Source organism: Pseudophryne corroboree, chromosome 7 (assembly GCF_028390025.1).
Source record: "Pseudophryne corroboree isolate aPseCor3 chromosome 7, aPseCor3.hap2, whole genome shotgun sequence".
Classification (NCBI taxonomy): domain Eukaryota; kingdom Metazoa; phylum Chordata; class Amphibia; order Anura; family Myobatrachidae; genus Pseudophryne; species Pseudophryne corroboree.
Genome location: NC_086450.1, coordinates 486429318 through 486501406, shown reverse-complemented (window position 1 = coordinate 486501406; position 72089 = coordinate 486429318). Strand labels below are relative to the sequence as shown.

The following is a 72089-nucleotide window of genomic DNA, read 5'->3' as shown; positions in this document are numbered from 1 at the left end:
GGCCATACCTGTAATCTGCAGCCAGTAAAATTGATTGCCAATCTTGGAAGTGAACCCGAGATCGCAATTAATGTAGCTGGTAAAACTTTAAACTTTCTTGTAGACACAGGGGCGGCCAAGTCAGTGATAAATTCGACAGTGGGCATAAGAACCACTGGTAGGACAATTCCAGCCATGGGAGTAACAGGAGTAGTCCAGCACTACCCTGTTAGCAAACCAGCCGAGATTACAATAGGGCCTTTGCATACCAAGCATTCCTTTTTGCTGGCTGCATCGGCACCAACCAATCTCCTGGGAAGAGACTTACTGTGTAAAATGGGGTGCGTCATTTATTGTACTCCTGAAGGTGTATTCTTGGACATACCTGAGAATCACGCTCAGGAAGTGCGAGACATGTTAGACTCCCCATCAAAATTAATGTCACATACCATTATGACAAATAGGAATCCATCCCAAATAGAAGAGATGACATCTCAGATACCAGAGTCACTTTGGACAAAAGACGGACAGGACACTGGATTAATGGCAAACGTAGCTCCAGTAGTTGTACAAGTAAAAGATGGTAGGATAGCTCCAAAAATCCCACAGTACCCTCTGAAGCCAGAGGTGGAGTTAGGAGTTTACCCAGTAATAGAGCGCTTGCTACAACAGGGCATTCTGGTAAGAACGTCCAGCACTGCCAATAGTCCCATCTTCCCTGTTAAAAAGAGTGGGGGGAGGGGTTACAGACTAGTGCAGGATCTAAGGGGGATTAACAAAATAGTTGAGAGTCAGTTCCCCGTAGTGCCAAATCCAGCTGTCATCCTAATGCAAATCCCTCCCACTGCCAAATTTTTCACTGTTATTGACCTCTGCTTCGCTTTCTTTTCGGTACCTCTGCACCCTGACAGCCAATATTTGTTTGCATTCACATACAGAGGAGTCCAGTACACATGGACTCGATTACCCCAAGGTTTCATAGATAGTCCAAGTATATTTTCTCAGGCTTCGCATGATTGTTTACAGTCTTTTCAACCAGACAGTGGATCAGTATTGATACAGTATGTGGACGATCTACTGCTGTGTTCAGATTCACTGGAAGCATCTCTGAAGGATACGAAACAGCTCCTGTTTCATCTTTCAGACACAGGACACAAGGTGTCCAAAGACAAGTTACAATTATGCCAAACTAAGGTAAAATATTTGGGACACTGTCTAACACAAGGACTGAGACACCTGACCGCTGATAGAATCCAAGCAATTAGAGACATGACTCTGCCACAAACCCAGCAACAGATCAGAACGTTTTTAGGAATGTGTGGGTATTGCCGTAATTGGATCCCAGGATTTTCCATTTTGGCGTTACCTTTGCAAGAAATGGTCTCCTCAAACAAACCTGATAGGATTTCGCATACAGACGAGTCCGAAACAGCATTTGAGAGACTCAAACAGTGCCTAACACAGGCACCAGCACTAGGTATGCCAGACTATGGGAAACCCTTTGAACTATACGGAACAGAAAGTGCTGGTTGCGCGGCAGGTGTACTAACCCAAAAGCACGGTGATGCCAGCAGGCCAGTTGCATACTACAGCGCTCAGCTAGACACGGTAGCGCGATCCCTCCCCACATGCTTGCGAAGCGTTGCTGCGATAGCATTGCTAGTGACAAAAAGCGAAGATGTCGTGCTAGGCCACAACCTCACAATTCATACGCCACATGCAGTATCAGCCTTATTGAATTCTGCCCAAACCAGACACGTCTCATCAGCGAGGTTTACAAGATGGGAATTGGCACTAAAGGCCCCCGTAAACATCACCATAAGGAGATGCAGTGCATTAAATCCTGCAACGTATCTCCCAGGTGTGCCTGGTCAGGCACAAAGGGTGGAAGGTGAGAGTGATGGGGAAGGAGGATTTAATACAAAGGAAGATACACATGATTGTATGGAATATTTGACCCAAAATTTTACCGCAAGGCCTGACATCAGTGACAACCCACTGGAAGATGCAGAACTCACGTTCTACACGGACGGTAGTTGTCATAGACAGTCAGACTCGGGAGACTTGTGTACTGGATACGCAGTCGTAAATGACCAAGACACCATAGAAGCGGAACCGCTAGGCCCACCTCACTCAGCCCAGGTTGCTGAACTGGTCGCCCTAACCAGAGCATGTGAATTGGCTAAGGGTAAGTCAGCCAATATCTACACCGATTCTAGATACGCATTCGGGGTAGTCCATGATTTCGGAGCCCTATGGCGACTCAGAAATTTCATGACGGCCGCTGGTACACCGGTAGCGCATGCAGCTCACATAAAAAGGCTTCTAACAGCGATACAGGAACCCGACAGAGTGGCTGTTATCAAGTGTAAAGCACACACATATAGCCAAGACCCGGTATCACTTGGTAACAGCCGAGCAGACGAAGCTGCTAAGTTAGCAGCTGCTACCCCCATACAGACAGACACCACACAATTGATGGTATTTAATACCATTAACACACAGAAGTTGTGTGAAATGCAAAATTTGTGTTCCACACAGGAAAAGGCAGTCTGGAAGGCAAAGGGATATGGCCAGGAGTCCTCAGGGCTCTGGACGGATGGACATGGTAAACCGGTGGCACCCAGAGCATATCTTCCATGTCTGGCTGAAGCAGCTCACGGGCTGACTCATCTAGGCAAGGAAGGGATGTGCAAGTTGGTAAGAGCATATTGGTGCGCCCCAGGACTCTCCTCTCATGCGAGTAAAAGAGCAATGTCATGCCTTACTTGTTTGAGAAAGAATATTGGAAAGGCAATACCTACAGAACCATCCCATATCCCACCTGCCGGCGGCCCTTTCCAGGTAATACAGATTGACTTCATACAATTACCCCCTTGTCGGAATCTGAAATATGTACTTGTCTGTATAGATGTTTTCTCGAATTGGGTCGAAGCATTTCCTGCGGCTACAAATACCGCTATGTTTACTGCTAAGAAAATTGTGCAGGAATATGTATGTAGATATGGTATCCCTAGAATAATCGAAAGTGATAGGGGTACCCATTTTACAGGGGATGTCTTTCAAGGAATGTGTAAGTTGATGGGAATTGATAGCAAGCTGCACACTCCGTACCGTCCACAGGCGAGTGCGAAGGTCGAAAGAGTGAACAGCACTATTAAAAATAAATTGAGTAAAGTGATGGCAGAGACAGGATTGACATGGCCAGAAGCTTTACCCATTGTATTGTACAGTATCAGAACCACTCCCAGGTCCCCTCTTAATCTGTCCCCCTTTGAAATTTTGTTTGGTCGACAGCCGCATGTCATGATTAACCCTCAGGATGATTTGAAATGTAACAATGAAGTAACTGTAAAGTACTTGATTAACATGAGTAAACAGTTAAGGAATCAAAATGATAATCTGAAGTTGGTGATTCCTGATTTACCTGATAGTAATTGTCATGACATTGAACCTGGGGATTATGTAATGATACGGAATTTTCTACGCTCAGGTTGCCTTATTGACAGATGGGAAGGACCATACCAGGTCTTATTGACTAGCACTACAGCATTGAAGGTTGCTGAGAGAGAGACTTGGGTCCATTCATCCCACTGCAAGAAGGTTGCTGATCCAGAGAAGTCCCGTGATAAGGAACAGACGGTAGAGGTTGTATCACTGGAGTGTCTGTTCCAGGAGGACTGAGGCGGCACCTGAACCTTGAAGACCGAAAGCAGTTGTCGATTCCCTGTTCCCTTATATTGTTTTTCTCCACTTCCCATCCCCTCTCCCTCAAAATTTCTTTTTCCCCTTCTCATTCTTCTTCGTTTCCTCCTATAAGATGGACTTGCCCCAAGAGACTGTGATCCGGATTTTCCTGTTGACCATGATGTTGACCAGAAGCAGTCTGTTCCGGCGAGAGTACCATGGAGGTCGAGAGAGGTTCTGGAATGGGTTCTGATGATAAAGATGGAGGCGTAGTTTTCCAAGATCAACCTAACCAACAAGCAAAGGCGAGTATCAGAAAACGATCCGATAGCATTGATCATAGAAGAAATTGTGACGGATTGTTAGCTGAAGAAAACTGTATCTGTAGGCTTTGTAACAATGTCATTGAAGATGGGTGCATTAAGAAATGCCAATCCAGTTTTAATATCCATATGGACCGGCATCCATTGAGTGACTATCACTCCTTAGTGGGTAATGTGTTAAACAAAACAGATTGTTGGGTATGCTCTCAAGTACCTCAAGGTCATAGCAAATCAGGGCTAGTACCATTTCCTTTAACAATAGAGGAGGTACTTGAGTTAAATGGTGGGAGACCGGTGGACCGGAGGTTTAATATCTCCAGCCCTCCTAGTTTGAAGCTCCACCAATACCATGTGGATAGGTCCCTATTATGTTTCAACATCTCCAATCCCAGAAAGCCGGGAAATTGGGAAGTGTCATGGAGTGACCACACCATGACCTTTTCACATAGAGCAGATAGAATGCCTACAGATACAGAGCTTGTACGCCACATAGCCAGTAGAGGAAAATCTTTCCGGTATAGGTACACCTTAGGAAATAGGATTACTAGAGTTGGAGAAGTATCACCAGGATACTGTGCACATATCGTACAACCTGATACGTGTATTAAGCAGATGGAAGAATTAGGGTTAGGAGATTTCACCTGGAAGGTGTGTAATATGGTTATGTCCTTCTCCGTCCCATATGTTCTCCCCGATGATGCATATTTCATATGCGGGAGAAAGGCGTACAAGTGGCTTGCCCCAAACTCTGAAGGATTGTGTTATATTGGAAAAGTATTGCCTGAAGTAATGACTGTATCACATGACAAAATGAAAGACATACACCGTGGTGCCCAAGCTCCTTATACTCACACCCATTACGAGCACATAGTTAAAAGGCAACTGACAGAAAGGTTAGAGCATCCGGCCTCTGACCTGATCCATGAATCCACAGGGATTCAGGTTCTGGTGGCGTTAGATTTCACTCGCACCGCTCGAGGAGTGATGAACTATAGATACATCTCTGCGCTCGCAAATTTGTTAGATAATATCACCGAAATGTATGATGACACGTTTAGATATACTGGAAGGGAACTTCAAGCTTATAAAACAGAACTGGTACAGCATAGAATGGTTCTTAATTACCTCACAGCAGTGACAGGTGGATATTGTGTTACATTGGCAACACAGTACGGCGTGAAGTGTTGCACGTATATCACAAATAGCACCGAGGATCCGGTCGAGGTCATAGACCAAAAGATGGACGATATTCTCCAATTGAAGTGGGAATTTCGCCGAAAACACAATCTCACTCTTGCTGCTGTAGGTAATGAGCTGACTGGTTGGGTGTCATGGTTGAACCCGCGAAATTGGTTCTCCGGTTTAGGAGACTGGGCTCAAGGAGTCATAATGGATGTTGGGAAGTTTCTCCTATGTATCTTAGGTGTTGTCATATCGATTGGATTGATATTTAGATGCGGTCAGGCTTTAATGAAGTGCAAACATCGTACCAGGGTAATGAGTTTGAGGAGTGAGGAAACTGTAATTAACCTGGATTTGATTTATGACCCAATGATAGAAACAATGATGTGATGAAAATGCGATTATACGGTCCGTTTCTTTCACCTGTTTTTCTGGTTTTTCTCCAAGATAACAAGACCCCCTTGGACGAGGAAGTTGACGAGACGCTATACAGACAACGGATAAACCAAAGAAGAAGTTTTGACCACTTGAGATATGGACATTTGATGAACTTTGCCATGGATCCCCAGTTTCCCTATAATTCTTAAACTTACGCTAGCCCAACATTTTTTGTAAATCTAATGGCATTGACAAAGCTTTTTGCTCACCCCTAATGGGCAAAACAGCGCAAAGAAGACGACTTTCAACTGATACCGAACAAAACTTCAACCGACAGATGTACATTAACCTGACATAGAATACCACTGCATTTTCCATAAGTGTTCTTTATCTTCATCTCTACAACCCTCAGGTAATAACACACATAGTCGATAGGGAAGACAGACACAGATATCAGCAACCACATACCTCCCCCATTCATGTATCATCAACTAAAATGTGCTTCCCCATTTTGTTACAACTGAAAGGCGAAATGAGCTCGGTAGAGTTTGACAGCCCATCCACAGACCCTTAATACGGGATAAGAAGGAATTCAAATGTATACTTCGCAATACCTCGAAGCTTGATTTACAACACGTACGGCACGATGATACATGACCCCCCAAACATGGACTCATACACACATGCTTCTACTATCTCACTAGGTCATACCCTCTTCACACCTACTCCTCTCTTCTCCCTTACCCAACCATGGAAATGAATTAACCCCTGACATATATTTTTCTCCTTTTGAAATGTTTTAGAAGGTGGCAGTTATTATTGACTGCCAAAGGGTGGACTGTCAAAGTCAGAAAAATATCTCTACGCACACTGCCATATTTGCACCTCATTCTGGTCCGCGCTGCGCATGCGTGCGCTCTCCCGTGATTGCGCATACCTGCTGTTGCGTGCACCCGCTGGTGCTCGGTATGCGTACTTACGGTAAGGTTTATGTAGTCGTAGCGTGCGACTCATACGTTACATATTTTCACTAATAATGTATTTTATAGATCATGGTCCCTTTGATAGATTCTGAAAGTTTGGTTAACATAGCATGTTCTTGAACAGAGAGATTCCTCTTTGTATTGTACGAAGGGTCTAACAGGGGTCATACAGTAGTGTTTGGTACCCATCGGAAGAGTATTTAAATAGCAATATTCCGGTGTTGGTTTGGAGCGGATTAATCGCTCGTACGAATAGTTATGGACATAAGAAGTTTATGTCCATTTACTATTATTTGTTCTTATTTAATCATGCGGCGGGAAACCCAGTGTCCCACCCACCTGAACAGTTGGAAACAGTCACAGCCCACCTGTATGAATCAACCTATGACCTTTTGTTATAATACGAAGCCGAATTCCTGTGTCCAATGGACAATGAGATTGTAGGGACCATTGAATTGTATTGTGTGTGGGACATAAATAGGCAGGCCGACCATATCCAACTTCACTCTCATCAACGGTTCTCATTGCTGATAATCGGGAGCTGGATATCGAGGCGCATGCGATCGTTTCCCTTTGTGCGTAAGTTTTCTCCGTAATCATATTGTCTTACTGTGAGCCATCTCTCCTCTCTCTCTCTCTCTCTTTCTCGTATTTTCCCTTGATTGTATTGTATTGTATTTCTTGTATAGTTTATCTGGTTAGTTGGTTTATGTTATACTGTAGTGTATGCTTTGTACTGTGATTCCTTTTGCAAGTATAATAGTCATAATACATATAATAGGTTTTGGACCCTAAGCCCAGGTATCTGTGTATTTCTTATAGTGTTAAGTATTCCCTGAGCGTCGGTGACGCTCAAGCAGCTTTGTAGTTAATCAGGTTACACCAGGTTGCACTTACACTCTGTCTCTACACTAAGGTATACTGTATATTTCGTTGTTAAAAGTACAGATATAAAGGTTTAACGTTGTGAGCGTCTGCATCGCTGGTGATCTCCTCGTGGTCTCGAGCGTCCGCTACGCTACAGCGAATCATTACGTTAGTCGGCAGCCACTAGCGTGCCTGCCTGTGATCTCTGGGCCGTAAGCGAACGTGACGCTTGAGCGTCTCGACTACGGCTGAGCGATCGCTACGCAACTTGCGTACCCTTACGGTACTTCTTACGTAGATAGCGTACAGTGTTCTTAGACCTCTTAAAGTGTTTTATATACGATAAATATTCAGATTTATCAGCTGTCAGTTCCTCCTATTCACATTATGTCACATTGCAGGGCTGCCAGTACCTCCTATTCACATTATGTCACATTGCAGGGCTGCCAGTACCTCCTATTCACATTATGTCACATTGCAGGGCTGCCAGTACCTCCTATTCACATTATGACATATAGTGTCTCCAGGTTCATATTATGGCACAGTATGTTGCCTCCACCTCATATTGTGCCACATTACACTTCCCAGTTTAGATTATGTAGTCCCCTCCTCTATAATACAGTATACTGTATAGCACACAGCCTGCCTATGAGGGTGTATAACACATGTATTAGTAGCCCGCTCCTGTATCCCACACTATACAGCCAGGGCCGTGTTTAGGGCCGTGCAAGCCGTGAGATTGCACAGGGCGTCTGCGGCCAGTGTTTGCACACTATTTCATGCGATCAGGACGTCCGCTTGAAATACTGTTGAAAATGTCCCTCCCAAAATGGCTGCCACCACAGTGGAAACAGTTTTGAAGGATACTAGAGAAGGTGGCAGCCATTTTGTGAGGGACATTTACTAGTGGCAGGGGCACATATCGCTCCCCTTAAGTGCCGGGACCGAGGGACGGCTGCAGCTAGAGGAAGGTGGCGATGGCGGTGTGAAGTCCCTGACAACAAGCAGGTAGTGGTGCATTATTATGTGAGGCTGGCATACACTAAAGTGACAGGGAAGGGCTTAACTGTGGGGAATAATAAGGTGCAAAGATATTTACTGTGTGGGGCATATGGTGCAAGGGGTATTTACTTTGTGGGGCAAATGGTGCAAGGGGCATTACTGTGTGGGGCATATGGTGCAAGGGGCATTACTGTGTGGGAAATATGGTGCAAGGGGCATTACTGTGTGGGAGCATATGGTGCAGGGGGCATTACTGTGTGGGGGCATATGGTGCAGGGGGCATTACTGTGTGGGACATATGGTGCAAGGGGCATTACTGTGTGGGACATATGATGCAAGGGGCATTACTGTGTGGGGCATATGGTGCAAGGGGCATTACTGTGTGGGGAATATGGTGCAAGGGGCATTACTGTGTGGGGCATATGGTGCAGGGGGCATTACTGTGAGGGGCATATGGTGTAAGGGGCATTACTGTGTGGGACATATGGTGCAAGGGGCATTACTGTGTGGGACATATGATGCAAGGGGCATTACTGTGTGGGGCATATGGTGCAAGGGGCATTACTGTGTGGGGAATATGGTGCAAGGGGCATTACTGTGTGGGGCATATGGTGCAGGGGGCATTACTGTGAGGGGCATATGGTGTAAGGGGCATTACTGTGTGGGACATATGGTGCAAGGGGCATTACTGTGTGGGGCATATGGTGCAAAGGGGCATTACTGTGTGGGGAATATGGTGCAAGGGGCATTACTGTGTGGGACATATGGTGTAAGGGGCATTACTGTGTGGGGTATATGGTGTAGTGGGGCATTACTGTGTGGGGTATATGGTGTAAGGGGCATTACTGTGAGGGACATATGGTGCAAGGGGCATTACTGTGTGGGGTATATGGTGTAAGGGGCATTACTGTGTGGGGTATATGGTGTAAGGGGCATTACTGTGAGGGACATATGGTGCAAGGGGCATTACCATGTAGGGCATATGGTGCAAGGGGCATTACTGTGTGGGGAATATGGTGCAAGGGGCATTTACTCTGTGGGGTATATGGTGTAAGAAGCATTACTGTAAGGGGCGTGTGATGCAAGGGACATAATATGGTGCAAGAGGCAGTACAGTGTTGGGCATAATAAGCAGGGACGTAACTACAGGTGTGCCTGGCACACAGCGCAGCACAACTGGCCACATCCCCGTTCCAAGAGGACTTTAGTCAGCGGCGTTGTAATGAGTCAAACTGACTCATCATTACTAGCCGCCTGCATGTGCGTGGAGAGGAGCAGCTCCGGAGGCAGGGGAGAAGGAGGAGGGAGGGGAACTCGGAGCCGCAGCAGCGCACTGTAATTGGTGGTGGCGCCGCTGTAGCTGTCCCTCTCCTTTCACATAGGCTGCCCACCACCGCTGTGAATGCTGGGATGCAGGAGGCGCATCCCAGCATTCACAGCAGCGGCGGCAAGCCAATGCGAAAGGAGAGGGACAGCTACAGCGGCGCCACCACCAATTACAGTGCGCTGCTGCGGCTCCGAGTCCCCCTCCCTCCCTCCCTCCTCCTTCTCCTTCTCCACTGCCCGGGAGCTACCTGACTGCCTGCACCGAAGACTCTGTCTGCTGTAATGTGTAAAAGGGGGGCTGTCTGTTGTAATATGTAAAAAGGGGGACTGTCTGCCGTAATGTGTAAAAAGGGGACTCTGCCGTAATGTGTAAAAAGGGGGACTGTCTGCCGTAATGTGTAAAAAGGGGGACTGTCTGCCGTAATGTGTAAAAAGGGGACTCTGCCGTAATGTGTAAAAAGGGGGACTGTCTGCCGTAATGTGTAAAAAGGGGGACTGTCTGCCGTAATGTGTAAAAAGGGGGACTGTCTGCCGTAATGTTTAAAAAGGTGACTCTGCCGTAATGTGTAAAAAGGGGGACTGGCTGCCGTAATGTGTAATAAGGGGACTCTGCCGTAATGTGTAAAAAGGGGGACTGTCTGCCGTAATGTGTAAAAAGGGGGACTGGCTGCCGTAATGTGTAATAAGGGGACTGTCTGCCGTAATGTGTAAAAAGGGGGACTGTCTGCCGTAATGTGTAAAAAGGGGGACTGGCTGCCGTAATGTGTAAAAAGGGGACGCTGTCTGCCGTAATGTGTAAAAGGGGCTTTATCTGGTGTAGTGGTGCTACTGTGCACCGTAATATGAATTGGTATTATTTTGTGGCCACACCCCTTCCCCATGAAGCTACGCCCCCATATTTTTGACGGACGCACTGTCCCTATTTTACATAAGGGGGGGGGGGGGGGGGGCTCCGATGCCGTTTCTTGCACACAGCACTAAAATGTCTAGTTACGGCACTGATAATAAGGTGCAAGGGGCATTTACTGTGTGGGGCATATGGTGCAAGGGGCATTAGCTGTATGGGGCATATGGTGGAAGGGGCATTTACTGTGCAGGGCATATGGTGCAAGGGGCATTACTGTGAGGAGCATGTGGTGCAAGGAGCATAATATGGTGCAAGAGGCATTACTGCATGGGGCATAATAAGGTGCAAGGGGCATTACTGTGAGGGGCATATAGTGCAAGGGGTGGGGTATTACTGTTAGGGGTATGTGGTGTGCAAGTGGCATAATATGGTGCAAGAGACATTACAGTGTGGGGCATAATAAGGCGCAGGGGGCATTACTGTGTAGGGCATATAGTACAAGGGGCATTTACTGTATGGGTCATATGGTGCAAGGGGCATTACTGTGTGAGGTATAACCTGGTGGAAGTTATTTTTTCTTATCTTGGCCAATGTCTTCGGGTGCAGGGTCAACTGGGGTGTAAGGTATCCCTTTCCCGTGAGGATTCGACCATTTTAGTGAGACGACACCCATTTTACTGAGGTATTTTTGGGGAGGCGCACATAAATATTTAAATATTTTAGAATGTGTATGGGGGTGTTCCATTCCTTTTTACTTTTTGCACTGGGAGCCACATTTTCTAAGAACAGCCCTGACAGCTCCCTCGTGTACCTCCCTCTCTCCCCTGCACTGAGCGGTGTGTGAATGGAGTCACATGGGCCCGGGACGTCACGTGGTGCAGCCCGCACTGATACAATGTATCGGCTTTACAGTTACTGTTTATAAATAGAAATACAAACGTTCTAAACGTGACAGTGAGGGAACCAGGAGACCGCGCGCCGGCTCTGCACCGGGGGTACTCTCAGCTGGCTCTATTCCTACGTGTAATATCATATATTATTGTGTTCCGGTAATAATATCCCGCACCTCTGTACCAGGGGCTACTCTGTACAGAAACAGGGAATAAATTATGTGCTGTCATAGATACTGACAGTCACTACAATGTCATCATCGCTGTAATGTCACCTAGACAGAGCCTGGGGAGCAAGGGGTTAATTCTGCAATGCCTGCAGGGAGGAAGGGGCGGGGGCAAGTGTGTGTAACAGAGGTTAGGGGGCAGATAGGGGAATTAGGGGCAGAGAGGACAGGAGGCCAGTGGCAGACCTGGCACAGGAGGAAGGGCACTGACAGCCGGGGCACAGGAGGAAGGGCACTGACAGGCCGGGCACAGGAGGAAGGGCACTGCTGCTGCTGGAACAAGCACCATGACATAGCAGATATGAGAGCCCCACACCCAGGCAGAAGGAGGAGTGCTGCAGCCTTATCTCAGCCCCACACACAGGAGATATCTCTGCGGCCCATGGAGAAGACCCCCAGGAGGTGAGCTCCCCCGGCAGACTGTGCTGTAGGTGACCCTGGTGCAGCCATGCTGGGCGCCTCTCTCTCCCTCCCGCACATGCTTGGAGCCGGCAGGGGCAGGTTGCTGCTGCTGTGCAGGCAGCCTGTGTACACTGGGGGCAGATCCTATAGGACTACACTGCCCGGCAGATACCCCCTGCTCACCACCACCACCGCCAGGCCAGCTGCACACCATGGAGCCCACACACTGGGCAGGACGTTATGCCCACCCCTCTCCGGTGCCAGCTACAGGTGTCACAGTGGTGCCCCCTCCGGCAAGGCTGGGGAACCGGCAGAGGAGGGACAGGACCCAGGGAAGGAGGCCGGTGGCAGCAAGCAGAGCCTGGCCTCCCAGGACGTGAGGAGGCTGCTGTCCCTGGCTCACCCGGAGAGGTGGAGGCTGGCAGGTACTGTCACCATGTACTGTGATTACTGTCTGCTTATCTGTGTTCCACAGTCCACCTCTGTCGCCTTCCACTGGGAATAATGGCATTTATGTACATAGTAGTGCTGCCAGGGATCGCTGCTACACTGACATTGCTCTCTCCAGCCCAGAGCTGATACTCAGACAGGTTTTCAGGATTTCCTACTGTTATAATCATTTTCCTTTCTCTCTCTTTTATATATTAGTTTCAATTGTCAGTGTATGTCCCAGGTGTATGTGTATGTGTATGTATGTATGTATGTATGTATGTATATATGTATATATATATATATATATATATATATATATATATAGCAGAGTGAAGAAAGTCCGGCACTCAAAGGACTTGCTGAACAGCAGATAGCTGGTTTAAATGACGAGCTGACAGCGCAGCTGCGCTGTCAGCTCGTCATTTAAACCAGCTATCTGCTGTTCAGCAAGTCCTTTGAGTGCCGGACTTTCTTCACTCTGCTATTATCACCTATATCTGGCACCAAGGCAATTACATCATTTATTTGGATCCTAAGGAGTGCCAGTCCTTGCAACATATATATATATATATATATATATATATATATATATATATATATATATATATATACAGTTTCCACGTGTGGCACTCCTGAGCATAAACCAATCGACTCTTATGTAGGCATATAGGGTAACGTTTCAGTGCCCCCTTCTTTTATTGTAACGGCACTTTCATCATTGTCTGATGAAAGTGCCGTTACAATAAAAGAAGGGGGCACTGAAACGTTACCCTATATGCCTACATAAGAGTCGATTGGTTTATGCTCAGGAGTGCCGCGCACGTGGAAACTGTTTCTATTGCAAAAGGTGTGGGGGCACCCGGGCTGGAAATTTTGTTATATGGAGAGCCGGACCACCTGTGGATATATATATATATATAATATATATTCAGTACAACTTCTCTGTCAGTATGCGAGATCTTCCCATTATGTATGCAACTGCTCAGTACAACTTCTCTTGTTGGTATTCAGTCAGTGCTGGGGCTTCTTCCCTATATGTAGACAAGTACTCAGTACAACTTCTCTTATTGATGTCACTAGTTGTATATGTATCTGCTAGTCTGCATGTATAACTGCACAGTGCTCAGTATTGTATTCTAGTAGTCATTTTCAGGATCTTCCTCTACTCTCTCTGTATCACTCATTTTACTGACATTATGGGTGTCATTGGGGGTCATTCTGACCTGATCGCACGCTGCTGTTTTTTGCAGCGCAGCGATCAGGTCACTACTGCGCATGTGTATGCACCGTAATGCACAGGCGCGTCGTATGGGTACAAAAGTGGATCGTTGCTGAGTGATGGATTTAATGAAGAATCCATTTGCACAGCCGAAAAACAGTTGCTTCACTCCCCGTCACACGGCTCCATAGAAGTGCAGGCAAATATGGACGAGATCGTCCATATTGGCCTGCATACACAGCCAACGGGGCACCAGCGATGAACGAGCGCGGGGCCGCGCATCGTTCATCGCTGGAGTCTCCACACTGAAAGATATGACCGATATCTCGTTCATTAATGAACAAGATCGTTCCTATCTTTCACTGAGATCGGGCAGTGTGTAGGGCCTATAACTGTCAGAGTTCTTTGGACCCTCAAATCCCACACCAGGACCCCCAAAACCCAATAAAGGGGAGAAGTGTGCATGGAGCGGGTGCTCTGGGTGCAACACAGTAACAGGGGCACTCATTCTACTATATGTAAGGCTGGCAGCACGATTACCCCTGTGCTGGGTGCCAGCTGCACTAAGGGCATGCGTGTTGCCTTGATCCTGTTGCAGAAGCAGCCAGTTGGGGCCACAGGTCCTGATATGGAGCCACACACAAAGTAAAACCATTATGTTACACACTAGTGGCCCAGTCTCAGACTCCAGCTGCTCTGTGTACCTGCATTTGTGCAGACTGGGCCTGATTGTGAGTCGCAAGCAGTGCCGACGTCAAACGCAGTACAGAGTGCGTATGTCTAACACTGCGCATGCGTACAGATAGCGTCGGAGTTGTGTTTGTGGTGCACGGTCTCAAAATGTATTGGGCGGTGACAGGAAAGTGGCTTAGCGGACGCACAGAGATGGTCCGTCTTATGAGAGTGTCGCTGAGGCTGCACCCCGCCCACAGGAGGCCATACCGGGATGGAGAATCTGCGCCTGCTATAGGGAAGTTGCATGATGCAATGGTGCAGCCAATTGTGGCATCTAAAGTCGCTCCAGTCTGTGTTTCAGCAGCTATGGATGCAGTCGGCGAGCGTCTCAGTCCTCGCACAGGTGACTGCAGGGAGGGGACTTCTTAGCAGCGTTTGCATAAAGTCCGGCGACCTCCTACTGTATATTCTCTGTCACATAGGCACACATTAGGCTTATTGCTATTAATGTTTTTTTTCTTCTTAGTATGAGAGGAAACCAAGTACGATGAGAACATACAAACTCCAAACGCAATACCATTAGTTCCCCTGATAAGTTCGTGCTGGCATCACACAGGTGATTCTGTCTCTGAGCTTCTCCAGAGGGACCCAGGAAGGTTCTCAACAAGGGACCAGAGAAAGGAAATTAATTAAAACTGCACAGCTGCTCTTACTGTCATTATATCCGTCCCTCGGAGAGCTTGTGTCCCAGCGCACGGAGATAGGTGGCAGCTGTCACATCGGTGCGGCTGTGTGCCAGTGTAAGGGCCTAGGCGTGTGCTCTGCTGCAGAGGTGAGCTGTGCTCCAGTGTAAGGGCCTAGGCGTGTGCTCTGCTGCAGAGGTGAGCTGTGCTCCAGTGTAAGGGCCTAGGCGTGTGCTGTGCTGCAGAGGTGAGCTGTGCTACAGTGTAAGGGCCTAGGCGTGTGCTGTGCTGCAGAGGTGAGCTGTGCTACAGTGTAAGGGCCTAGGCGTGTGCTCTGCTGCAGAGGTGAGCTGTGCTCCAGTGTAAGGGCCTAGGCGTGTGCTCTGCTGCAGAGGTGAGCTGTGCTCCAGTGTAAGGGCCTAGGCGTGTGCTCTGCTGCAGGGGTGAGCTGTGCTACAGTGTAAGGGCCTAGGCGTGTGCTCTGTTGCAGAGGTGAGCTGTGCTACAGTGTAAGGGCCTAGGCGTGTGCTCTGCTGCAGAGGTGAGCTGTGCTCCAGTGTAAGGGCCTAGGCGTGTGCTCTGCTGCAGAGGTGAGCTGTGCTACAGTGTAAGGGCCTAGGCGTGTGCTCTGTTGCAGAGGTGAGCTGTGCTACAGTGTAAGGGCCTAGGCGTGTGCTGTGCTGCAGAGGTGAGCTGTGCTCCAGTGAAAGGGCCTAGGCGTGTGCTGTGCTGCAGAGGTGAGCTGTGCTCCAGTGTAAGGGCCTAGGCGTGTGCTGTGCTGCAGAGGTGAGCTGTGCTATAGTGTAAGGGACTAGGCGTGTGCTCTGCTGCAGAGGTGAGCTGTGCTACAGTGTAAGGGCCTAGGCGTGTGCTCTGCTGCAGAGGTGAGCTGTGCTCCAGTGTAAGGGCCTAGGCGTGTGCTCTGCTGCAGAGGTGAGCTGTGCTACAGTGTAAGGGCCTAGGCGTGTGCTCTGCTGCAGAGGTGAGCTGTGCTCCAGTGTAAGGGCCTAGGCGTGTGCTGTGCTGCAGAGGTGAGCTGTGCTACAGTGTAAGGGCCTAGGCGTGTGCTCTGCTGCAGAGGTGAGCTGTGCTCCAGTGTAAGGGCCTAGGCGTGTGCTCTGCTGCAGAGGTGAGCTGTGCTACAGTGTAAGGGCCTAGGCGTGTGCTCTGCTGCAGAGGTGAGCTGTGCTCCAGTGTAAGGGCCTAGGCGTGTGCTGTGCTCCTGTGTAAGGGCCTAGGCGTGTGCTGTGCTGCAGAGGTGAGCTGTGCTCCAGTGTAAGGGCCTAGGCGTGTGCTCTGCTGCAGAGGTGAGCTGTGCTCCAGTGTAAGGGCCTAGGCGTGTGCTGTGCTGCAGAGGTGAGCTGTGTGCCAGTGTAAGGGCCTAGGCGTGTGCTCTGCTGCAGAGGTGAGCTGTGCTCCAGTGTAAGGGCCTAGGCGTGTGCTCTGCTGCAGAGGTGAGCTGTGCTCCAGTGTAAGGGCCTAGGCGTGTGCTCTGCTGCAGAGGTGAGCTGTGCTCCAGTGTAAGGGCCTAGGCGTGTGCTGTGCTGCAGAGGTGAGCTGTGCTACAGTGTAAGGACCTAGGCGTGTGCTCTGCTGCAGAGGTGAGCTGTGCTCCAGTGTAAGGGCCTAGGCGTGTGCTCTGCTGCAGAGGTGAGCTGTGCTACAGTGTAAGGGCCTAGGCGTGTGCTCTGCTGCAGAGGTGAGCTGTGCTACAGTGTAAGGGCCTAGGCGTGTGCTGTGCTGCAGAGGTGAGCTGTGCTCCTGTGTAAGGGCCTAGGCGTGTGCTGTGCTGCAGAGGTGAGCTGTGCTCCTGTGTAAGGGCCTAGGCGTGTGCTCTGCTGCAGAGGTGAGCTGTGCTACAGTGTAAGGGCCTAGGCGTGTGCTGTGCTGCAGAGGTGAGCTGTGCTCCAGTGTAAGGGCCTAGGCGTGTGCTGTGCTGCAGAGGTGAGCTGTGCTACAGTGTAAGGGCCTAGGCGTGTGCTGTGCTGCAGAGGTGAGCTGTGCTCCAGTGTAAGGGCCTAGGCGTGTGCTGTGCTGCAGAGGTGAGCTGTGCTACAGTGTAAGGGCCTAGGCGTGTGCTCTGCTGCAGAGGTGAGCTGTGCTCCAGTGTAAGGGCCTAGGCGTGTGCTGTGCTGCAGAGGTGAGCTGTGCTACAGTGTAAGGGCCTAGGCGTGTGCTGTGCTGCAGAGGTGAGCTGTGCTCCAGTGTAAGGGCCTAGGCGTGTGCTGTGCTGCAGAGGTGAGCTGTGCTACAGTGTAAGGGCCTAGGCGTGTGCTCTGCTGCAGAGGTGAGCTGTGCTCCAGTGTAAGGGCCTAGGCGTGTGCTGTGCTGCAGAGGTGTGCTGTGCTCCAGTGTAAGGGCCTAGGCGTGTGCTGTGCTCCAGTGTAAGGGCCTAGGCGTGTGCTGTGCTCCAGTGTAAGGGCCTAGGCGTGTGCTGTGCTGCAGAGGTGAGCTGTGCTCCAGTGTAAGGACCTAGGCGTGTGCTCTGCTGCAGAGGTGAGCTGTGCTCCAGTGTAAGGGCCTAGGCGTGTGCTCTGCTGCAGAGGTGAGCTGTGCTACAGTGTAAGGGCCTAGGCGTGTGCTGTGCTGCAGAGGTGAGCTGTGCTCCTGTGTAAGGGCCTAGGCGTGTGCTGTGCTGCAGAGGTGAGCTGTGCTACAGTGTAAGGGCCTAGGCGTGTGCTGTGCTGCAGAGGTGAGCTGTGCTACAGTGTAAGGGCCTAGGCGTGTGCTGTGCTGCAGAGGTGAGCTGTGCTCCAGTGTAAGGGCCTAGGCGTGTGCTGTGCTGCAGAGGTGAGCTGTGCTACAGTGTAAGGGCCTAGGCGTGTGCTGTGCTGCAGAGGTGAGCTGTGCTACAGTGTAAGGGCCTAGGCGTGTGCTGTGCTGCAGAGGTGAGCTGTGCTCCAGTGTAAGGGCCTAGGCGTGTGCTGTGCTGCAGAGGTGAGCTGTGCTCCAGTGTAAGGGCCTAGGCGTGTGCTCTGCTGCAGAGGTGAGCTGTGCTCCAGTGTAAGGGCCTAGGCGTGTGCTCTGCTGCAGAGGTGAGCTGTGCTCCAGTGTAAGGGCCTAGGCGTGTGCTCTGCTGCAGAGGTGAGCTGTGCTCCAGTGTAAGGGCCTAGGCGTGTGCTCTGCTGCAGAGGTGAGCTGTGCTCCAGTGTAAGGGTCTAGGCGTGTGCTCTGCTGCAGAGGTGAGCTGTGCTCCAGTGTAAGGGCCTAGGCGTGTGCTCTGCTGCAGAGGTGAGCTGTGCTCCAGTGTAAGGGCCTAGGCGTGTGCTCTGCTGGTTTAGTTAGTCTTTATTTTGTGGCCTATTTGTCACCATCTGCATCCAATGATGTGATGTGATAAAATCGCCCAAATCCAGACTGCGGTAATTGATTACATCGCACAGATGTACCGATGTCCTGCTGCGCATGTGCCGACGTCGCTGCTACCGCTGCCTTTTTTTTTTTTTAAAGTAACCCACATCGCATTCCCCATACTTATAGGGGTATATTCAATTAGGGTCGGATCCATTCCGACATGCATTTGTCGGAATGGATCCGACAACCCCTATGCAATCTCATCTCAATTCGACTTTTAAAAATTCGAATTGAGATGAGGGACCCAGAGGAGGAGAGGGGGAGGGGGGGGGGGGGGGGGGGGGGGGAAGCCACGGGGAGACCAGCGGGGACAGCCGGCGGGCAGACAGAGGAGATCAGCGCTACAGTAGCGCTGCAGAAGGATGTCTCACAGCCGCCCGTCCTCACGGCAGTGTCCACCCGGCTCCAGCAAGTGTGACCTCACTTGCTGGAGCCGGGTGGATGCTGCCATGAGTGGCGCAGCTGTGACACATTCTCCTGCGGTGCTGTTCTGTAGTGCTCCTGTCCCCTGTCTGCCCGCGGCTGTCCCCCTGTCTATCCCCCCACCCCCCTCTCTCCTCCGCTGGGTCCCACATCTCAGTCCGACATTTTTTTATGTCTGACTGAGATGGTCGAAAAGGGGGCCTTAACCTGACGGTTTTGGCCCCGTTTTCGACACAAGCACGTGGATCGGCAGCTATTCCGCCGATCCACGTGCTTTTCGCCAAGACGAATTCCTCGACTTGTCGATTTATATTGAATAGGTTGGAAACCCTTCCGACCTAAAAAAAAGTCGAAAACTGCCGTCTTTTCGACAGACAGCAGCTTTCGACGTCAATTGAATATACCCCATAATGCGAAATGCGACGTGAGACGAATTTACAAAAAAAACAAAAAAAACTGCAATGTGAGCAAAAATATCACAGAACACACTGCAGTTTTTTGTTGTTGTTGTAAATTCGGCCCACATCGCACTTCCCATGATAAGTATGGGGAATGCGATGTGGTTTACTAAAAATAAAAAAAAAAGAGAATCAAAGGGTTTAGAGCAGTTTTTCAATAATACATTTAAGTGATACTAAAATAATGTGAAAAGGGTGAGAAAACGCCCTTTTTCTTTTTTTTTTAATAAATAATGTTAATAATTGGGTCCCTTTTATTGGATTAATACAAATTTATATTATCATGCCTGTGAGGTGTGCAGTAGTGCTGGGGCCCAGGAGGTGGGCGGGGCCTTTACTCTCCTTCCCGTTCTCTCCCTGACAGGTGTGCACTAGTGCTGGGGCCCATGAGGTGGGCGGGGCCTGTACTCTCTCCTTCCCATTCTCTTCCTGACAGGTGTGCACTAGTGCTGGGGCCCAGGAGGTGGGCGGGGCCTTTCTTCTCTCCTTTACATGTTGTGCAGGTAGTGGTCATGTAGCCAAGTACTGCAGTGCAATCCTTACATGTATATTAAAGTAATAACCACCCAATATTGAATCTTCATCAGTCTGAGTAAAGATGGCCTGTGTGGAGAGGCCTGCGATACCTGCTACACTTTCCCAGCTTTTGCTCACTCTGCCTTTCTGAAGAAAAGAGAATGTGTGGCCCACTAATACAGGACACTATTGGGAACAATAGGAGCAGTAGTGGGCAATCATCAGATGGCTACATCGCCAGGTAGTGGCCGCAGCTGCATCGCCAGGTAGTGGCCGCAGCTGCATCGCCAGGTAGTGGCCGCAGCTGCATCGCCAGGTAGTGGCCGCAGCTACATTCTCACTTTTGGGTGAAACTATCGAAGCTGTACCGCATCGTCATATGTAATCATGTATAATAGATGGCTAATGCTGCTCCTCGCCTCTATGGGGGTAATTCACTAGATGACACTCGATGGAGCAATTCAAGTGTTGCTCTGTTCGGGCGCGCACAGCCGCCGGTGCTGACATTACTGTTATGTTCCATCATTTTGACGAGCTGGTAACTAGTTAGTCTATATTCGGCCCTTTCCCATCACCATTTAAAGTTGGATAATGCAGAACTGGTGGCACCTGTGAAAGCTGCCCTGCTTGTTGTGGCCCCCTGGGGCTCTGGTGAGGGGCCACCTTCAGAATAGTGTGCCCCTGCCAGATAGTGCAGCTTCAGCTTGTAGAGCCCAGTGAGTAAGAACAGATGGTGGGGATTTATCCAGGACACAGATGGGGAGATTGGTGCTGTGTGCTGGATATTACAGCTTCTCGCTGTGGTGTTGGGTGTGTCAGTGATTCCCTCAGACAGGCTGCGGCGCCTCTTCACCTCGCTGGCAGCAGATTGTCTGTGAGATGTGAAGGTAAAAGTCCTTATCTGTTGAGCCATGTTGTGTTTGGAAACGTCCCTTAGAAGATACACACATGGCTGCTTAGGAAATAACTTTGTGCAACTTTCAAACTGACCCCAAAGCATTGGCACAGCTGTGTTACATAATGCAGAGCAGAAAGTACAGAGTAACATTTCTTAATTGGAATTCTAGATTCTAAAGTCTAAAACAAAGATTTGGCTCTTCGCTTGGGCTAGGTATACACTTATAAGATTTACCTGCTGACCCGCCAGAGCGCCGACACAGAAACCGATTAGATAAGCATACACACTTACCAATCGGCAGCTCGATATGTAGGGCCAGACATCGCAACTGAGTGCTGCTAGTACAGACTGTCCCTCTGTCCCTCCGCTATAGCCGGGGGCTGCTAGTACAGCGTATCCCTTGGTCGTCGTCCCCCATCCCCCCCCCCGCTATAGCTGGGTGCTGCTAGTACAGCCTATCCCTCTGTCCCCCGCCCCCGCTATTTCTGGGGGCTGCTAGTACAGCGTATCCCTCTGTCCCCCCGCTATAGCTGGGTGCTGCTAGTACAGCCTATCCCTCTGTCCCCCCGCTATAGCTGGGGGCTGCTAGTACAGCGTTCCCTTGGTGTCCCCCCCCCCCCCCCCGCTATAGCTGGGTGCTGCTAGTACAGCCTATCCCTCTGTCCCCCCACTATAGCTGGGTGCTGCTAGTACAGCCTATCCCTCTGTCCCCCCGCTATAGCTGGGTGCTGCTAGTACAGCCTATCCCTCTGTCCCCCCGCAATAGCTGGGGGCTGCTAGTACAGCCTATCCCTCTGTCCCCCGCTATAGCTGGGGGCTGCTAGTACAGCCTATCCCTCTGTCCCCCGCTATAGCTGGGTGCTGCTAGTACAGCCTATCCCTCTGTCCCCCGCTATAGCTGGGTGCTGCTAGTACAGCCTATCCCTCTGTCCCCCGCTATAGCTGGGTGCTGCTAGTACAGCCTATCCCTCTGTCCCCCGCTATAGCTGGGTGCTGCTAGTACAGCCTATCCCTCTGTCCCCCCGCTATAGCTGGGTGCTGCTAGTACAGCCTATCCCTCTGTCCCCCCGCTATAGCTGGGTGCTGCTAGTACAGCCTATCCCTCTGTCCCCCCGCTATAGCTGGGTGCTGCTAGTACAGCCTATCCCTCTGTCCCCCCGCTATAGCTGGGTGCTGCTAGTACAGCCTATCCCTCTGTCCCCCGCTATAGCTGGGTGCTGCTAGTACAGCCTATCCCTCCCCTCTGCCCCCCGCTATAGCTGGGTGCTGCTAGTACAGCCTATCCCTCTGTCGTCCCCCCCCCCCCTGCTATTTCTGGGGGTTGCTAGTACAGCCTATCCCTCTGCCCCCCCCCCCCCCCCTATGCTATAGCTGGGAATGCTAGTACAGCCTATGCCTCTGCCCCCCCATGCTATAGCTGGGGCCTGCTAGTACAGCCTATCCCTCTGACCCCCCGCTATAGCTGAGGGCTGCTAGTACAGCCTATCCCTCTGCCCCCCCCCCCCCCCATGCTATAGCTGGGGCCTGCTAGTACAGCCTATCCCTCTGCCCCCCCCCCCCCGCTATAGCTGGGGCCTGCTAGTACAGCCTATCCCTCTGACTTCCGCTATAGCTGAGGGCTGCTAGTACAGCCTATCCCTCTGCCCCCCCCCCCCCATGCTATAGCTGGGGATGCTAGTACAGCCTATCCCTCTGCCCCCCCATGCTATAGCTGGGGCCTGCTAGTACAGCCTATCCCTCTGACCCCCGCTATAGCTGAGGGCTGCTAGTACAGCCTATCCCTCTGCCCCCCCCCCCCCCCATGCTATAGCTGGGGATGCTAGTACAGCCTATCCCTCTGGCACCCCCCATGCTCTATCTGGTTGCTGCTAGTACAGCTAACCCCCTGTCCTCCCGCTATAGCTGAGTGCTGCTAGTACAGCCTATTCCACCCCCCCCCCTCCCCGCTATAGCTGGGTACAACCCATCCCTCTGTCCCCTCGCTATAGCTGGGTACTGCTAGTACAGCCTATCCCTTTTCCCCCCCGCTATATCTGGGTGCGGCTAGTACATCCTAACCCCCTGTCCCCCCGCTATATCTGGGTACTGCTAGTACATCCTATCCCCCTGCTATAGCTGGGGGCTGCTAGTACAGCCTATCCCTCTGTCCTCCTCACTATGGCCCTCATTCCGAGTTGTTCGCTCGTTATCTTTCTTCGCATCGGAGCGATTAGTCGCAAACTGTGCATGCGCAATGTTCGCAGTGCGCCTGCGCCAAGTAAATTTGCACAAAAGTTTGGTATTTTACTCACGGCCTAACAAAGTTTTTTCATCGCTCTGCTGATCGTAGTGTGATTGACAGGAAGTGGGTGTTTCTGGGCGGAAACTGGCCGTTTTTATGGGAGTGTGCGGAAAAATGCAGGCGTTGCAGGGAAAAACGCGGGAGTGGCTGGAGAAATGGGGGAGTGTCTGGACGGACGCTGGGTGTGTTTGTGACGTCAAACCAGGAACGAAACTGACTGAACTGATCGCAGTGGCAGAGTAAATCTCGAGCTACTCAAAAACTGCTAAGAAGTTTCTATTCGCAATTCTGCTAATCTTTCGTTCACAATTCTGCAAAGCTAAGAACCACTCCCAGAGGGCGGCGGCTTAGCATGTGCAATGCTGCTAAAAGTAGCTAGCGAGCGAACAACTCGGAATGAGGTCCTATATCTGGGTGCTGCTAGTATAGCCTATCCCTCCGCTATAGCTTCTTATTCTGGAATAAAATCCTCTGTATAATATGGCACACAGAACGGGTCACACAGTAACTATACATACAGAGCTCTGCCTTCTGCAGTGTTTGAGCTCACATGACCGGTTCCGCTAGTTACAGGCTAAGTGCACATGACTTTCTAATCCTGGATAAACCAGATTCTCCGGCTGTATGATCAAATGCATTTGAAAAGGATAACGCCATCTGTAAATCATAACAATTCTGATACTGAGTAACGAGTGTGTTTTTGCTGTTTATTTGTGGCCGCAGAAGATTATATGGTTGGAATGTACATTGCATATTGAGTCAGGTTTAAGGTATTGTCTCCTAACATGTCCCTAATTCACATTACTGACAAACCGCAAACTAAAATTCCTTTTTTAAACTGTACATTATATGTTTTTTTATTTTTTTTATCTAAATGACTCAGATGGCCTATAATGCCGTGACAGCCACCGCAGAGACCTGAGGCCTGTGGTTACACTTCTCCTGTACAGGTGTAACTAGTTTGTAGAGAGTTCAGTTCTCATTACTGTAGATTACGTTTTCTTAGAGTGAATAGAGAGGGCGGGCGTGGCAGGGTGGGGTGGGTGGTAGGATGGGGTGTAACGTGCTCAGACTGCTTTTATTAAAGCTCCAGTAGGTACACTACCCGACAGACTTCGCAATTCCTTAAACGCTCTGGTCTGACGGAGCAAATACAGTATCATGTCTGTGCACCCCCATACCAAGCTTCTGGGTCACTGTGTACTTTACTTTCATCTCATGAATGGGATTAAGAGTATGGGAACAGGACACTGTAGCATGAGCAGCACACTCTATGGAGGAGATGTACTAAGCTTTGGAGAGAGATAAAGTAGCAGCCAATCCGCTCCTACCTGTCATGTTACAGGCTGTGTTTACAAAATGACAGGAGCTGATTGGCTGCTACTTTATCTCTCTCCACGGTTTAACCCCTTCAGTGGTATGCCCGGAAATCTTCCAGGAGTGACAGCGCTGGCAACCCCGGAAAATTTCCGGACATACTACTGACTGATTCCCCCTGTAGCGTGCACAGCGCCCGGGAATCGGCATACTCCGTTATGAAGTTTAGCCCGCCCCCCTGACTCCTATTGGCTGGGGGGGCGGGCTTAGCTGTAAAATGGCTTATGCTGATTACTGGGTGCCGCATGGCGGGCAGGAATCGGCGCTGGGGCTGGCAATCCCTGTGGGTGATTGCTAGGCGATCACCTCGCCCTGCCCCATCACCCACATCTAACTCTCTCTGCACATGTTACATCTGCCCCACCTGCAGTGCACATGGTTTTGCCCATTAGAGGAAAACGTTGTTGTGCAATCAACCTTGAATTAGGCCCCTAATACAGAAGCTGTAATTCAAACCGCAAGTGACAGGCCGCACAGACATAAAAGAAAACATTGAGCACACAGAAAGCATAGTGCAAGACTGGTGTAGGCATTTTGGGTAATAACTTCCAGGGGTTGTGTGTTCCACCCTCACAGGTACCAGGTGAGGCAGCCATCTTGGGCGTGCTGCGTAGGATTACCCTGGTTAAAATAGTCTACCCCTACAAGAGATGACACAAAATGGAGAGATTGTAACGTCTTATGGCTCAGAGAAGGGTCCCAACAAAACCACCAAGTCCGTGTATTTCCCATCCAATCCACAAACGTACCAGATGAGGCAGCCATGTTGGCCGCACTACGCCTTCCCGGCGCTGTTCAATACCTGCTGAAATAAACTGACCTCTCAACGCAAAAAATGTAGCGCAAATATATGCTCAGGGGGATAAACGACTGTCAACCCAATAATGCCTGAAAATTGGATAGTGTGTACGTAGCTGAAGTCCTTTCATATATCTTGGCTGAGCTCACAAGTAGATTGGTTATTTCTTTCTTACCATATGTTACACTGAAAACGGAAAGCAGAGCAGGACATGTTAAATACTTTCTCGTAGAATGCAACTAAAATGTTAATTTAGAATACAAATGACGCTGTATATTCACAGTTAGGACATATGTTGTGGAAATATTGTGGTGTTCTACTGTTTCCTGCTCTTTATTACATATTGACATTTATAAGTCTCTGTCTCTGGTACCCGCCATACTATGAATGTGATCTGCAGGAATAGCCCTGATGCTGACCAGGACTGATGACGTTGGTGTCTCCTCTCTTGCAGCGGCGGTCGGCTTCCTCACCGTGTCCAGTGGCATCACCATGTCGGCTCCTTTTTTCCTGGGCAGAGTGATTGATGTCATCTATTCCAATGCCGCCGAGGATTTCACGTCCAGCCTTACAACCCTCTGTGCCTTACTGAGCGGAGTCTTCCTGTGCGGAGCTGCGGCCAACGGTGTCCGCGTCTACCTCATGCAGACCTCAGGTACACAACACAGTGTCAAGTGGTGGTGGGTGCGGTTTGGGGTACAAACAATTTAGTAAATGAAATAAGGAAGAAATAAAATAAGTAAATGAACTGATTAATTGAGCCAGGGCAGTCGGACTTAATCCCCTGCTGAATTGTTCTCTGTATTGTATTGCAGCTGAGAACAATACATGAAAGGCTTATGCTAATAAAACTTGGTGCACCTAGGCGCAGCAGAGAAGCCAAGATGACCGTGGTTCCATCTATACATGCACATACTGCCCCTATAAACTGTCCTACTTAGTAAAATAAGATTTTACTTACCGATAAATCTATTTCTCGTAGTCCGTAGTGGATGCTGGGACTCCGTAAGGACCATGGGGATATAGCGGCTCCGCAGGAGACAGGGCACAATAATAAAAGCTTTAGGATCAGGTGGTGTGCACTGGCTCCTCCCCCTATGACCCTCCTCCAAGCCTCAGTTAGGATACTGTGCCCAGACGAGCGTGCATAATAAGGAAGGATATTGAATCCCGGGTAAGACTCATACCAGCCACACCAATCACACCGTACAACCTGTGATCTGAACCCAGTTAACAGTATGATAACAACGAAGGAGCCTCTGAAAAGATGGCTCACACAAGAATAACCCGATTTTTGTAACAATAACTATGTACAAGTATTGCAGACAATCCACACTTGGGATGGGCGCCCAGCATCCACTACGGACTACGAGAAATAGATTTATCGGTAAGTAAAATCTTATTTTCTCTGACGTCCTAGTGGATGCTGGGACTCCGTAAGGACCATGGGGATTATACCAAAGCTCCCAAACGGGCGGGAGAGTGCGGATGACCCTGCAGCACCGAATGAGAGACTCCATGTCCTCCTCAGCCAGGGTATCAAATTTGTAGAATTTAGCAAACGTGTTTGCCCCTGACCAAGTAACTGCTCAGCAAAGTTGTAAAGCCGAGACCCCTCGGGCAGCCGCCCAAGATGAGCCCACTTCCTTGTGGAATGGACTTTTACTGATTTTGGCTGTGGCAAGCCTGCCACAGAATGTGCAAGCTGAATTGTACTACAAATCCAGCGAGCAATCGTCTGCTTAGAAACAGGAGCACCCATCTTGTTGGGTGCATACAGGCTAAACAGCGAGTCAGATTTTCTGACTCCAGCCGTCCTGGAAACATATATTTTCAGGGCCCTGACAACGTCAAGTAACTTGGAGTCCTCCAAGTCCCTAGTAGCCGCAGGTACCACAATAGGTTGGTTCATGTGAAAAACAGAAAACACCTTAAGGAGAAATTGAGGACGAGTCCTCAATTCTGCCCTGTCAGAATGAAAAATTAAGTAAGGGCTTTTATATGATAAAGCCGCCTATTCTGACACACGCCTGGCTGAAGCCAGGGCTAATAGCATCTTCACCTTCCATGTGAAATATTTTAAGTCCACAGCGGTGAGTGGATCAAACCAATGTGACTTTAGGAAACTCAAAACAACATTGAGATCCCAAGGTGCCACTGGGGGCACAAAAGGAGGCTGTATATGCAGTACCCCTTTTACAAACGTCTGAACTTCAGGCACTGAAGCCAGTTCTTTCTGGAAGAAATTTGACAGGGTTGAAATTTGAACCTTAATGGACCCTAATTTTAGGCCCATAGACAGTCCTGTTTTCAGGAAATGTAGGAAACGACCCAGTTGGAATTCCTCTGTAGGGACCTTCTTGGCCTCACACCACGCAACATATTTTCGCCAAATGCGGTGAAAATGTTTTTCGGTTACATCCTTCCTGGCTTCGACCAGGGTAGGGATGACTTCATCTGGAATGCCCTTTCAGGATCCGGCGTTCAACTGCCATGCCGTCAAACGCAGCCGCGGTAAGTCTTAGAACAGACAAGGCCCTGCTGGAGCAGGTCCTTTCTTAAAGGTAGAGGCCACGGTTCTTCCGTGATCATCTCTTGAAGTTCCGGGTACCAAGTCCTTCTTGACCCATCCGGAACCACGAGTATCGTTCTTACTCATCTCCTTCTTATGATTCTCAGTACTTTTGGTATGAGATGCATAGGAGGGAACACATACCCTGACTGGTACACCCACAGTGTTACCAGAGCGTCCACCGCTATTGCCTGAGGGTCCCTTGACCTGGCGCAATATCTGTCTAGTTTTTTATTCAGGCGGGACGCCATCATGTCCACCTTTTGGTTTTTCCCAACGGTTTACAATCATGTGGAAAACTTCCCGCTGAAGTCCCCACTCTCCCGGGTGGAGGTCATGCCTGCTGAGGAAATCTGCTTCCCAGTTTTCCACTCCCGGAATTAACACTGCTGAGAGTGTTATCACATGATTTTTCGCCCAGCGAAGAATCCTTGCAGTTTCTGCCATTTCCCTCCTGCTTCTTGTGCCGCCCTGTCTTTACGTGGGCGACTGCCGTGATGTTGTCCCACTGGATCAATACCGGCTGACCTTGAAGCAGAGGTCTTGCTAAGCTTAGAGCATTGTAAATTGCCCTTAGCTCCAGTATATTTATGTGGAGAGAAGTCTCCAGACTTGATCACACTCCCTGGAAATTTTTCCTTGTGTGACTGCTCCCCAGCCACTCAGGCTGGCATCCGTGGTCACCAGGACCCAGTCCTGAATGCCAAATCTGCGGCCCTTTCATACATGAGCACTCTGCAGCCACCGCAGAAGAAACACCCTTGTCCTTGGAGACAGGGTTATCCGCTGATGCATCTGAAGATGCGATCCGGACCATTTTCCCAGCAGATTCCACTGAAAGGTTCTTGCGTGAAATCTACCGAATGGGATCGCTTTGTAAGAAACCACCATTTTCCACAGGACCCTTGTGCAAAGATTCACTGATACTTTTCCTGGTTTTAGGAGGTTCCTGACTAGCTCGGATAACTCCCTGGCTTTCTTCTCCGGGAGAAAACATCCTTTTCTGGACTGTGTCCAGAATCATCCCTAGGAACAGTAGACGTGTCGTCGGAAAAAGCTGCGATTTTGGAATATTTAGAATCCATTCGTGCTGTCGTAGAACTACTTGAGATAGTGCTACTCCGACCTCCAACTGTTCTCTGGACCCTTTCCCTTATCAGGAAAGCGTCCATATTTCTTTTAAGAAGAAACATCATTTCGGCCATTACCTTGGTAAAGACCCGGGGTGCCGTGGACAATCCAAACGGCAGCGTCTGAACTGATAGTGACAGTTTTGTACCATGAACCTGAGATACCCTTGGTGAGAAGGGCAAATTTGGACATGTAGGTAAGTGTCCCTGATATCCAGTGACACCATATCGTCCTGGTTCGCTATCACTGCTCTGAGTGACTCCATCTTGATTTGAACCCTTGTATGTAAGTGTTCAAATCTTTCAGATCTCACCGAGCCGTCTGGCTTCAGTACCACAATATAGTGTGGAATAATACCCCTTCCCTTGTTGTAGGAGGGGTACTTTGATTATCACCTGCTGGGAATACAGCCTGTGAATTTTTTCCCAATACTGCCTCCCTGTCGGAGGGAGACGTTGGTAAAGCAGACTTCAGGAACTTGTGAGGGGGAGACATCTCGAATTTCCAATGTACACCTGGGATACTACGTGTAGGATCCAGGAGTCCACTTGCGAGTGAACCCACTGCGTGCTGAAACTCTTGAGATGACCCCCCACCGCACCTGAGTCCGCTTGTACGGCCCCAGCGTCATGCTGCGGACTTGGCAGAAGCTGTGGAGGACTTCTGTTCCTGGGAATGGGCTGCCTGCTGCAGTCTTCTTCCCTTTCCTCTAACCCTGGGCAGATATGACTGGCCTTTTGCCCGCCTGCCTTTATGGGTACGAAAGGACTGAGACTGAAAAGACTGTGTCCTTTTCTGCTGAGATGTGACTTGGGGTAACAAAAGTGGATTTTTCAGCTGTTGCCATGGCCACCAGGTCCGATGGACCGCCCCTTTATACGGCAATTCCATGTGCCGTCTGGAATCTGCATCACCTGACCACTGTCGTGTCTATAAACATCGTCTGGCAGATATGGACATCACATTTACTCTTGATGCCAGAATGCAAATATCCCTCTGCGCATCTCGCATATATAGAAATGCATCCTTAAAATGCTCTATAGTCAATAAAATATTGTCCCTGTCAAGGGTATCAATATTTTCAGTCAGGAAATCCAACCAAGCCCCCCCAGCGCTGCACATCCAGGCTGAGGCGATTGCTGGTCGTAGTATAACACCAGTATGTGTGTATATACTTTTTAGGATATTTTTCAGCTTCCTATCAGCTGGCTCCTTGAGGGCGGCCGTATCTGGAGACGGTAACGCCACTTGTTTTTATAAGCGTGTGAGCGCCTTAACCACCCTAAGGTGTGTTTCCCAACTCGCCCTCACTTCTGGCGGGAAAAGGTATACCTCCAATAATTTTCTATCGGAGGAAACCCACGTATCATCACACACTTTAATTTATCTGATTCAGGAAAAACTACAAGTAGATTATTCCCACCCTACATAATACCCTTATTTGTGGTACTTGTAGTATCAGAAATATGTAACACCTCCTTCATTGCCCTTAACATGTAACGTGTGGCCCTAAAGGAAAATACGTTTGTTTCTTCACCGTCGACACTGAAGTCAGTGTCCCTGTCTGTGTCTGTGTCGACCAACTGAGGTAAATGGGCGTTTTTACAAGCCCCTGACGGTGTCTGAGACGCCTGGACAGGTACTAATTTGTTTGCCGGCCGTCTCATGTCGTCAACCGACCTTGCATCGTGTTGACATTATCACGTAATTCCTAAATAAGCCATCCATTCCGGTGTCGACTCCCTAGAGAGTGACATCACCAATACAGGCAATTTGCTCCGCCTCCTCACCAACATCGTCCTCCTACATGTCGACACACACGTACCGACACACAGCACACACACAGGGAATGCTCTGATAGAGGACAGGACCCCACTAGCCCTTTGGGGAGACAGAGGGAGAGTTTGCCAGCACACACCAAAAAACGCTATAATTATACAGGGACAACCCCTTATACAAGTGTTTTCCCTTATAGCATTTTCACATATGTAATCATATCGCCAAATAAGTGCCCCCCCTCTCTGTTTTAACCCTGTTTCTGTAGTGCAGTGCAGGGGAGAGCCTGGGAGCCTTCCTCACAGCAGAGCTGAGCAGGAAAATGGCGCCGTGTGCTGAGGAGAATAGGCCCCGCCCCCTAAAACGGCGGGCTCTTCTCCCGGAGTTTGTGAGATCTGGCAGGGGTTAAATACATCCATATAGCCTCAAGAGCTATATGTGATGTATTTTAGCCATAAAAAAGGTATTTATACATTGCTGCCCAGGGCGCCCCCCCCAGCGCCCTGCACCCTCAGTGACCGCTGGTATGAAGTGTGCTGACAACAATGGCGCACAGCTGCAGTGCTGTGCGCTACCTTATGAAGACTGAAAGTCTTCTGCCGCCTGTTTCTGGACCTCTGGACCTCTTCAACTTCGGCATCTGCAAGGGGGGTCGGCGGCGCGGCTCCGGGACCGGACTCCATGGCTGGGCCTGTGTTCGATCCCTCTGGAGCTAATGGTGTCCAGTAGCCTAAGAAGCAAATCCATCCTGCACGCAGGTGAGTTTACTTCTCTCCCCTAAGTCCCTCGTAGCAGTGAGCCTGTTGCCAGCAGGACTCACTGAAAATAAAAAACCTAACTTAAACTTTTATTCTAAGCAGCTCAGGAGAGCCACCTAGATTGCACCCTTCTCGGCCGGGCACAAAAATCTAACTGAGGCTTGGAGGAGGGTCATAGGGGGAGGAGCCAGTGCACACCACCTGATCCTAAAGCTTTTATTATTGTGCCCTGTCTCCTGCGGAGCCGCTATATCCCCATGGTCCTTACGGAGTCCCAGCATCCACTAGGACGTCAGAGAAATATATATAATTAAAAATAAAACAAATCTCCTAGTTAGTGGCTTTTTTTATTTATCTAATTAATTGACTATCATCAAATGAGGGCTTATAACCAATCAATAAAAATAGTAAAAATTGGGCAGGCAGGGGGTGGATGTTATTCTTGTGCCATCACCCCTAAATCCGCGCCTGCCCATTGCTAGATAAAAACTGTGACCATCTATTCGCTATCAGATACATTCTCATGTAGAGCGTAGAAAACCCTCGGACGCCTTCTCTGTTGCTGTTTGCCCACTTGCTGCTTCTGATTCTCCCAACACGTCTAAGATGCACCCAATTGTGTAATTGTAGTAAAACTGCTGTGGCTGCAGTCAATTGTCTTTTTAAAAAATAAAACCTGATTCAAAAAGGCCCCATACACTTACGCGACACGTCCGTTTGACATGTGGCAGGCGGTCACCCCCCGGCAAACTCCCGGGGGGCAGGATCGCATACGATACATAGTATGCTGTCCTTTTGCATACGATGTATCTTGGACGATCCCAGCCATGCCTGCGGGGTCGGACACGATTGAATGTGCAGCACATTCAATCTGGAGGATCCGATCCGATGCTCACGGGAACGCGCATCAGATCGGATCGGAAACCCCTCCAAAATGCCCGACTTCATCCGATATATCGGGCCGAAATCGGGCATTACTGTCCTGGTGTATGGGGCCCTTTTACTGTATTTGAGAAGACGAGGCTGCTTATAAATGTGTTATAAAAGAAGTTACTGTTTTATATTTGTGTGTTATTTGATTTGCTTTAATCCTGCTTCAGGCTACTTACTGTCTGCGCTCTCCTGCAATTTACTGTGATGTTTACTGTGCGCATTTTACATCTGTGCTTACCGTTGTTATACCATGAACACTTACCATTATTTTGCAATATATATATATATATATATATATATATATATATATATATATATATATATATATATCTCTTATTTATATTCCTAATCAAGTTATGAATCTTCAATTTAAATATATTTCCTGTCATCAGGTCAGCGGATCGTGCGTCGGTTGCGCTCCTCGCTCTTCTCCTCCGTTCTGAGGCAGGAAGTCGGCTTCTTTGACAAAACCCGAACAGGAGAGCTGATCAATCGCTTGTCATCCGACACCGTCCTGATTGGCCGATCTGTCACCGAAAACCTTTCGGATGGGCTCCGGGCCCTGGCGCAGGCTTCCGTCGGCGTTGGGATGATGGTAATGCATGAACCTCTGTTTGACTTAAAAATATTACTATAATTCTGGCTACTTAATATTTTGATTAATTTCTCTGCATAATTGTACTTATTTTAATACAGTAACGATCCTATACCTGTACATAAATATATTTACATAGCGCAGGTTGTTCCTTATGGTGTTTCATTTCTTGTTGTCGCTGTAGTTCTTTGTGTCGCCACAACTCGCCACCTTCGTCCTGAGCATAGTCCCGCCCCTCGCCATTGTCGCAGTGATTTATGGGAGATATTTAAGAAAAGTCTCTAAACTGACTCAAGATTCCCTTGCAGAAGCCACTCAGGTGAGTCCCCAGCGGGATATGGAAACGTTTACCTGTATAATCTTATTTCATACGTCTAATGCCAGCAACAGGCTGGACATGCAGTAACGTGTGTATGATGTCACTGTCTGTGATGCATGTGATGTCATTACCTATCTCCCTCTAGAGAATATCTACTTAATATATATTTACATATCACCAGCGTACTCGCAGTAATGAAACCATACTGGCCGTTAGCTGAGCGGTAAGAGAGCACAGAGCTTACAATCTGTAGGACAGCGGTATTCAACATGCAGCCCTCCAGCTGTTGTGTAACTACACATCCCAGCATGCCCTGTAACAGTTTTGTTATTAGGCCATGCTAAGACTATGACACGGCATGCTGGTATGTGTAGTTCTGCAGCAGCTGAAGGGTCGCACTTTGAATACATCTGCTGTAAGATATAGGAGTTAGATACAGGAGGTAAGTACGTGCCACCTGGCGTGTCATTCCAGTGCTGTCTTATGCTGCCATCAGTCCAGTGCTGCTGCTGTATAAGTCCAGTCCAGCGGTAATGCTGTATAAGTCCAGTGGTGGTGTCCTATGCTGTATATTATTTACTCCACATAAAGGGGTTATTAATATTTAATCTAAATAATTTTTACAGGGTTACGCTGTGTGGTGTAGAAGTACGCTCTCCTGTACTGTATATTGTTATATAACTCCAGAAAAATAATGGAGAACAATGCGGTGGATAAAATAGGGGAAGATTAAGAACCACTTCCTCCTAGTGCTGGCGCTGCTGTTGTTGCTGCTGGGAGTCGATGGTCATCCCAGAGGGGAAGTCGTAAGCCCACTTGTACTACTTCCACCAAGCAATTGACTGTTCAACAGTCCTTTGCGAGGAAGATGAAATATCACAGCAGTCATCCTGCTGCAAAGCGGATAACTGAGGCCTTGACAACTATGTTGGTGTTAGACGTGCGTCCGGTATCCGCCGTTAGTTCACAGGGAACTAGACAATATATTGAGGCAGTGTGCCCCCGTTACCAAATACCATCTAGGTTCCACTTCTCTAGGCAGGCGATACCGAGAATGTACACAGACGTCAGAAAAAGACTCACCAGTGTCCTAAAAAATGCAGTTGTACCCAATGTCCACTTAACCACGGACATGTGGACAAGTGGAGCAGGGCAGACTGAGGACTATATGACTGTGACAGCCCACTGGGTAGATGTATGGACTCCCGCCGCAAGAACAGCAGCGGCGGCACCAGTAGCAGCATCTCGCAAACGCCAACTCGTTCCTAGGCAGGCTACGCTTTGTATCACCGCTTTCCAGAATACGCACACAGCTGAAAACCTCTTACGGCAACTGAGGAAGATCATCGCGGAATGGCTTACCCCAATTGGACTCTCCTGTGGATTTGTGGCATCGGACAACGCCAGCAATATTGTGTGTGCATTAAATATGGGCAAATTCCAGCACGTCCCATGTTTTGCACATACAATTAATTTGGTGCTGTAGAATTTTTTGAAAAATTACAGGGGCGTGCAAGAGATGGTGTCGGGGGGGGGGGGCAAAAAAATTCCGGGCCACTTTTGACATTCAGCCACTGCAGTGCTACTCCTAGATGGGCCAGGTGTTTGTGCCGCACACTTGTGTCGCTTAGTTTAGTCATCCAGCTACCTTGGTGCAACTTTTAGGCCTAAAAGCAATATTGGGGGTAATTCTGAGTTGATCGCAGCAGGAACTTTGTTAGCAGTTGGGCAAATCCATGTGCACTGCAGGGGAGGGAGATGTAACATGTGCAGAGAGAGTTAGATGTGGGTTGGTTATTTTGTTTCTGTGCAGGGTAAATACTGGCTGCTTTATTTTTACACTGCAATTTAGATTGCAGATTGAACACACCACACCCAAATATAACTCTCTCTGCACATGTTATATCTGCCTCCCCTGCAGTGCACATGGTTTTGCCCAACTGCTAACAAAGGGGGTGATTCCGAGTTGTTCGCTCGCTAGCAGATTTTAGCAGCATTGCACACGCTAGGCCGCCGCCCTTTGGGAGTGTATCTTAGCTTAGCAGAATTGCGAACGAAAGATTAGCAGAATTGCGAATTAGTAATTCTTAGCAGTTTCTGAGTAGCTCTGGAATAAACAACAAAAGAAGGAAGAGACAAGCGCTCATGGGTTCATATTATGTAATTTTTTCTGAATAGCTGCGGACCTACTCACAATTAGCGATCAGTTCAGTCAGTTTCGTTCCTGTTTTGACGTCGCAAACACGCCCTGCGTTCGGCCAGCCACTCCCCCGTTTCTCCAGCCACTCCCGCGGTTTTCTCTGGCACGACTGTGTTTTTCCGCAAATGCCGTGAAAACGCTGAGTATCCGCCCAGAAACACCCACTTCCTGTCACTCACACTACGATCACTTCAACGATGGAAATTCTTTGTTCTGCCGTGAGTGCATCTACTGAGTTTCAAGCTAAAATACTTAGCGCGTGCGCACTGCGTACCATGTGCATTTTCGCATTAATCGCTCCGTTGTGAAAATCGGCAACGAGCGAACAACTCGGAATGACCCCAAAGTTCCTGCTGCGATCAACTCAGAATTACCCCCATTGTGAGGTGTTTAGAGTAGACTGGAAATGAATGTTATTGAGGTTAATAATATCGTAGGAGCAAAATTTCCCCCAAATTCTGTGATTTTAGATATTTTTATGTGTTTTTTTTTTTTTTTTTTAAATCAACCAAAACCAGAAAGGGTGGTTTTGGCAAATCCAATCCAGATCCAAAACATGAGCGAGGCTACAGAACCAAAACCAAAGCACGAAAACTAACCCGCCACACATTTCTAGTTACAGTGTTTCTGTGCAGGGTAAATACTGGCTGCTTTATTTTTACACTGCAATTTAGATTTTGGCTTGAATACACCCCACCCAAATCGAACTCTCTCTGCACATGTTACATCTGCCCCACCTGCAGTGCTCATGGTTTTGCCCAACTGCTAACAAAGTTGCTGCTACAATCAGGTCTGAATTAGACCCAAAGTGCATAACTGCAAGCACTGCTCCAGCCACCTATGGGGGTCATTCCGAGTTGATCGCTCGCTAGCAGTTTTTAGCAGCCATACAAACACATAGTCACCTCCCACGGGGGAGTGTATTTTAGCAGAGCAGGAGTGAGAACGCCTGTGCAGCAGAGCGCCTGCAAACACATTTTGTGTAGAACTAGATCAGCCCTGTAGTTACTTACTCTGTGCGATGATTGTTGCGACGAGTGACACGGTAATGACGTTAGATAACCGCCCAGCAAACGCCTGGACACGCCTGCGTTTTTCCAAACACTCCCAGAAAACGGTCAGTGTTCGGCTGTGCGATTGGAATCGTCGCTAGAGCCAGTGCAAAACCACAAAGGACTTCATACCCGTACGGCACGCGTGCGCATTGCGGCACATGCGCAGATTAGCCGCTTTTTTTCACTGATCGCTACGCAGCGAACAACGGCAGCTAGCGATCATCTCGGAATGACCCCCTATATCTCCAACCTCATTTCCACACACATTACCACCAATTACCACAACCTCAGCTCCTCCCTGATCTCCATTTCCCCCTGTGAATATCGGGATTTCTCCTGCGCTGCTCCAACCTTTTGGAATACTCTTCCACGATCACTCAGACACTCTCCCAGTCTTTAAACTTCTTTTCGCTCAACCCTAGTACCACCACCCCCGCAAAGTCTCCAGCTTCTGCACCCCACAGCCCTGCTCACGTCTGCCTCCTTGTGTCTGCCCATGTTCCCCCTAGACTGTCATCTCACACGAGCAGGGCCCTCTTTCTTGCTGTCTCCTCCACCTACTTAGCGGGTGTGTATTATTATGTAATTATTTTGTCTGTCCATTTGTATACTGTCTAATGTACTGCCATTTGTTTTTTGTATGATATTCAGTGTATGTGGCGCTACAGGACATTTGCGGAGGCATATAAATAAAAGATTATAATAAAATAAAACTGATATTCTACTCATACAGTATAATTACACATACAGCCACCCCCATAATAATGACTTTCCAGTCAGTAGTATTAGTACAATGAAGGATTGACGCCTAAAATGAAAAGGTAATACCTTAGGGTTAGGGGTACAGGTTGAGTATCCCTTATCCAAAATGCTTGGGACCAGAAGTATTTTGGATATCGGATTATTCCGTATTTTGTAATAATTGCATACCATAATGAGATATCATGGCGATGGGACCTAAGTCTAAGCACAGAATGTATTTGTTTCATATACACCTTATACACAGCCTGAAGGTCATTTAATTCAATATTTCTTTTTCATCCACTAGGGGTCACTGGAGTACTCTTGGGATATGGATGGCTTCCGTAGGAACAGCACTGAATATTTAAATTTAGAACACTCCACCCCTCCATATCCCCGAGTACCTCAGTGTTTTTTCTGTGCTCAATAGCAACAGTTCGTTTGTGGCTGGGTCCACAATTACTTTGAATATTTCATTTTTATTTTTCTATTTTTCTATTTTAAACACATCCCTTTCCCCCTTCCAAAAGGCAGGGTCAGGGATAGTGCAGCTGCTGATAGCAGCAGGGGCGTGTCGGGCCTCTCTGAAAGAGCTCCCTCACAGCCACACACACAGATCCTCCTGCTTAGGCTGGCCGGCGCTTGTACAGAATCCCCGTCGGAGCCTCCTCATAAGCTGCAGGAGTGAAGGTATGTGAACGGGGCGGTCAGCTCCCGCTGCCGCCCCGAGGTGTGGGGACATTGTTACTGCGCCGGGACTCTGCAGACTGCCTCCGGCCGCCGCCGCTACTCTCCCCACTCATACGGCTCTGGCCGCCGCTTCTCTCCCCTGCTCACTGCGCCGGCCGCCGCTGCTGCTCTGGCCGCTCGCATTGCTCCGGCCCCCACCGCTGTATTTCCGCTGCTCACCCGGCTCCCGCGGCTCACAGCACAGCACGATCCGCTCTCTGTCTTTGCGCCCGATAACCCGCTGGCGGCCCCACACGCTGTGCTGCCCGCTGCTCTGCATCTGAAAGAGCATGCAGGCATTACCTCACGGAGCAATAAAGGTCGGGGAGAGAGAAGGGGGCAATACAGCGGCATAAGAAAAAACTGCAGCAACAGCAGATGCTAGGCTGCAGGGGTATTTACACAGGAGTTATAATCAGTTCAAAAGCTTGCAACCAGCACTGTGACTATAAGTGTAAGCATGGCAGCCATTTTTAACCATGCTTCCTGTGTCTTCCTGCTGTGATTCCAGAACGTTCCAGTACTACATCTCTACTCCACCGGAGGCGCAGGGGTGTTAGTGGGAATTTGGGATTACATTTCATAGCTGGCCACGTGTACTGCACTTGGCTATATATATATATATATATATATATATATATATATATATATATATATATATATATAATATGAGAGAGAGAGAGACACCTTACTACTATTTTACTGAGTCGTGCAAGTGTCTGTTTTTTGTGTATTGTATTGTCTGTCGCCATAATGAGTAAGGCACCAGCAAAAACCAAAAAGCATAATAGCAAAGTGTGTAGCAGTGCGTTACCGGATGGATCTACCACATGTACAGTATGTTTTGTGGATTTGGTTCAGAATACGATTTCTGCTCCAGTTTTACAGCCAATTTCCTCACCGAACCCTCCTTGGGAAATGTTAGTAAATGTACTGGATAGGTTACAATCAGAATTGACCGCCGCTCGTCAGGAGCGGGAAACGGCAAGATCTGAGTCTAGGGTGAGACCGCCAGAACTACCGGAGGCCTCTCAGCCTTGCGTAAGGTCCAAATCCATTTTGGGTAAACGGGATAAATTTCATATGTCTTATGATTTTCCAGTTTCTGCTATGTTGCATTCTGACGATTCCATGCCAGATCTCACGGCACAAGATGAGGGTGAGGAGGGCGAAGTGGAGTCAGATTGTAAGGATTTTAACAGTTCCGGCATTGATGATCTCATCAGAGCGGTACGTCAGTCTCTGAAGTTTACTGAAACTGAGGAGCCTCTCACAAATGATCAGGTCGTATTTACTAAACGACAAAAAACTCCAATAAGTTTTCCTGTCTCGGAATCTCTTAATCAGATGTTAGTAGAAACACGACAGAATCCAGATAAACGGTTTTCTATACCTCGCAGATTTAAGTCTAGTTACCCGTTTCCAGACTCGGTAACATGTACATGGGAGAATCCACCAATAGTTGATTCATCAGTGTCGAAGCTTACCAAGAAATTAACCATACCAGTGCCAGCAGCTACTACGCTTAAAGACCCTTCAGAGAGAGACTTCCGGTTCCGGCATGAAGGAGTGAGCAGCAGCTCCCGTGCGCTCCTCCGTACCGCCAGCCTCACCGCTCGATTTACCCGCTCACAGCCCCAGCCTACAACCCCCGCTGACTGCAGGACTTCCAGGACACATTCCCACACTAATCCCTGCCGTTATGGAGAAGTTTCTGGGCCCGCTGGCGCCACCTAAGTTACCGCCGCCGGCGCTCCCTCCCAGACAGGAGAAGCGTCGTGTTGAGCAAAATACTTCTCCCTGCACGGACTCCAGCCCTGAGAAGCCAGCAGCAAAGAAGGCAATCTTCACTGCTAAGGGAGACTCTAAGGTGCGTTCTGATGTTAGCACAGGGGCCTCGCCTCCAACCTACGCAGATATTGTAGCTGCAATACATGATACAATGGCGCCACTGCTGCAGAAAGCAGTTAGCGACATTACAGCACAGATTCAGCAGCTTACACATCGTGTCACAGACACTGAGACTCGTTTAGGCAGCACAATAGATGATGTATCAGGATTACAGAAGGCTGTTACATATCTGGAAAGGGACAACAAGCGTCTTCTAGAAAAAATTGACAATATTGAAAACCGTTCACGGAGATGTAACCTCCGTATAGTGGGCTTACTGGAATCATTAACGGGCCCGGGCCTGGAAAATTTTGTGCGCATTACTCTTCCAAAACTCCTTCATATTGAGGCTGAGTGCACCGATCTAGTTATAGAGAGAGTTCATAGAATGGGAGACATGTCTTGGGTTCATAATAACAAACCGCGTGTAGTCATCTTCAAGACTTTGAACTTTTTACACAAATCCGCTATATGGAGAGCTTATCGTAAAACAGATTGTCTTAAATGGGAGGGAGCTACGCTTCGCATCTTCCAAGATTACTCCGTAGAACTTTCCCGCCTTCGTAAATCTTTTTCACCTATTTGTACCCTATTAATACAGAAGAAATGCAAATTTGCGTTGTTATATCCTGCTCGTCTGAGAATGTTCCAAGGATCCTCTTTCCTGGACTTCACCAATCCGCAGGATGCTGAAGCACACTTCAAAGAAGTCTCTGCCTCTAATATGGATGTCGCTGCTGACACTGTAGAAGATTGATCCCACTGCTGTAACACGTATCTTTTCGTTTTATAGATTTGTCTTTTTGATTAGGCCTGTGATGCTTTATTTTATCTTGCATTTAAACTGCTGGTAACGGATGAGTAGCCTTGCCGTTGGTCTATATAAATAACGTTAATAGTTAAATAACAACTTTGTTCACCTGAAGTCTAATTTTTCTTATGGGTTATCCTGATGCTTGCATCAGTTCATATTGAAATGCTGTTTACAATGATAATGTACCTTCTTTCTTGTGTGTTGTCTGGATTCCCCTATGTCTTCGTTTACTCTCCCGATGTTTTTCCCTCCCCTCCTCCTTCCTTGCCTATTGTTCTTAGTGTTAGCAGCCTTTTTTGCCACCCTCCTATCAGCCTATGTGATGTATATGTATACAACAAAGTATGTCTACTATTAAGATAGGCACTTTGAATGTAGGAGGAATTAATACTCGGGCAAAACGGCGTAAAATACTGATGTATCTTAATAAACAGTCTATCGACATAGCTTGCTTACAGGAGACGCACCTGGTTCTACATGAGACGAAAAAATTGCAGATGCTTAATTGGGTAGTCCTAGGGGCGGCTTCTCTTAATTCGAAGTCGTGTGGTGTAGCCATTCTGGCAAAAAAATCTTTATCGATTGAAGTGTTATCTACTACGGCAGACCCTGATGGCAGGTATGTCCTCATAGAATGTCAATTAGGAGAAAAGAAATATTTTATTTGCAACGTTTACGCACCTAATATATATAAGAAATCCTTTTTCATTTCCCTCCTGACGGTATTATACAAATGCGATTTGTCCTCCTTAATTATATGCGGAGACTTGAATTTGGTTTCATCTCTATATTTAGATAAGTCCCATTTTAATAGATCTTCTAGACCCTTACCTAAAATGGGTGTCCCCTGGATAGCTAAACGACTTAACCTTATTGATACATGGAGAGCCTTAAACCCAATTGAGAAGGAATTTACTTGTATATCAATGGCCCATAATACCTGGTCTAGGATCGATTATATATTAGTTGCTTCTGTGCTTTTTCCATATACACGTCAAGCAATTATAGAACCGGTTTCTATTTCAGACCATGGTTTAGTCTGGATAGAATTGGGTTACACGAAAGAACAATCTGGCCGACCTTACTGGAAATTTCCTTCACATTTGGGGAATTCAGAGGACTTTAAAAATAAGATTTTGTCGATTTGGGAGACATATAAAAGGACTAACGCAGTACATGAAACAGAAAACCCTTCTCTGTTCTGGCTTACTGCGAAATCGGTTTTAAGAGGCGAGATAATTTCTTATGAATCTCATGTTAAAAGACAACGTAATACCCTATATTTAGAAAGTCAACAAAACTTATCTCTGGCATATCAAGCATATAAAACCAACCCTACAACACAAACCAAAAACTCCTATTTAATAGCCAAAACTAACTTTAATGAACTTCTAAATTCTGCTGGTGAGAAATACTATTTTAATGTTAGTTACAAGTTTCACCGCTTTGGGAACAAATCGGGGAAACTTCTTACTACTCTGTTAAAGGGATCTAGAAAACCTATACCTATTCACCCTCTACAGTTAGCTGATGGTTCTTACACATCTTCAAATGCTCAAATTTCTAAGGTTATGAGGGATTTTTATGCTGAATTGTATTCTCCCCCTAATTCACCTGTAGATGATTCCTCTCCTAATCTGGCAAAGTCTGGTGAACTCTATTCACCACAGTTCTGGGATAGTCTACCACTACCTCAAGTTCCCTCGGCCCTTGCCTCTTCTTTAACTTCTCCTATTTCGATTACTGAAATTTATAATACTATTAAAAAACTTAAACCATGTAAAGCCCCTGGCCCAGACGGGTATTCCAATGAATTTTATAAACAACTGGCCTCGCAATTGTCCCCTACCCTACAATCTGTTTTTAATCATATCATGACTGCTGGGACTCTCCCTTTATATTTTACAGATGCTGTGATCAAAGTCATGCCAAAAGAGGGCAGAGATCTTTCCCTACCGGGATCATACAGACCGATATCTTTGCTCAACGTGGATTTTTAAATTTTTACATCTATTTTAGCGCAAAGACTTAAAAACATTCTCCCTGTCCTGATCCACAAAGATCAAACTGGCTTTATTGCCGGTGGGCATTCAGTGGTAAATTTACGAAGAGTTCTTGCAGTCATACAACATGAAAACATTCAATTATCCCCAGACTCACCCCATAGTCTGATTCTCACTTTAGATGCAGAAAAGGCCTTTGACCTTTTACTGTGGCCCCATCTATACCATACGTTGGAAAACTTTGGTTTCCCAGAGTCTTTTATTTCTATTATGAAAACACTGTACTCCTCCCCTTCGTCCTATGTATCTTGCAACGGAGTAATGTCCCCTCCCTTTTTATTACAACGAGGAACGAGGCAAGGGTGTCCCCTTTCCCCTCTCCTTTTTGACTTATCGATCGAACCACTAGCTGTTGCCATTCGTGAATCTAATCATATCCAGGGAATCACATTAGGATCAGAAACATTAAAAATAGCCTTATTTGCTGATGACACTCTTTTATTTTTAACTAACCCAGAACAGTCATTACCAGCTCTACTTCATTTAATTTCTTCTTTTGGGAAAATTGCAGGTTATAAGATAAATATTACAAAATCGGAAATTTTATTGTTAGGTAAAACCTCACCAGCTCCCTTTTTGAACCCTGACATCCCTCCTTTTAAAATATCCAAATCCCAGTTTAAGTACCTGGGTATTAATATTTGCCCTGACCTAATTAACTTGTATAAAATTAATTTTTCTCAGGCGATAGGTAAAATAGCTTTGAAGCTAGAAGCATGGAAGGACCTTCCGTTGTCTTTACTCGGTAGAATAGAAGTTATCAAAAGTATTTTGTTTCCCAAAATATTTTATTTCATACAGATGCTTCCGATTTCTCTCACACGTTTTGACATACTTAAACTTGAAGCTCTGTTTTCAAAATTTATATGGTGCGGTAAACGTGCAAGGATTGCTAAATCAAAACTGAAATCAGCTAAAAAAGATGGAGGCTTTGGTTTCCCAGATTTAAAGGCTTACTCCCTAGCAGTGCATCTTCGCTATATAATTGATTGGTTCCACAATACGTCACTTTATACGGATCTTGAGCTAGAACATGCAATTTTTTCCCCATACTCGCCGGCTGCGTTGGTTCATTTACGTCCCTCCCAAATACCAACTAAGATTAAAGACCACATTTTATTTAAAGACACTTTTTTAGCTTGGACTACTATTAATAAAAAATGTCATAGAAATCCTTATTTCTCTCAGTTTATCCCCTTTTGGGGCAACCCTGCTTTTTTGCCTTCGTTACAAAATGCCGCCTTTTCACAATGGAAATCCAAAGGTCTAGATTCATTTAATAAAATCTTTGATCCTGGAGGCTCTATTTACTCGTTTTCAGAATTATGCCATAAATTTGACCTCCCTAAACATCACATGTTCATGTACTTCCAGGTGCGTCATTTTGTATATTCCATCAGACCTCCTTCTCACTTACTAATGCCTAAGGGCCTAGAAACACTTACCAAAACACTTCCCAATAATATTGACTCCCTACTTAAGTCTGTCTGTTTACGTCCTTATAAAGTGCAATCCCTATATGCTATTTTACTGACCTGCTCTCCCACTGAGCAATGGGATAACTTGCTCTTGAAATGGAAAAGTGATATTCCAGCCCTGACAGATGTTGCTGAACTCACTGACCCCTGCTTAAGATCCCTTAAATATCTAGGATCATCGTATCTCCAAGAGGTACATCTGAGAACGATCCACAGGGCGTATATTACTCCGCTACAACGTAAACACATGATACCCAGTGAAACAGGGAATTGTATTAAATGTGGAGTCTCCTCAGCATCTTTTCTACATTGTATGTGGGAGTGCAGAAAAGTCAAACTCTTCTGGAATAAACTTTTAGTATTTATTAACCATTTGTTTTCCATAAATGTTCATCCAGATCCGCTGGCATGTTTATGTTTAAACTTTAAGAACTGGAACCTAAAACAGAGGATTTGTCCCTTGCTCAGTGTTATACTCACTCTTGGTAGGAAATGTATATTAATCCGATGGGTCCAATGCTCAGCTCCTTCTATTATGGAGGTTAAACAAAAGCTCTTACAACTAATGTATTATGACTGGAGAACATTGTTGACACTATGGCCCTCATTCCGAGTTGTTCGCTCGGTGTTTTTCATCGCATCGCAGTGAGAATCCGCTTAGTGCGCATGCGCAATGTTCGCACTGCGACTGCGCCAAGTAACTTTACTATGAAGAAAGTAATTTTACTCACGGCTTTTTCATCGCTCCGGCGATCGCATTGTGATTGACAGGAAATGGGTGTTACTGGGCGTAAACACGGCGTTTTAGGGGCGTGTGGCTGAAAACGCTACCGTTTCCGGAAAAAACGCAGGAGTGGCCGGAGAAACGGTGGGAGTGCCTGGGCGAACGCTGGGTGTGTTTGTGACGTCAGCCAGGAAGGAAAAGCACTGAACTGATCGCACAGGCAGAGTAAGTCTGAAGCTACTCTAAAACTGCTAAGTCGTTTGTGATCGCAATATTGCGCATACTTCGGTCGCAATTTTAAGAAGCTAAGATTCACTCCCAGTAGGCGGCGGCTTAGCGTGTGTAACTCTGCTACATTCGCATTGCGACCGATCAACTCGGAATGAGGGCCTATATTCTTCATTTGGACTCTGCAAATTTTGCTTAAAATGGAACTGTTTTATCGAATTCCTAGACCCTTCTACAAAAGCTCATGTATTAAAAATGATAGACTGTAAAGTGGTGACATATAACTTGTATGTATAGAACTCCTGATTTAAATCAGTATCTTTAATGCCTATTTTATAATTCTGTTCTACGCTAATATTTTGAGTTGTCTTAAAGGCTGACTTTTATTATTTTTAGAGCTGCTAACACCTAACTCTCCCCCTTCCCTTACTCTCCTTTTGTGTGATCCCCTTACCCATCTATCTTTCAGTCTATCTTCTATCTCTATTTCACCTTTAATTAGTAATTAATACAGAGTCAGATGGTTCAAAGTTCATCAATAATCTTATTGGCTTTGTGATTGTTTTGTCATACAATTTAATGCGATATAAGCTTGATAATTTTTCTGACATGTAAAGTTACGATTTCACTTGTTTATTATAAAAGCCTAATAAATATATATTTAAAAAAAAAAAAAGACCCTTCAGATCGCAAGATAGAAACTATGCTAAAGTCCATGTATGTAGCAGCAGGAGTGATGCTGAGACCTGGATTGGTTGGCATCTGGGTTACTAAGGCGCTCATAATATGGATTACAGAACTCAAATGTGCTTTACATGACGAAAACCTGATACTTCTTGCAAATCAAATGATTGAGGCTGTAGAGTATCTCTGTACAGCGTCTACTGACGTCTGTCAGCTCACTTCTCGTATTTAATCGTCGCTAGTTACGGCACGAAGAGCACTCTGGCTGCGTGCTTATCATGCGGAGGCAGAGGTCAAACGAGGTATAGAGGCGTTGCCTTATGATGGCAAGAAGTTGTTTGGTCCTGAATTGGACGCATGGATTGCTGAGGCTACGGGAGGTAAGTCTGTTTTCTTACCATTGCCTTCACCGGTATCAAGAAGGAGGTACGCTGGACCTTTGTTCAAATCCTTTAGACCTCAGTCCTTTCGAGGACGTGGCAGTGGAACAGCCACGCCTGCTAGACGTGGTCGTGGACGTGGTTTCCAACAAACCAACACAAGTCGCCAGGACGCTAAGGTTACCGACAAACCAGTGGCATGACGCTCTACCAGCCCATCTCGGTTCTCCGATTGTGGGAGCACGCCTTCAGACGTTCCATTTGGCGTGGTTCCACACATCCGCGGATGGGTGGATCCGCAATTTAGTGTTAAAAGGTTACAAAATAGAGTTCGAATGTCTTCCGCCTCTGCGGTTTTTCAAGACAGGTTTGCCTCTGTCGGACGACAAGAGGGCGGGTCTGCAAATTGCCATTCAGTCCCTACTGGATTCAGCAGTTTTGATTCTGGTCCCTGTACATCAGCAGGGTCAGGGTTATTATTCCAGTATGTTTGTGGTACCGAAGCCGGATGACTCAGTCAGACCAATATTGAACTTAAAGGGTCTCAATCAGTACGTAACTTACTACAGATTCAAGATGGAGTCTCTGCGTTCGGTGATTGCGGGTTTAGAGCCAAAGGAATTTATGATTGCGCTAGATCTCAAGGCTGCGTACTTACACATTCCAATTTGGCAGCCTCATCAGAAATTCTTACGGTTTGCAATACGCCAGAACCATTACCAGTTTCAGGCTCTACCGTTTGGCCTGTCGTCAGCGCCTCGGGTATTCACCAAAGTGATGTCTGTGATGATAGCTCATCTCAGATCCCTGGGAGTGACAATAGTTCCGTATTTAGACGATCTGCTCATCAAAGCTCCGTCTCGACAGATGCTTCTCCAACATGCGCTGCTAACGTACGATGTACTGGTTCACCACGGTTGGATTGTCAATTTCAAGAAATCACATCTAATTCCGTCTCAACGCCTTCAATTCCTAGGTATGATTCTCGATACGGTCAATCAAAGAATTTACCTACCACAACAGAAAGTACAAATTCTACGCCATCTAGTACAATTAGTGCTCAAGCCACGCACAGTGTCTGTACACTTGTGCATTCGCCTCTTAGGCACAATGGTGGCAGCTTTCGAAGCGCTTCAGTTCGGAAGATTTCACTCGCGTCCATTTCAACTGAATGTGCTCGCCTAGTGGTCGGGCTCGCATCTGCAGATTCACCACAGGGTGAGGTTGTCGCCAAGGGCAAGAGTGTCTCTGCTCTGGTGGCTCAAGGAACACAATTTAACCGCAGGAAGACGGTTCGGAGGTTGGAATTGGATAATTCTAACTACGGACGCCAGTCTCAGAGGTTGGGGAGCGGTAATTCAAAATTGTCAGCTCCAGGGTCTCTGGGTGGATCACGAAAGATTGCTGTCTATAAATGTCCTGGAACTCCGCGCAATTTACAATGCGCTACGACAAGCAGTGCACATGCTTCGCTCTCAGCCTGTCCAAGTGCAGTCAGACAATGCGACGGCGGTCGCATACATCAACAAACAAGGAGGAACGAGAAGCCGCATGGCAATGCGGGAAGTAGCTCGAATCCTCAATTGGGCGGAATGCCACCAGGTGATATTGTCGGCCGTGTTCATTCCGGGAGTGGACAACTGGGAAGCGGATTATCTCAGTCATCAGGATTTTCATCCAGGCGAATGGGCATTAAATCCAGAAGTGTTTCACATGTTGGTTCAGCGATGGGGTTATCCTCAGGTGGACCTGATGGCATCTCGACACAATCACCAAACGTTCCAGTATGTGTCCAGAACAAGAGATCCAAAGGCAGTGGCGGTGGATGCTCTCACTGTCGCGTGGCCGTACAGTCTTGTGTATCTGTTTCCGTTGCTCCCCTCTGGTGCTAAAACGGATCAAAAGAGAGTCTGTCACAGTCATACTAGTGGCGCCTCATTGGCCTCGGAGAGCTTGGTTCTCGGATCTCCAAGGACTACTCGCAGACGATCCTTGGCCGCTCCCACTACGTCCAGACCTGTTACAACAGGGTCCGTTCCTTTACTCTGATTTAGCGCGGCTGCGTTTGACGGGGTGGCTGTTGAGACCGCCCTCTTAAGAAGAGAGGGCATTCCAGAATCGGTTATACCAACCATGTTACGAGCTAGGAAGCCGGTTACGGCAGCTCATTATTACAGAATATGGCGTGCCTATATAGGTTGGTGTGAAGCTCGGAAGTTTCCGACATCATCTTTCAAGTTATCCCGCCTTTTGTTGTTTCTACAAACAGGGATGGATGGAGGACTGCGTTTATCTACACTAAAGGTGCAGGTATCTGCTTTGTCAATTTACTTTCAAAGACGATTGGCTCTATTGCCGTCTATACGCACTTTTCTCCAAGGTGTCCTCAGAGTACAGCCTCCATTCATTCCACCTACAGCGCCATGGGACTTGAATCTGGTTTTAGATTTCTTACAGTCTTCATATTTTGAACCCTTACAGCAAGTGGATATAAAGTTTCTCACTTGGAAAACAATTTTTCTCCTAGCCTTAGCTTCAGCAAGGCGTGTTTCGGATTTGGGTGCCTTGTCATGCAAGTCACCATATTTGGTGTTTCATGATGACAGAGCGGAACTTTGGACGAATCCCGCTTTCTTACCAAAGGTAGTGTCATCTTTTCACATCAATCAACCAATAGTAGTTCCTGTGTTGACAGCACATTCTGGAACTCTGGATGTGGTACGCGCATTACGCGTTTATGTATCCCGAACATCTTCAGTTCGTAAGACGGATACGTTGTTTGTTCTCTATGATGCTGCCAAGATGGGTTGGCCAGCGTCTAAACAAACCTTATCCAGATGGATAAAACTGACCATACGTCAGGCTTACCTTCATGCTAGGTTACAGCCGCCTACATCAGTAACCGCTGATTCCACACGTTCTGTGGGAACTTCATGGGCAGCTGGTCGGGGAGCTTCTACGATGCAGCTTTGCCGTGCGGCTACATGGTCTTCAGTGCACACGTTTGTGCGCTTTTACAAGTTTGATACGTTTGCGGCATCAGCATCTAGCTTTGACCGCCTAGTGTTACAGGTGCCAAACAGCTCTCCCGCCCACGGGGGAAGCTTTTGGTACGTCCCAAGAGTACTCCAGTGACCCCTAGTGGATGAAAAAGAAAATAGGATTTTGGTACTTACCAGGTAAATCCTTTTCTTTGAATCCATAGGGGGCACTGGACGCCCACCCAGAGCAGTTTTACCTAGTTGTGGTGAGTTCTGAGGATCTTATGGTAACACACTCTCACCGACTGGTTCAAATTATCAAGTGCTGGTTAGGGTGTCAACTGTTTAGTTGTCAGTAACGTTATGTGTCAACTTCGTTATTGTCCGTTATGTTATATGTAATACTCCATTGTCAACCTCTCTATAGTTCCTGTTCGGCTCAGTAAAAAACACTGAGGTACTCGGGGATATGGAGGGGTGGAGTGTTCTAAATTTAAATATTCAGTGCAGTTCCTACGGAAGCCGTCCATATCCCAAGAGTACTCCAGTGCCCCCTATGGATTCAAAGAAAAGGATTTACCTGGTAAGTACCAAAATCCTATTTTATAATAACTTTGTGTATTAAACAAAGTTTGTGTACATTGAGCCATCAGAAAACAAAGGTTTCACTATCTCACTCTCAGTCAAAAAAGTCCGTATTTTGGAATATTCCATATTTCGGAATATATGGATATGGGATACTCAACCTGTAGTAGTATTATTATTATTATTATTATTATTACTTTATTCCCCTCGTTTTGCATAATATATCACTGTCTTGATGAATGTTATGATGCGTACGTGTAACGCGCTCAGACTGTGTGTCCGCTGTTCCTGTCCCCAGCTGGCAGAAGAACGTATCGGGAATATAAGGACCGTGCGGGCGTTCGGGAAGGAGATCATGGAGATAGAGAAGTACGACAGTAAAGTGGACCACGTGCTGGACCTGACGAACAAGGAGGCCTTTGCCAGGGCCGGCTTCTTTGGGCTCGTAAGTGTGAATTCCTGTGTTACGTGGTTATATCATTCAATTCTCTATTTACTTACCCACTTAACTGGCATGGTCAGATCACCTGCGACCGCGCCGCCCCACTGTGACCCCCTGTTTTTGACGAGGAGAACCGTTCTGCAGATGTGCATAATATAATATATACATATTTTAAAAAAAAAATACTTTTTAAACTATATTAAATTAAAAAAAAAAAAAATCTACTATATGAATTGTTTTGAAGGTGAAATCGTCAGTTAAGTGATCACTATATTTTCCTGGTGGATTATTTCAATGTTACTGTCCCTTGTTACAGCCTAAGTATTGCTACATTAATTCTTTGAATCATAACAATTTGATAAAGTGAGTCAGGGGCAGAACAGTTACTCTCTGGGTTCCAATGTTCCATCTGTACCCCATCCCCACACAGGGTTGGACTGGCCCACAGGGTAAACCACCGGTGGGCCCCACTGCCTGTGGGCCCCACCTCCTTTAGGGAATCCGGTTCCAGACTGTGCATTTGAATTATAGATTATACATATATTAGCTTATATTGCACAGGACTATGGTGTATTCTCTACAGTGCATTTATGTTATTAATCTGGTACATTATAATGCATGCACTAGCAGTCCATGCACTCTTTAATGCTTAGCCAAGACTCAGAGGTTTGGCCACACCCCTAAACATGGGCCCCTAGAAATGCATTTCCCTGGTGGGCAATTTATGCCCCAATCCGACACTGCCCCCACATACCCCCATTCAGGGTGCAGGGATAAGAAGGGGGGGGGGGGGGGGGAGAAAGGGAAGGGTGCAGGGATGGGGGAGGGAAGGGGATGGGCGATAGGAGAAAGGGAAGGGTGCGGGGATGGGGGAGACTTTGGAAGGGTGCGGGGTTGGGGGGACGACGAGGGTGCGGGATGGGTGAGTGGGTATCCAGAGGAGCCAAGACCCAGTGTTGTTGGGCCCCCCCTCATCTCCGTGGCCCATAGCTCCCCCTGCAGGTGATATATAGGAAAGCAAGTATTTATATGACTCTTTCTCTGGCTTACCTTATCTTGCTCTTTTGCAAGTTCTGCAAGTATGTGTATGTGTGTGTATGTATGTATATATATATATATATATATATATATATATATATATATATATATATATAAATATCATGCAATGTGACCCGGCACTCCATGCGCTCCCCAGCGTTGAGAAAACCTTGCCCCCGTGCCTTCACCTCCTGGAAGAATCCCTTCTATATCAATAGCAATGAGAGCGGCACTGGGAGTCGTGATGAACGAAGTGAAAAAATCAAGTGCTTTTATTGGATCTACGTTTCGGGGACGCAGCCCCTTCGTCAGGATATATTCTATAGCAATGTACGGTGTTTAAATACCTGTGCAAACAGAGGTTACTCACCGCATCCAGCCGTCACGCCGCCCAGGTGCCGGATCTGACGTCACTCCCCTCACAGGAAGTGACGCGTCACCGGTCTGTCTAGCCGGCGTTCTCGGGCTGTGGGATACAAGTAACCATGACAACGTAAACATCTAACGTGATAACTCAAAAACTCGAAAATAAAGTGCAAATTAATCAAACCACATTGTCATTGTTACATGAGTGCAATCGATTTATGTCAAGACCATAATAATGGTGCTCATTGATGTAACAGTCCCTTACCCTATTAAGACCATGGTAAACTGCTGTATGCTATATACATTAATAAAATTAACATCATCTAAATGAAACAAAACAAAATATGAGTGACATCTGACAAAACATACAAAGGCTAAGGGACAACTCCTAATCTCCATTTACCTATACACAAGATCTCAGGTGCCTAATAACACCTGCTTTTCCTTTTAACAAAGATACTAATACTTATATTCATGACTTTGTGTGACCTGTTTTGTCAGATGTCACTCATATTTTGTTTTGTTTCATTTAGATGATGTTCATCTTATTAATGTATATAGTATACAGCAGTTTACCATGGTCTTAATAGGGTAAGGGACTGTTACATCAATGAGCACCATTATTATGGTCTTGACATAAATCGATTGCACTCATGTAACAATGACAATGTGGTTTGATTAATTTGCACTTTATTTTCGAGTTTTTGAGTTATCACGTTAGATGTTTACGTTGTCATGGTTACTTGTATCCCACAGCCCGAGAACGCCGGCTAGACGGACCGGTGACGCGTCACTTCCTGTGAGGGGAGTGACGTCAGATCCGGCACCTGGGCGGCGTGACGGCTGGATGCGGTGAGTAACCTCTGTTTGCACAGGTATTTAAACACCGTACATTGCTATATAATATATCCTGACGAAGGGGCTGCGTCCCCGAAACGTAGATCCAATAAAAGCACTTGATTTTTTCACTTCGTTCATCATGACTCCCAGTGCCGCTCTCATTGCTATTGATATATATATATATATATATATATATATATATATATATATATATATATATATATATATATATATATATATATATATATATATATATATATATATATATATATAATATAAGGGGGTGCTGTCAGAACTCCGGTCTGAATGCCCGTCCGACACCAAAATAAATGGTGGAAACGCTTGCGTTATGCGAGGACTTGATTACGGAATAGATACATATAGAATGTGTTGCCTATCACTAATTATCCTGTTCTACAGACTGGCCTGTCCGGGAACCTGATAGTGCTGGCTGTGCTGTATAAAGGGGGGCTGCTGACTGGAGCGTCAGAGATGACTATCGGGGAGCTCTCCTCCTTCCTGATGTATGCCTTCTGGGTGGGAATCAGCATTGGAGGTACGTGATGCAGTCATACCGATGTCAGGAACATCGTCCACATCCATGTGTGACCAACATTGCAGCAATACTAACCACTGTGCCCCCTCATTGGAAATAGTGTTTAAAAAAACAAGTTGGGGACTAATTTGCCGATTTGTTCGCAGGACTGAGCTCGTTCTACGCGGAGCTGATGAAGGGGTTCGGTGCTGGTGCCCGCCTCTGGGAGCTGCTGGACAGAAGACCTGTAATGCCCATCAATGGTGAGCACTGTATTACCAGTGTGGCTGGACACTTCCTGTAGTGCGGTCAGTGTCCTGGTTATTCAGCCCCTGCAGTTCCGGGGGCAGCCCCTCCTCCATGTCACCTGACGTTGGTGACGTTCCATGTAATACAAAGTTTTGGGTGTGTTTTTGGATAATTTTTTTTATTTTCTCATTTCGGGATCCCGGCAGCTGGCACACCAATCCCAACCCATCATTCTGGCCGGGTCCTCAGTGACCAGATCTGTGCAGCCATCTATTGGTGAGGCTAGAAGTGATTGCAACGTGTGTCGGTAGTTTAAGGTCTGGGAAATCCGGCGTCCCAGGGGAATGGGGGACAGTAGGTCAAAAGGTTTTTTGGGAGTGTCCCAGAACAGGCGCCAAGCAGCTATGATATACCAAACCTCAGGAGATGTCACCACATTGTGCTATAGCGCTGTTGGTATAAATACAGATCTCAAATTTCTGGTATAGTGAATGGGGGACAGTGGCCGATTTCTATGTTCTTACATTTGGATTAATAACTCTTTGGCTGACTCCTTCTTCCAGTTCCACCGCAGATGATAGGACGCGTACAGTAAGCTGGTGGTAACACATCTGTGTTCAGGTTTAGCGCACGTTTCTCGTTTACCAGTTTATCTTAAATCCATTGTCTTGGTCATTTCAGAGGGCTTGGTGATCCCACCGGAGAAGTTTAAAGGCAACCTGGAGTTCCGTGATGTCACTTTCATGTACCCCAGCCGGCCCGATGCTCCGATTTTCCAAGACCTTAACCTCTCCATCCCATCCGGGTCTGTGATGGCAGTGGTGGGTCCAAGCGGTTCTGGCAAATCTACACTAGTGTCGCTGCTGCTGAGACTTTATGATCCCAATGCTGGTGAGTGGCTTATAACTATCTCCGGGAATCGGAGGCTCATTTACCTCTCTGTGAGGTCTACGTACATCCATAGCTTGGGCTTAGTAAATAACGCAAATCAAAAGCCCATAACTTGGACTACGACTTTCACTGATCTTGTGAGTTTTTTATTTTTGTTTTGTCTTTTTTATTACTTTTAGATTTTCAGACATATAATCAGTTCTGTCATTTTGTAACAAAATATTTTCTTATTGAAACAAGACCTATCCTTTCTTTGCTATGGATTTATACAAGTTGATTTACCGATTAACAACTTAGAGCGGAGGCGGCCATTTTTTGGGCGGAGCTATATTATTTGAGGATGTAGCCAGTGACTGTATTAGCGACTGCGGGCGGGTTACGTTTTAGGTCTTTAGGCAATTGTTTTACAGTGCCTCATGCCTCATCTGGTTAGGCTGCCATGTTTCTTCCAGAAGAGGGTTTCAGCTGTTGCCCATGGTCATTTCAATCAGATTTGACACCTCCATTGTAATGTTTGGGAGAGATGTACTAAGCCGTGGAGAGAGATAAAGTACCAACCTAACTGCCATGTTACATATTGTGGGGTCTATTTACTAAGTCTTGGATGGAGATGAAATACCAGCCAATCAGCTCATAACTGTCATTTTTCAAATAGCCCGTGGCATGGCAGTTAGGAGCTGATTGGCTGGTACTTTATCTCCGTCCACTTTATCTCAATTCACGGCTTAGTAAATAGAACTTTGTTTGACAAATGACAGGAAGCGTATACTAGTTTTCTGTAATAGTCACTCTTTATACGCTTATTTCTCCCCCAGGATCCATCTATATAGACGGTCATGATGTGCGCCACTTGAATCCACTCTGGCTACGCTCAAAGATTGGAACTGTGAGCCAGGTAATGAACCCAACCCGCCATTTGTCAGTTACTCATCTCTCATGTCTCCCTTGTGTGGGACCCGCTGCGTTCCACTTTTGCGTGGATCAGACGCCGCTGTGGGTCCCACACTCCGCTCTCTGTGTAATTTGTATTTGCTCAGATTCTCTATATTCTGACTGTACAGGCGACTATATGAGGAGCTGGATTGAACAGAGAAATGGAGTTTGCGGACAGAATAGGCTTGTGTCATGTGTTGCTTCCATTACTTGGAGAAGTGTCATTGTGCAAGGCCATGAGATTAAAAAAAAAAGTTTAAATATAGACAAAGAAGTCGGCGTCTTTTGTCTCATTGTTACGTGAGACATAGAAATGGTTCTCCCAAATAAACGGAGTATTTTATTATGCACCATACTGAAAACTCTTCCGCATTTGTCCGTAAAGTATAGTATATGAGCAGAATTTGGCTTTAGGTGTTCCCAGTATCCAAACTACACCAAACCACACAGCATTATGTGTTGTACATCATGGCCCAAGTTCTATCGAACGTCTATAAATTCAACACAACGTGTACTTAGAAATACAGTGTTTAATGGTATTCTGCAGTGCAGCGAAACACAGTAACAGTATCACCGGAACGTCACACCTCACTAAAACACCAATTTACCCGTTAACTTTGATCTGCTCTAAATTTTCCTGCTACTTTGCCCTTTTCTACACCCTGGGACACCTTTTGTTTCCAGTTAGGACATCTAGTGGCCACAATCCGGTACTGCAGGCCAGAGACGCTAGTTTATCTATACCTGAAACAGCGATTTTTTTTATTTTTTTTTGGACAGTTGACAGTTCTTTATTAATAGATAATTCTATATTACAGATTTGTGCTTTCAATTTTTCTATTGTATTTGTGTGAAAAATAATTACATCTATTAATCTACAAAATTTCCCAAGATGCACAAATTAGTTTTAAACATTGTAACTTGTTACCTGCGAAGCATTGATTAGAGGACCTCCTCACTTATGACCTGCCCCTTAATCGTCTACATTTCTTGGTACCTAAATTAGAAGAATATAGGGAGGACCGTGCTACAATGATGACTAGAAGTACAGTAAAATGTAGAATGAGAATGTTATTTAATACAGTATAATTTTCCTTATTAAATACTAGCAAATGATTGATATTTTTTTCTGGTGTATGTCTTTTCATCATTGTGGCACTGTACCCCATACTTTCTTCTTACCTGGTATGATGCTTTTTGGCGGACTGTCCCGTTGAGACTACGGTGATAACTGTGAATTGTACATTTCATTTTATTGTGAAATTATATTACACGATTTAGAACAACTTACTCTATCTCCCGCCCTCCTGCTATGATTCCAATCAGATTCTACCTATTATCCTCTAGAATGTTCTAGATTAAGTAGATTCTCATTTGCTGCTATGGGAAACATCTCTGCTTCTGAAAATCTACACCTTAGTAAATATACCCCCTTATCACTGTTTTACTGGATTTCTTGCTACCAATGTCTGCTCTGCCATAAAATTCTATGCTTCTATTCAAATAGGGCTGAGGTGATCAAAAGGTAAAAGAGGGGGAGGGGCAGACTAGATGGGCCAAGTGGTTCTTATCTGCCGTCACATTCTATGTTCTATGTTTACCCAACCTTACATTCTTCTGTCTTTGATCTTGAATTGTGTCTCAGATACATCTGTAAGTTCGGTTAATCTTGTAGATGCCATTTGGTTTATTATGTTGGTCCCTGTTGCAGGAACCGGTGTTGTTCTCCTGCTCGATTTCTGAGAACATCGCCTACGGAGCAGATGACCCATCAGCAGTTACGCAAGAGGACATCCATCGGGTGGCCGAAATCGCCAACACCCTTGGCTTTATCAAAGGGTTTCCTAAAGGATTTAACACAGTGGTTGGGGAGAAAGGCGTCCTACTATCAGGTACGGCTACAGCAACATCGGCTGGATGGTGTAAGAATACATTTCAGTCCAGAGACAGCAGTAGGACTGAAACTTAATGTCTATTCATTTATTTTTTTTATGTATTTATTGTATGGACAAATTCAGGATGTAATTGAACAGTACAAGCACCATGGTCTTTCTACCATCAAAGAGTATAATGTTGACCACGATGCTCTTAATTTAAGGACAGGCCAAATAGTGGGAAGATGGAGAAATTGGTCTGTTACAGGGCAGATGGCTGAGACTTATAATATCTTTTACTCTTTTTTTTATTTTATTTATTTATTTATTTTAGCCATATTAATGTTTATTTGGATTTTCCTTATTGCCGTAATGCACTTTATTCCTTTTCTTCCTCCCTGACCTTCCAGTGTACAAGATTAGTGTAAAGGTCCCTCCTTATTTTATTTTTGTCTATCATTTTATCATTTTTACCTAATCCAGTCATCCCCCTAGTGTCTGAGATTTCTCTTCTCCCACTTCCTTTATGCTCTTACTCTACCCAGGTGACTGCGTGATCTTTAGCTAAAACATGTCCCGTCACAACCGCTGCTGAAAGTGTCTTTGAGGCCCCATATTCCTGATGCCCTCTAACACATACAGATGCGTCTTCCATAAATCTTGCCTCAATACACCACGCAGCGGGAGATGCCTGACATGAGTGAAAACACTACCGTAGCATTTCGTATGCACATACAGCCACGGTCGCACACAGAATATAGGCACGCCGCATATCATTTTAATCGCCATAAGCTGCTTGTGCATCCTGTCTGCCTCGTTTTGTGAATAAGGCACATTTTTAATGGAAAAATATGCACGGAAAGACGCACAGCGCTAACTAATCACGCCATGGCGTGACATGCTTGGGATAGGCATACGAATAGCCTTACAAAGAAGTAAGGATCAAATAGTGTTGTGGTTGCCAAAAAGTTAGAAAATGAGCAGACTACATGTAGATGGGTCAAGTGGTTCTTATCTGCCATCAAATTCTGTTTCTATGCCACACAGTAGAGCCCCTTATATACATTATCCCACACAGTAGAGCCCCTTATACACATTATGCCACACAGTGAAGCCCCTTATACACATTATGCCACCCAGTAGAGCCCCTTATACACATTATGCCACCCAGTAGAGCCCCTTATACACATTATGCCACCCAGTAGAGCCCCTTATACACATTATGCCACCCAGTAGAGCCCCTTATACACATTATGCCACCCAATAGTAATGCCCCTTATACACATTATGCCACACAGTAGAGCCCCTTATACACATTATGCCACACAGTAGAGCCCTTTTTCACTTTATGCCACACAGTAGAGCCCTTTTTTTTGCATTATGCCACACAGTAGTAATGCCCCTTACAGACCGTACACCACCCAGTAGTGCCCCTTATACACATTATGCCACCTCATTCACATTATGATACATAAGTAGTACCCCTTAAACAATGTCATCTTGTTAAAATGCCATTATCTTATTAAAATGAAGACACAGGACAAATAATTTATTGTAATATATAATAGGTTACAATAAACTATTCATCCTGCGTCTTCATTTAAATAAGATGATGGCAATGTAACAAGAAAACAATATTGTTTACTGGTCACCTGCTACATTAATGTTACCAAACGTTCCGACCACAGGGCGTCTGCGCTTTGTGCGGTGGCACCGGCCACATCAACCTAGTTACAGCTTTTGTACTGAGTGGGTGCAGCGACACAGTGATATGGAGGCAATGTACAGAAATTGGTCAGGATGATGCAGCGTCTGTAACTGACCTAGCCGCTTTCAGTTTGTTTTCCTCTTACATTACCGCATTCCTAATCTGCGTACTGTAACAATCCCGGTGGACTGGAACGCCATAGTTACTGTAGTAACTAAGATGATAGTGTTGTTATAACGCCCTTTCTCTTCTTATCATACAATCAATAGAGAATATTTGGGCAGGTACAGTAACATCTTCTGCATTTATTTTATTTAAATCCTTGTAGGCGGCCAGAAACAAAGAATCGCCATTGCCAGAGCGCTGCTTAAGGTGCGTAAACTTGATATGTCGGATTATTTGTTGATCTTCTTGTTTTCCTTCTACGTTTTGTGTGGACTGCACAGAGGGGATGTAACTGGGCAGGATAGCTTATGGAGGTTATATGGGGGGTTCTGGAATCTAATAAGCTGCCTGAGGAGGTGAGGTCGCAGGGAACACTTGTAGGTTTGGATCCCAGAATAAAGTATTGTGCGTGGGAGGGCATTCCACAGAGTACAGCCCTGTAACCATGAGTGGGAGCAGGTAATGTCTGTGGGTGAGAGGGCGAGCGGGGAGATATTTTGAGATAAGCGAAGAGATGAATGGTGCAGTTTGGTTATTATCCTTATGTGAAGTATTTTGCATTGAATACGGTAGAATACCGGTAACCAATGGCGCCACTGACAGAGCGCAGCAGCAGGCGATGAACGTCTAGCGAGGAAGATCAGCCTCGCAGCTGCATTCAGTATAGATAGTGAGGGTGAAAGTCTACTTAGGGGAAGACCAGTAAGGAGACAATTGCAGTAATAAACCCGGGAGATAATGAGAGCATAAATGAATGTTGTGTATGGTATAGGCGTATTCTTGATGTTTCCTAAGATTGACCAGACATCACAGCAATATCACAGCCAAATAATCAGCTGGTTGGAATGATGGTCTGACGGTGTGTGGGAGCAAACTCTAATCAGCTATTTGCTCCCACATGGCAAAAACATGTCCAAAAATGGTTGTTTCAACTAGAAAATCAGACCAGTTTGATTCTCCCCAACTAATCATTCAAGTTTTCGGATAAAGTTCCCCCCAACTGAACGATAAGTAGGCGGACACTAGCCGGCAGTGTCCACCTACCTTTTCATCATAGTGATGACTGCCCTGCAAGCCGGGGATCCCCTGTTAGCGGAGAGGGAGGAGGATCAGAGCTGCTGCTGATCGGCACCACACAATTGCCTCCCAACGCAATCACGGACCCCGCCACCTTTCTGATTGCCCCCTTCGCCTTGAGAGTCCTGGCAGTGTAGTGGGTCAGGAGGAGGCTCCTGCTGCTGTAGTTGGGTAGAAGTGGCCGCGGTGCAACTGGAATTGGCACCCACAGGAGGTGCGGAGAACGGTCCTGAGGCAGTTATCGGGGTGAGATGGCTGCCGGTAGCCCTGAGTGTGCCAGATCATGGAGTACATGGTATTAATGGGGTTGGCAGTACAGGTAGAGGATGGAGTAGTGTATGGTGGATGGGGTAGATGATGACTAAGTATATGGGCGTGGGGTGGATGGGTTCAGGGTCTGTATGGGGTTCAGAGTACAGTGATGTGATGTCGCAGAAGTAGGCGGACAGCCTAAGTTGGAAAGAAGTCAACCGGTCTGCTGGAAAAGTTGGTTAGATGTGTGGGGCAACATTTTAGTTGGACGGTTGGTCAGTTGGATGGTTGGAGGAAGGTTGGTCTGATGTATAGCCCACGTTAGATGTACGTAACAGGATTTCTGTACAGACTGAATGTGGGGAGCAAAGGACAGTTTTGAGATGAGGGTGACGCGTAGACAGTGGGCTTGATGGGTAGGGTTTATTGTTATGTAAGATATCAGGTCGTTAACTAATGACTAGTCATAAGTTCATGCCCTACAATACAGTGAGCAATTTCTTTTTCTATATTCGTGTGTCCATTTGATTGGGCATATACAGTAGAGTGTAAGCTCCGCTGGGACCGGGACTGATGTGAATGACTGATATATTCTCTGTACTGCGCTGTGTGATATATGCATGCTGTATATATAACTGGCAATAAGTAAAACAAGGGGCGTATGTGTATCGTCCTCCCGGAATGCCGCACTTACAATGAATGTTGTGTTGTCCCTTATTATGCAGCAATTTACATATTTAATTGCAGCTACTGCTCTATGACTTGTGTGTAAATGACGTTACATTTGTCTTCTCTATCTTGTAGGACCCCAGAATTCTCCTTCTGGATGAAGCTACAAGGTAACCAATTAATCTGGTAACAATAATCCTCCACATCTGTCAATATCTGCCATCAACACTGATTTTTTACTAACGACCTCACATGCAAGGAAACAATTCTTCTCCACAAAGCAACAGAAGTATTAGTAATGTATCACCATCCAGTAACACACAAAGAAGTGCAGGAAATCTTTGCAACATAAATATATTAAAAAGTCCCTTAATTAAATTAACATACTGTATCAATAAAATGGTATACGTCATACTGTACTTACCCGGATGTCACTCCCATACAGCGCTTTGGATGCAGAGAATGAGTACCTCGTCCAGGAAGCCTTGGAACGACTGATGGAAGGACGGACGGTTCTCATAATTGCTCATCGCTTGTCAACCATCCAAAATGCCAACGCAGTCGCTGTCCTGGATCAGGGCCGTATAGTAGAATGTGGGAAACACGAACAGCTGCTGCAAAACAGAGACGGAATGTTTAGTAAACTAATGGAGAAACAGGCCAGCCTCCTGCGCAATAGAGACTCCATTCTCACCGCACAACGGTGATGAGACTCTAGACTCTTTGGGGATTTTTTTTACAGAAGAATTATGCCAATTTTTGTATTCGTAAAGAAAAAAAATATTTTTTGAGGATAGTGTTTGACATTTTTCATATTTTTATTTTAAGTTATGATTTTTAAACATCGGTAATACATTTAACGTTCCATTCTCAGCTTTACAGCGTATATGTATGTATAATAAATATATATATATATATATATATATATATATATTATAACAAACACAGACACACATGCACACACTATATAATATGTATAATGGTTTTCTATGTCCATATAATTATTTATTACAATTTTTAAAGTTATTTTTCTATTATAATTTTGTACCCATCGAGACCTTCCCAGACCCTACATCAGGCATTCCCAACCACGGTCCTCAAGGCACACCAACAGTGCAGGTTTTAGTGGTATCCAGGCTTCAGCACAGGTGACTTAATTAGTAGCTCAGTTATTTTGATTAAACCATCTGTGCTGCAACCAGGATATCACTAAAACCTGCACTGTTGGTGTGCCTTGAGGACTGTGGTTGGGAATGCCTGCCCTACATAGAACAGAAAAGATGGTTGCCTAGTCCAAAATGATAAAGCGATCACCATATCAATCAGAAATATTACCTGAGAATAAAAGAATATAGCCAGAACCTTGTGCTATGAGAGTAATATATTTTTTTTTTGCCGTATGTGCACAATTTTGTTTGGTCTTATTAATTTATATAGATTTATTACTTTTTCTAGAACAAATATGTGATTCCTACAAATGCAGCAGCGAATATACATTTATGTAACCTAAATACATGTTATGTAATAAGTGAATTTAGGAAATCGCAGATGACAGTCAGAAAAGGGCAGGAATTCCCCAACAGCCTCTTCATGCTCAAGTCTTATGTAATATTCTGGCACAGGAAATAATAAATTACATATAATGTCGCTGTATTGGTTGCACTAATGAATGTTATTGCAACCGTCTAAGCTAGTAATTGATGTTCTCTCCGAACACCATTACATTGATGGTATAGGTCATTTTTCACCATAAATTGGTTCCCTGCAGCAAATAATGAAAAGTGTATTAGAAACCATATATTTTATAAAATGAAAAAGCAATACATAGAACAACGCAAGGACAGATCTGAAGAAATGGAATTTATGCTTTTCAGAGCGGAGTAATGAATTCCAGCTCTCAGTCCCCATTGATAATTATAATGACTGCTATAGAGAGGTAGTTTGAAGTAGAGTCTTGGAACAGTCGTGATTAAACACTCTGGCACTTTATTAAGAAGTCACAGCAGCACAGTAGTGTTTCAGCAGTAGCATGGCAGTGTTTTCGGTATAATGGCTGCCACTGACTGGTTTCCAGTTACCACTTCCACTCCAGCTTTTTAAGGTTTCTATGCTTCCTCTTTCCAAAAGTGTGTCTGTAACCATCCTATTGGTCTTAAAGGTGCACCAGATACCTCGGCATAACTGCTTTTATTTTGACTAATTACAGACCCTTAATTGATCCCACTTCTAACACCAACTTGTAGTGAGGCAGTTTCAAGTACACACAGTCCTAAATGAACACTCTTTATTAAGTAGTCAGAGCAGTACAGTAGCATTTCAGCAGGAACATGACGTTGTTAGTGCATCAGCTTAGCAGTATTGCAGCATAGTAGTGTTACACCTCACCAGAGCGCCACAAGTTGGTATATTGCAGGGTGCATTGTGGTCTGCTGCAGTGGTCCAGGAGATGGCCTTCTGCTGGTGGCTGAGGGCTTAATGGTATCAGCAACCCAGAATGCTCTGCAACACTGCTGCCATCTTGACTCCACACAGCGCATGATTTGTCAGTGTTACACCGGCCTCAAGTGCCGTCTGCTAATAAAATCCCCTCCTAGCTCCCTAATAAAGCCTCAGGCCTTGGTGTTGAGGGATTAGTACCACAGCCCCTGCTTTTACAGTGCCTTGTTTCTTACGTCTTGAGCCAGAGCTCCCTGATCAGTCCCACCATGTACAAACCACTGCCTGGATATTTGACAAGAGTACGTACAGCTCGTCAAGAATCAAGACGCTTACAATCAGCATGTGGAACACCGGAAGGCAGGGAATGTACGCTGCTATACAGCCTCACAGGGTCCCAGATTACCTGCCCTCTGGCCACTCTAGGGTTTCTTTGGAGCTGCATCTTTCAATAGATCAGTTCCACTTGTGCTGTTTCAGCTCCGGTCTATGTGAATAACGCACCAGATTAAAGATTCTGCTCCTCACTTCTCAACAGTGCCACCTGCTGCTAGTCTTCAGAGTCCACTTCTGCATCATAAGGACAAAGGCCCTCATTCAGAGTTGTTCGCTCGCTAGCTGCTTTTAGCAGCATTGCAAACGCTAGGCCGCCGCCCTCTGGGAGTGAATCTTAGCTTAGCAGAATAGCGAACGAAAGATTAGCAGAACTGCTGCTAAATATTTTCTTGCAGTTTGAGTAGCTCCAGACCTACTCCTAGATTGCGATCACCTTGGTCCGTTTAGTTCCTGGTTTTCACGTCACAAACACGCCCTGCGTTCGGCCAGCCACTCCCCCGTTTCTCTAGACACTCCCACATTTTTTCCCTGGTATGCCTGGTTTTTTTTTAGCAAACGTCGTGAAACCGCTGAGTTGCTGCCCAGAAACACCCACTTCCTGTCAATCACACTACGATCACTCGAGCCTTGAAAAAACTTCGCTCGAGCTAGTGTAAATCTACTAAGTTCTTAGTAAAATAACTAAGCGCATGCACTCTGCGTACCATGCGCATGCGCAATTGGCAGCAAATCGCAGCATAGCGAAAATCGGCAACGAGCGAACAACTCGGAATGACCCCCAAAGTACACTTTACTTAACCTGTTAGTGAATTGTGACAGAATAACCCAGCCTAAAATATCTATTCACTGATGCAGGTTCCCTGATGACAGAAACCATATAAGTCCAAACAGTTCACTCCCTGCAGGTACCTCTTAATGGGATTCAGACAGCTGAACCAAACTTCTGCCCATTACCGTCTACTGCTGGTGGTCCACATCTGCAGCCAGAACCTCCAGTTAGATGACCTGTGAGATTAGATGGGGACCGCTCACAGTATAAACCATTTAATGCAGTGATGTGTGGAGCCTCACCTGTCATACTACAGAGCTTTGACTATAAAAATGATTAGAATAATAAAAGGAAGATTTATAACTTACACATATCATATTTCTGTTATTCTAATCATTTTTATAGACAAACTCAAAACTCACCACCCAATCCTATATGTGTGTATAAATCTGGCTTTGATACTAGCCAGTGTCTCCCCAGCCATGGACCTCACCGCACCTCACTGATATACAGCACGGTTGCATTTGGTGTTTCAGATGCAGCACAGGACGTATTCCTCTGAGACTCTAGGAGTGAGAGAGATTCTCACTTTATTGAAAAGTGAGATCGTACTTTTTTCTTTTTCTACAAGGTTGTATAGATTGGTGTTCTATTTAGTACTTTCCTGTGCAGCTCCTTTGCGGCGCCCAGAGAGGAATTATTTTCTTAGGGCCACACCATACGTTGCATGCCAGAGTTCTATTTTGGGTTCTTTTAACTTTATTCTTGCAGGCTTTAGGACATCTACAGCGGAGAATCCTTTGACCCCTCACAAACGTAACACAGAAAAAGACACATTTTATCTGGAACATCTGCACATCACAAGACTCTTCTTCCCTTACGGAAGCCTTTCAGTCACCTTCATTTCTTGCCCATCCAGCTTTGACGTAACCTTTCATTACTCAGAAAGATGCTTCATCAGATGTCACTGAGACGTCCTATCTCCTCAGATGGGGCCTAAACGTGCTCTTCATCCATCTGCATTTTTAAAAAAATTATGGCCCTCATTCCGAGTTGATCGGTCGCAAGGCGAATTTAGCAGAGTTACACACGCTAAGCCGCCGCCTACTGGGAGTGAATCTTAGCTTCTTAAAATTGCGACCGATGTATTCGCAATATTGCGATTACTAACTACTTAGCAGTTTCAGAGTAGCTTCAGACTTACTCTGCCTGTGCGATCATTTCAGTGCTTGTCGTTCCTGGTTGACGTCACAAACACACCCAGCGTTCGCCCAGGCACTCCCACCGTTTCCCCGGCCACTCCTGCGTTTTTTCCGGAAACGGTAGCGTTTTCAGCCACACGCCCCTGAAACGCCGTGTTTCCGCCCAGTAACACCCATTTCCTGTCAATCACATTACGATCGCCGGAGCGATGAAAAAGCCGTGAGTAAAATTACTTTCTTCATAGTAAAGTTACTTGGCGCAGTCGCAGTGCGAACATTGCGCATGCGTACTAAGCGGATTTTCACTGCGATGCGATGAAAAATACCGAGCGAACAACTCGGAATGAGGGCCTATGTCTCTAGTGCAGGGATGGGGAACCTATGACCATCAAGCTGTTGTGGAACTACATATACCAGCATGCCCTGCAACAGTTTTAGCATGGCCAAATAGCAAGACTGTAGCAGGGCATGCTGGTATGTGTAGTTCCACAACAGCTGGAGGGGCAAAGGTTTCCCCTTTGCCCCTCCATCCCTGCTCTAGTGGAACAAAATTTTACAATAAGATATCGCTCTTAATGAGTAGCGTCATCGGTTGGTGGGGACGTCCACACACATTACTATCATCACACATTTAAAAAATCTAGAATACTTCCAGACAAGAAAGTCTAGACAAGTATGTTGGAGATTGTTCTTTTGGCATTTTAATTTTGTGGTGGCCACTGGCCAGAGTCGCATAATAGAAAGCAGATGCTCCTTCTCATCAGTTTGAGAACTCCAAAGATGAATCTTCTCAAAATAGTAGTTACTAAGAGTTTCCATAATTTCCAAACCCAACTTACAAATGCTACTAAGGTAAGGAAAGTAAAGGCTTGACCTTCTCCTTGACCATGTATTAAGATTACCAGATGGCTGTTGCCCTCTAATGTCCTGCTTCCATCTATCCAACTCAGATGTCAAGCAAGAAATCTTAAAGTGTGATGATACCATTATAGCTGGACATCTCAGAGCTCAGAAAACCATAGCACTGGTGTCTCACTATTTTTGTGGGCAACAGCTGTCCAAAGAAGTTACAGTATATGTCTCTACCTGATACATATATGCCCCACATAAGACCACACAGACTTTGCACTGGTCAATCAATGTTTACAGCACAGAGTCTATTCCAACTTTCAGAAGGACAACTTTGTTGATCTTTTATACTTGACTGAATGTATGTACAATAACGCAGTCCATATGTATATCCTGGCTCGTACCCTGGATTATTTACTTCTCATTATAGTCTATTTGCTGAACAGTGGTAATATGTGGTGTTGGCAGTAGTAACAAACATATATTTACCTCTTATCTAGCATAAATATCCGAAATATCTGCAGGCATATAATGCAAATTTATATTCTGCCAAATTTTATGGATGTTTCATTTGAAATCTAGAAGAAATGCATAAAAATCATCAACGTGGAATTATTTGTTTAAAAAGAGGTTATTCCCCCCCAATTATAGTCTTTAACCACTAACCAGACAGATTCACTGTTCTAAGAATAATGAGAAATAGAGATCGCATCATTTCCTGACAATTAATTTCATTTCCTGTTATTTTGCACACAAACCACACAGTTATATAACCAGATATCAACTACTGTGTCTTTTTATTTGTACAGCCTCAATTGTTACACAGCCACATTCCACATTCAGTAATAACCGTCCACCTGTCCTGGTGTCACTGCCCATATATATTAGAGGTATGCGCCGGCCCAAATCTTGGGTTTTGGATCTGTATTTTTTTCTAAATCATAAAAATAGTTAAAATCACAGAATTTGGTGGTGTTTTTGTTTTCTAAGTATTATTAACATCAATGACATTAATTTTCAATAATTTCCAGTCTGCTCTGAACACCTCACACCTCACAATATTGTTTTCATCAACTTTAGGCCAAAAGGTTGCACCGAGGTAGCTGGATGACAAAGCTAAGTGACAGAAGTGGGCGGCACAAACGTGGCACTTAAACTTCCAACATGGCACATCTAGGAGTGGCGCTGCTGTGGCAGACAGGGTGGCAGTTTAATCTACTATATAAAAGTGTAAATGTGTCTTTCTATACAAATCCACAGTTTACAAGCTGTGATCGTGAAATTTGACATACGGCGTATTAAAACACAACGGAGGCAACTAAAACAATTACAAATCCCTAGCACCCCTAGGGGGGGAGACAGCAGCACAGAGTATATCTGGAGACAGCAGCACAGAGTATATCAGGAGACAGCATGACTCCAGAATTGCTGGAGCAATGTACTCAGAAATTGGTACACATATGACTTACACTCTGGGAACAAACACTGTGGGAGGAAGACACCCCTAGCACCCCTAGGGGTGGGACAGCAGCACAGAGTATGTCAGCAGACAGCATAACTCTGGAATGCCTGCAGCAATTTACACCAAACTTGCTACACAAATGACTTACAATCTGGGAACAAACTCTGTGGGGGTTAGACACCCTAGCACCCCTGGGGGTGAGACAGCAGCACAGAGTATTTCAAGAGACAGCATAACTCCCGAATGCCTGGACCAATTTACAACAAACTTGGGTGGTCATTCCGAGTTGTTCGCTCGCTAGCTGCTTTTAGCAGCATTGCACACGCTAGGCCGCCGCCTACTGGGAGTGAATCTTAGCATAGTAAAATTGCGAACGAAAGATTCGCAATATTGCGATAAGACATCTCTGTGCAGTTTCTGAGTAGCTCGACACTTACTCGGCATCTGCGATCAGTTCAGTGCTTGTCGTTCCTGGTTTGACGTCACAAACACACCCAGCGTTCGCCCAGACACTCCTCCGTTTCTCCAGCCACTCCCGCGTTTTTCCCAGAAACGGTAGCGTTTTTTCACACACACCCATAAAACGGCCAGTTTCCGCCCAGAAACACCCACTTCCTGTCAATCTCACTCCAATCGCCTGAGCGATAAAAAAGCCGTGAGTAAAAATCCAAACTTCTTAGCAAATTTACTTGGCGCAGTCGCAGTGCGGACATTGCGCATGCGCACTAAGCGGAAAATCGCTGCGATGCAATGAAATTTTCCGAGCGAACAACTCGGAATGAGGGCCTTGGTACACATATGAATTACAATCTGGGAACAAACACTTTGGGGGTAACACACCTAGCACCCTTAGTAGTGGGACAGCAATGCAGAGTATTTCAGCAGACAGCATAACTGTGGAAGGGCTGGAACAATTTACACCAAACTTGGTACACATCTGACTTACAATCTGGAAACAAACTCTGCGGGGGTAACACACCTAGCACCCCTAGGGGTGGGCCAGCAGCACAGAGTATATCAGGAGATGTGTCAGTGAGGACAGGGTTGCATGTGACAGGGGCAGTGACATGATGTGAGGAGGGGAATGGAGGCAGCAGGAAGTCACAGACTGAGAGTTATATAGTGGGAGGAGCAGGGTCCCCAGCAGCACAGAGTATATCAGGAGATGAGTGATGTGTCAGTGAGGACAGGGCTGCATGTGACAGGGGCAGTGACATGATGTGAGGAGGGGAATGGAGGCAGCAGGAAGCCACAGACTGAGAGTTATATAGTGGGAGGAGCAGGGTCCCAGCAGCACAGAGTATATCAGGAGATGAGTGATGTGTCAGTGAGGACAGGGCTGCATGTGACAGGAGCAGTGACATGATGTGAGGAGGGTAATGGAGGCAGCAGGAAGCCACAGACTGAGAGTTATATAGTGGGAGGAGCAGGGTCCCCAGCAGCACAGAGTATATCAGGAGATGAGTGATGTGTCAGTGAGGACAGGGCTGCATGTGACAGGAGCAGTGACATGATGTGAGGAGGGTAATGGAGGCAGCAGGAAGCCTCAGACTGAGAGTTATATAGTGGGAGGAGCAGGGTCCCCAGCAGCACAGAGTATATCAGGAGATGAGTGATGTGTCCGTGAGGACAGGGCTGCATGTGACAGGGGCAGTGACATGATGTGAGGAGGGGAATGGAGGCAGCAGGAAGTCACAGACTGAGAGCTATATAGTGGGAGGAGCAGGGTCCCCAGCAGCACAGAGTATATCAGGAGATGAGTGATGTGTCAGTGAGGACACGGCTGCATGTGACAGGGGCAGTGACATGATGTGAGGAGGGGAATGGAGGCAGCAGGAAGCAACAGACTGAGAGTTATATAGTGGGAGGAGCAGGGTCCCCAGCAGCACAGAGTATATCAGGAGATGAGTGATGTGTCAGTGAGGACACGGCTGCATGTGACAGGGGCAGTGACATGATGTGAGGAGGGGAATGGAGGTAGCAGGAAGACACAGACTGAGAGTTATATAGTGGGAGGAGCAGGGTCACCAGCAGCACAGAGTATATCAGGAGATGGGTCATGTGTCAGTGAGGACAGGGCTGCATGTGACAGGGGCAGTGACATGATGTGAGGAGGGGAATGGGGGCAGCAGAACGCCACAGACTGAGAGTTATATAGTGGGAGGAGCAGGGTCCCCAGCAGCACAGAGTATATCAGGAGATGAGTGATGTGCCAGTGAGGACAGGGCTGCATGTGACAGGGGCAGTGACATGATGTGAGGAGGGCAATGGGGGCAGCATGAAACCACAGAGTTATATAGTGGAAGGAGCAGGGTCCCCAGCAGCACAGAGTATATCAGGAGATGAGTGATGTGTCAGTGAGGACAGGGCTGCATGTGACAGGGGCAGTGACATGATGTGAGGAGGGGAATGGAGGCAGCAGGAAGCCACAGACTGAGAGTTATATAGTGGGAGGAGCAGGGTCCCCAGCAGCACAGAGTATATCAGGAGATGACTGATGTGTCAGTGAGGACAGTGCTGCATGTGACAGGGGCAGTGACATGATGTGAGGAGGGGAATAGAGGCAGCAGGAAGCCCCAGACTGAGAGTTATATAGTGGGAGGAGCAGTGTCCCCAGCAGCACAGAGTATATCAGGAGATGAGTGATGTGTCAGTGAGGACAGGGCTGCATGTGACAGGGGCAGTGACATGATGTGAGCAGGGGAATGGAGGCAGCAGGAAGTCACAGACTGAGAGTTATATAGTGGGAGGAGCAGGGTCCACAGCAGCACAGAGTGTATCAGGAGATGAGTGATGTGTCAGTGAGGACAGGGCTGCATGTGACAGGGGCAGTGACATGATGTGAGGAGGGGAATGGAGGCAGCAGGAAGTCACAGACTGAGAGATATATAGTGGGAGGAGCAGGGTCCCCAGCAGCACAGAGTATATCAGGAGATGAGTGATGTGTCAGTGAGGACAGGGCTGCATGTGACAGGGGCAGTGACATGATGTGAGGAGGGGAATGGAGGCAGCAGGAACCCACAGACTGAGAGTTATATAGTGGGAGGAGCAGGGTCCCCAGCAGCACAGAGTATATCAGGAGATAAGTGATGTGTCAGTGAGGACAGGGCTGCATGTGACAGGGCCAGTGACATGATGTGAGGAGGGGAATGGAGGCAGCAGGAAGCCACAGACTGAGAGTTATATAGTGGGAGGAGCAGGGTCCCCAGCAGCACAGAGTATATCAGGAGATGAGTGATGTGTCAGTGAGGACAGGGCTGCATGTGACAGGGGCAGTGACATGATGTGAGGAGGGGAATGGAGGCAGCAGGAAGCCACATACTGAGAGTTATATAGTGGGAGGAGCAGGGTCCCCAGCAGCACAGAGTATATCAGGAGATGAGTGATGTGTCAGTGAGGACAGGGCTGCATGTGACAGGGGCAGTGACATGATGTGAGGAGGGGAATGGAGGCAGCAGGAAGCCACAGACTGAGAGTTATATAGTGGGAAGAGCAGGGTCCCCAGCAGCACAGAGTATATCAGGAGATGAGTGATGTGTCAGTGAGGACAGGGCTGCATGTGACAGGGGCAGTGACATGATGTGAGGAGGGGAATGGAGGCAGCAGGAAGCTACAGACTGAGAGTTATATAGTGGGAGGAGCAGGGTCCCCAGCAGTACAGAGTATATCAGGAGATGAGTGATGTGTCAGTGAGGACAGGGCTGCATGTGACAGGGGCAGTGACATGATGTGAGGAGGGGAATGGAGGCAGCAGGAAGCCACAGACGGTTATATAGTGGGAGGAGCAGGGTCCCCAGCAGCACAGAGTATATCAGGAGATGAGTGGTGTGTCAGTGAGGACAGGGCTGCTTGTGACAGGGGCAGTGACATGATGTGAGGAGGGGAATGGAGGCAGCAGGAAGCCACAGACTGAGAGTTATATAGTGGGAGGAGCAGGGTCCCCAGCAGCACAGAGTATATCAGGAGATGAGTGATGTGTCAGTGAGGATAGGGCTGCATGTGACAGGGGCAGTGACATGATGCGAGGAGAGGAATGGAGGCAGAAGGAAGCCACAGACTGAGAGTTATATAGTGGAAGGAGCAGGGTCCCCAGCAGCACAGAGTATATCAGGATATGAGTGATGTTTCAGTGAGGACAGGGCTGCTTGTGAC

At 46.6% G+C, this 72089-nt stretch overlaps 1 protein-coding gene across 2 annotated transcripts; it reads left to right on the top strand.

Moving 5' to 3' along the window:
• The first annotated feature begins 11809 nt into the window (after positions 1-11809).
• Positions 11810-62530, top strand: ABCB10 (ATP binding cassette subfamily B member 10). Of its 2 annotated transcripts, none has more exons than XM_063935121.1 (13): positions 11810-12093; positions 25663-25863; positions 32771-32973; positions 33158-33292; positions 50143-50289; positions 52951-53086; positions 53233-53328; positions 53996-54205; positions 55021-55100; positions 56850-57030; positions 59049-59092; positions 61019-61053; positions 61329-62530. In XM_063935121.1, the coding sequence occupies exons 2-13, from the start codon at positions 25701-25703 to the stop codon at positions 61588-61590; spliced, it is 1692 nt and encodes a 563-aa protein (XP_063791191.1). In that variant the 5' UTR covers positions 11810-12093; positions 25663-25700; the 3' UTR covers positions 61591-62530. The 2 variants fall into 2 exon arrangements, with proteins under 2 accessions (XP_063791191.1, XP_063791190.1); XM_063935120.1 differs by having other exon boundaries at positions 11810-12518.
• The last annotated feature ends 9559 nt before the right edge of the window (positions 62531-72089 follow it).

Coding starts and splice junctions, on each gene's coding strand:
- ABCB10 (XM_063935120.1), top strand. CDS start 12,140: ATGCTGGGCGCCTCTCTCTCCCTCCCGCACATGCTTGGAGCCGGCAGG. Junction 32,974..33,157: donor CCGTCGGCGTTGGGATGATG/GTAATGCATGAA, acceptor TTGTCGCTGTAG/TTCTTTGTGTCGCCACAACT. Junction 53,087..53,232: donor GGTGGGAATCAGCATTGGAG/GTACGTGATGCA, acceptor ATTTGTTCGCAG/GACTGAGCTCGTTCTACGCG.